Genomic DNA, 64564 nt, shown 5'->3' on the forward strand with positions numbered 1-64564 from the left:
TTTTTCAAGAAATTTTTTTGTTTTTTACATTTTTTTTGTTTCTTTTTTGCATAGACGAACGAGCATCTCGTTTTCGTGCAAAATTTTTATAATTTAAAATATCGGTATGCATTTTTTTTCTGACCGAGAAAAGTTGATTTTTAATATTTTTGAATTTGTAATTTAATTGAATTTGTTTCATGATTAATAAAAATTGTTGATTCAGCTTCAGAAATATTAGACTTTTTAAAGTTTAAATATTTAATGTTTTACTGATCGCGAACTTTAACTAACTCGTTACTTAAACGGTCTTTTTTTTAGCATCAATTGTATCATTAACATATTCTTTTTGAAAGAAGGCATTAATAGTTTCGTCATTTCTTTAATTGATTGAATTTTGATTTAATGAGTCATTAAAACTAATATTGACTAAAATGTTTAACTTACGAATCGATTTTAAATCAGACACGATTGATTTGACATCAAACTTATTAACTTAGACACCAATAATTTCCCTTAATTCTGATAAATCTTCTTTTAAAAATGAATTTTCTTCTTTTAAGATCAAAAGACTATATTCATTACTTGTCAAATTTTTAAATTCGAAGTTCAAAATTTTAAGCTCAGATTCTAATATTTTGATTTTTTTATGGTTGGTAAAACAATGATCAGACGCAGGTTTTTCTACAGGAGTTATAAATGTTTACAAGATTCCTTGCCGTTTTTAATACAGCAACTTAAAATATTTTTAGATACTAGTATATTAAGAAAGTTATGTTGTCGGCTGTCGAAATGTTTCAATACTTCGCTATAAATAGTTTCCGTATCTGGTGTTGTGGTTTATCCTCCTCCGGCTAATTGCCATATAGAGACCACATACCAAGGCCTGCTAAGACGAGTACAGCTTTCTAAAGAGCATCATAATCCGCTTTGTAGACTAAGAGTAAGTGATTTTGAAAGGAACGAATGATTGTAGTGTGAAAGTCAGAAGAAGGCAATTTAGAGAGATAAAAGATAGCACAGCAATAGCCGACAGATATTGCACTAGATGTTAAAATGTGCAATTAATGTTCCTATCAAGTTAACTTGATATGAATACTTAATATGTATGATGTTCTACATAGTTTATGTAACATATCTTCTTTTTTTTTATTTTTTTTTATTTTATTACGAAATAATAAATAATTCCAATTTTTTCAATAACATTAACTAAGGTTCTTAAGTTTTTACAATATATGGTTTTACAAGCTTTCGTAAATATATATATATATATATATATATATATATATATATATATATATATATATATATATATATATATATATATATATATATATATACATATATATATATATATATATATATATATATATATATATATATATATATATATATATATATATAATCTGTTCTGTATATTTTATTATATAATTTTTATATTTTTAATTTTTAATTTTTTTGTGTTTTTTGATTTTATATTTTTTTGTGTTTTTTGATTTTATATTTTTTTGTATTTTTTTGTTTTTTTATTTTTTTGCTGTTGTGCGGAAAGAAATCGAGAGTTTAGATTAAGTTGCAAAAAAGGAGAAATTTTAAAATAGGCTAAGGAAAGGTTCATAAGGTAAAAAGAATGATTTATAGGCAACAAAACATAAAAAAGAATTACAGAACTTTTACATAAACTTTACGTTACGAACACTATAGATAAAAAACTTATGTGTTAAAATAATATTTCATAAAATAAGGGCTGGCAGTGATTTGCTAATCATATATAACAATAATTTTGTTTTATAACATAAAAAATTGCAAGAGGGAAGGAAATCTTTACTAAACATACAACGAGTCGTTGTTTTATTTTAGCTCATATGTTTAGTTTCAGATTTCCATTCTCCACTTGACAGACAACATTTTTAATACATAAATACTCACAGAAAATGTCCGCGGTGTTTCTATGGACATGATAATTATATTTTAAGGTAATAATATTCCTAATGTTCCTGGTTATTAACCTGATCACTGCCATTGGGTCAATTTTTTTGTTACTATACATGTAGTGGCATCAACTGTTCCATATTGCACTCATGATGGTTTGAGTGAGTGTCAACAGCAGCTGCGAAGTGGGGTTTATCTCCGATAAATTCGCTGTTTCAATCGAGAAAATCGAATTTATCGGAGAAAAGTTGTTTCGGGATGTCAAGGAGTTATATACCTGTTTAAAATACTCCCAAATTTCTACAGAAGGAGGACAGTAGGCAAAGATGTGCATGTTGTCCTCGATTTTACCACAAGTTTTGCATTTTAATTATTTTTGACGATCTGCTGCCTTGTGCTTTTGACTAGCAAGGCCGCAGAAGGTAAACTGTTGTGTAAGAAAAGAAAGAGGGTGCTTTGAGTCGGTCTGCATGCGCGGGAGGTGAAATTTTTTTTCCAAATTTGGGTCCACGGCATTGTTGTTTTCGTTGAACCGTTCCAGAAAAGATCTGCTGGGACCACTGTCGTTTTGTTTTTTGCCACTTCTAAGTAAAAGTTTTTGGTTGTTTTTAGGGGTACGTTAAAAAGGGACCCGTTTTTGCCTAATATTTCTATTGTTGTTTTGTAGTACTGAGACGTTTTATTGTCCCAGTGTTTTGGAAAATTGTTCTGCTTTAAAAAGTTCCAGCTTTGGTTTTGGTTCGTAAATTTTATAAGTGAACTCGCCAACCAATACTTTGAAAAGTAGTAATAGTCGTGAGCTTTGTCCTCTTCGCAATCTTTCAGTTGAAAGAGTGTTTTGAGGCGAAGTGCAAGACTTTGCTCTTTTGGTGATAAAATTCCGAGACCCCCGCTTTTGACGGGTAAAAAAAGTGTCTCTCTTTTGACCGGATTGAAATTGGTCTTTTGCCACAGATTTGATTTTAAATGGCTTTATGCAGACGTTCTATTGCCCATTCGGGAACGGGCAGCACGTTTGCCAGATGCCACACTTTTGACATTGCTAACGTATTTATCAACATAGTCTTTCCCCTAAGTGACAAAGTACGTAGTCCCAGAAACTTGAGATTTTTCTCTATTTTTTTTAGAGTTACTAACCAGTTGAAATTGGTAGTATCGCTCAGTCTGGTGTAAAAAGTAACACCTAATATTTTGAAACCGGTGTTGTTGTTCCACTCTATGTTGTCCGATTCCGGGTACATTTTAGGATCAAAACCCCCAAGAGCGAGACCCTTGATTTTGAGGCGTTGATCACTGAACCACTTGCTTTTTTAAACAGTTTTTTTTTTTCGAAAAAAAAGCGGACTGATTTTACGTCCCTGGCAAAAAAGTTCGAATCGTCTGCGTACTGCTGTATTTTGAGGGGTTTAGGTGTACCTGGTAACGGGAAACCATCTATTCTGCTGTCCGCTCTGATCACCAAAGCGAAAGCTTCAGCAACAAAAACGTACAGCAAGAGAGAGAGGGGGTCCCCCTGTCTAACTCCTCTTTCCGTAGGAAAGGAGGCTGACAGGAAACCACAATTCAGAACAGATGCCGAAACTTCTTAATATGTGGTGTTGACAAAAGATACAAAATTTTCTCCGAGATTGAATTTTCGGAGAATCTGAAGCAGAAACGCACGATCAACTTTATCAAACGCCTTTTCTTGATCTATTGACAAAATGAAACTAGGTAGATTTTTAAATTCCGCGTAATCGATAAGATGACGGAGTAAATGTAAATTTGAGAATATTGTTCTACCTGGGATTCCGCAAGTTTGATTTGGTTCTATAATTTTCCCCATTACTTTTGCAAGTCGTCGGGCCAGCGCTTTTGTGATTATTTTGTAATCAGCGCCAATTAAGGATATAGGCCTCCAGTTTTTGCATTCTGTGAGATCTCCTTGTTTAGGAACCTTGTTTAGGAATCAGTGAAATAATTGATTTTTTCATAGAGTGGCTAGTGTTTTTTTCTGCGAAAAGTATTTCGTAAGCAAGTTCTTCAAAATCTTTTTCTAAAGTGTGCCAAAAGGTTTTATAAAATTCAGCTGGAAGTCCGTCATAGCCCGGAGATTTTCCGTTTTCAAATTTAAAAAGGGCTTCTTTTAGTTCCGCGACGGTTAGGTGGGTGTTTAAAAATTGATTTTCATCATCACTTAAACGTTTAGTGATGTGTGACAAGACATATTTTTGGCTGTCTTTGCATAAACTAGTTTTGGTGTAAATGTTTTTATAATATGAAACAAAGGAGTTTAGTATTTCACCAGGTTCACTCGTCAATGTGCCGTCATTCTTGCGAATTTCGGTAATTGACTTGTTCCTCTGTTGAGTTTTTTCCAAATTATACAAAAATTTTGAAGGTTTTTCTCCTTCTTCAATTAGTTTTTGTTTTGTGCAAACAAACGCTCCGGGAAACTGGAGCAAGAAAAGAGCATCGCGTTTTTCTGTGATGCTATCTAAATTCGGGTTAGCGTTTTGTCGCTCCCGTTGGATTTCGTTTTCAATCCTTTTGATGTTTTTTTTTGTTTTTCGCCCTATCCTGTATCGATATGTGTTGTAATTCAGACCTAACAAAAAGTTTGCAGTCGTCCCACCATTTTAAAATTGACGTGGACCGTTTTTTAGGTTGCCAATCTTGAATTAAGAGTTCAATTTTCTGCCTATGCACTTCTATTTCCAAAAGGGAGCAATTTAATTTCCAGTATCCTGGTCCTTTCCTGGTTTTACTAAAATTGACAGTTGTTAACACGAACTCGTGGTCAGAAAAAGAGTTGGTGAGAATTTTGGAGTATGTTGTTTTTTTTGGGACTTTTTCTACATTTGACCGTCTGATTGCGCCATGTGAATTCTCTTTTGTTGGGAAACTTGTAACGGAAAACATCAACTAGGTTATTAACACAAATACTGTAAAAAGGTTACAACTAGGTTATTAACGCAACTAGGTTATTAGCACAACTAGGTTATTAACACAACTACTGTTATTAACTGTTATTAACTACTATTAACAACTATTAACAACTATTAACTACTACTGTTATTAACTACTATTATTATTTAGGTTATTAACACAACTACACAACTATTAAAACAACTAGGTTATTAACATAAATACTGTAAAAAGTTTAGATGTGTTTTTTTCCGTAACATATCTGCTTCTGTATCTGCTTTTTTTTTCTTTTAATGAATAAAACTTCTGGCATTTATAAAAATTGTTGTATGTGTCATTGTCAAGATTACTTGTGGTTCTGAGAAATCTTGTAAAAAACTTTCAAAATCGCTAAGGAACTTAAAAGACTCTCATTTATTATCTATATCATTAGATACTTGTTTATTTTCTTTAAATAATTTTTTCTCCATAAATTTGACTGCCATCTTTAGTTTGTTATAGAATGTTAGTTGGGTAGGAGTGTATTTTAAAGTGAGTAACTTAATTTGTTTATTTTCACTTTGTTTTAGCTATTAGTTTTGTAGTTTTTAAAGTCAAACCAAGTTCAAACTAAACTCAAATATAATGAACCTCTAACTGCACCTAAAATGTATTGAACATATATAGCTGTATCTTAAATATATTGAAATTATAACTATTTTAAAAATTCAAATTTGAAAGCAATTAAGAAAGAGGGCTTTTTATAACGCTTCTTTAACCTGAAGCACCAGATCAAAATGATGTCAAGTCAAGTTAGAATGTTAAGTGTTAAAAACGAAGTGGCGTGTGAAACACTGATAATGACAATGACCCACAGCAATAGCTTTACAATAACAAAACTTGTTTTATTCGAAAGCAACCTGTATATTTTAAATATTCTAAGAGATTATTTGTTATTTTATTTAAATTTGGTTTTGCGACGCATGATGTTGACGTTTCTTATAATGCCGGTTCGTCGACGAAGGACCGCTATAAAACCAATGAATAAAGTGCAGTAGTACCAGCACGACACGCAAGCGTCGTGTAAGCATTTTTTTCCGACGGTGGTAACGCAATGGTCCAAAAACGGTATGTTTTACTGAGATTTTTCCAGTCTGATGATGGCTCATCAGTAGCTTGTGGATGAAGAAACTTGCCTCAGAAACTCAGAAATCCCATCTCTGGGCAAGTTTTTCTTTGGGACAAAAAGTTTTGATTTTTCACATGAATGGAATTATCTTTCATTTAAGAAAAAACTAAAAGAAAATTATTTTATCTTTTAGTTTTTATCTTTAAAAATAGACAGATATGTCTTCAAAAGATAAAATTTTTTTATCTTTTGAAGACATATCTTTCTATTTTTAAATTCTTCTGAAAATGAATACGAAGCTTATTACATAAGGTAATATATTATCTATATCTGATCCACGTCTTATGTGTTTATATATAAAAGTATCATGAATTTCTTTATACCAATTTTATTTATATATTACGAAATTTATGTTCTCGCTAATTATTACTATTGTTTTGTTTTTTTAATTTTATATTTCATGTTAATTTAATGTACTTAATATTCACGAGAGGTTCTCGATGATAAGACCTGAGTGTCACTTCTACAAATTTCCGCGTTCTTATTTTTATAACTGTATATTTTGTTATATTTTTTTATTGTATAACGATTTTTATCTTAACTATCTTATTGTATAAATTTATAATGTCATACAACATCGGTTGGGAAGGAGACGTGAACTTCCAATTAAATGCTCTTCGGCGGTGCTCTATGATAAGACCATAAGGGCTTCTTGGGGTACCTAAATAAAAATATTAAAAATAAAACAGAACCACTCTAAAACCGATAAGCAAAACGCATGGGTACAAACAAGACAGGTCAGCGTCGTGCCAATATTAACAATAACCGACAACCAGAAAAAAAATTTTCACTTTTGTACCATGTAAAACAATGCAAAAAATAGTTAAAGACAAGGTTACATATCACTTCTTATCTAACAATTTTTTTCCAGGTGTCAAGACGGACTTATCAGCAAAAAATTCTGCTTTATAAACTTACTTAAAAGTATGAATTTTTTGACCTGTATTTTATCACGTAAGCTTCCTGTTAATAATATTTTTTCTTACTTTTCCAAAGCATTAGGAAACACTTAAAAGCATTTGGAAAGAGATCTTACAAAGGGTATTAAAATAAGCTTGAATTAAATGAAGTTAAAATCAATTTTTTAAATTAGATTAATTTTTATTCATCTTTTGGGTAACTTGATACCAATTTTACATAAAAACAAAAGTGCCATCATGGTGTCCTAATCTCATTAAACAAACAGTTTTTAAAAAAAATATTTAAAAAACTTTTTAACTATAATGGGTTAAAACCAGAATGGTGTCGGTTTTCAGTGAGAGTAGGTAAGGTAAAGAAAAAACAATTTTATTTTATTGGTTTTTTTGTTGTTTATGTAATCACAGTAAGAACGATTGAAATAAAAATTGTTTTATGCAGTGGCGTAAGTAAGTTTGGCGTAAGTGGCGTACTAACTTTTAAATAAAAAGAATATTTCAAATTTTTCAAACTTATATGTAAGACGAAAAGATTCTTCAAAAATAAAATTACTGCGATAGGAGAATGGGAACAAGAAACCCTAAAATCTTAAACCGCTTTCCCTCATCCCCCTCCTTCACCCTTAACGTGAGGGCAATGAGTTGAATTGTTTCTTTTTTCATATATATAAACTAGTTATATATTCATCGACAGATTTCAAATTTTATGTTTAAATTATTCAGTGTTCAGTTTTTATGACCATGTAAAGAATAACCCCTTCCCTCATAAAACTTGAAATCTTCCTATGAATACATAACTAGTTTATATTTATGAAAAAAGAAATAATTCAACTCATTGTCCTCACGTTTAGGATAAGAGGGGGAGGGGGATGAGAATTCAGAATCTTTTCGTCATAGGAATACATATGAATAAATATGAAAGTAAAAAATTTTGGAATATTCTTTTTGTTTAAAAGTTGGTTATTTCAAACATTTAAAAACCTTCTACGCCACTAGTTTTAAACATTATAAAACGCAAAATAAAAAAAATAATGAGAATTTATCTTACTCCACTAATAGAAATATTTATTATAGAAACTTATAACAGATTTTACTTGCCAGTAAAAAAAAATATATATTTAATAAAAAAAAAAAATTGAAGGTTTTACTACTTTCGTGAATAAAATGTCATTCAAAATTTAGTATTTTCATTGCTAATATTTATTGAAGTGTTTACCTGGCAAACCGAGTTTGGCTTTTTACCAACATTTATTTTCCATATTTTTATTGCAATTATGTAAACAGTTAAAAACGACGTCCACCCTAGTGCAAAAAAACAAGAATATAAAAATGTTATTCGCGCACCATACCCAAAGTACAATTGACCTCCAACAAAACTTCCGACAATCATTGATACACCACTATACAAACTTTGAACAATTCCAAACATTGTATTATGGATACTAATTGGAGCTTTTTTTTTTAAATGAATTGATTTTACACTTAAAAATAGCGACAGATTTAATCCATGGAGAGTAAGTTGCAACGGTATGATTAACCAAGGATTTTTTAAGAAGTAAAATATGAAATAACGAACTGACCATAGAAACGTGCACATAATCATGGTGTTAAATGTTCCTCTAAATAATTTTATAATTACTTCATTAAAAAAGTTTATAATCATACCAGAGGTTGATCCAAACGCTACTGTCAAACCAACCAAAAGGTCTGTAGATTTAATTTCTTTCATAAACAAAAAAAAATAACTTAAGTATATGGAGTATAATAAACCGTTTACAAACGTCGTTAATAAAAAAAGATCAACTTCAAAGTTTGACAATGTTTTAAAAAGATCTTTTTGAAACGAATTGGATCTAATTTCTTTTTGCGAAGATATGTTTGTGTTTTTGTACAAATATTGAGAACAGATGCACGATGCTATAATAAACACAATATTAACGCAAAACACGGCAAAATAACATGAAAGATCTACTTTTGGGAATATATTCATCACTTGTCCTGAAATTAAAGCTCCAAATGAAAAACCAATATTTAAAAACATATACTGTCTACCATAATCTCTTTTTTTTGTTGACATTTTTATTTTCCAAATAACTCCTGCATCATTATAGCTGTAAATACTTCCACCAAATGAAAAAACCAAAAATCCCAAGGTTGCCATAACAATGGTCATAGTTGATGAAGATACTGAAACATTATCCTTGGATGTCTTACTTGTAGAAAAGTTCATAGTGCTGTTAAAACAACATTTGCTTAATAATAAAGGACATTGGTTTTTTTCTTTTTCTCCAATTTTTGCACTTACCAACGGAATTGATAATGTAATTAAAACAAAAAAAAAGTATAAAATTGATAAAAGAACTCGATAAGCACGTGTTTTGTCGGCTATTACTCCCCAAAAAACGCTCCCTAACATTAAACCAGCATAGGAAAAAGAAAACACGTACCCAACTTGTTTTAAATTTAAGCCAATACTTACTAAGAACATGGCAAGATATGGTGCAATTGATGATCTTTCTAATCCTGTGAAAAAGTAAGTAAGTTTTGCTGGAATCATACCTTTATCTATATAATACCACATACTAGGATCATTAAAATTTTTCTCACTTTTTCGATTAACTGAGTTTAAAGGTAAGTCTGAGTCTTTAGAAGTTTCGAAAGTTGTATTAGAAATCATTATTTTTCCTCTTTGATTGAACAAACTCTTTCTAATCTAAATCTCTGTTGTATTTTTGTAAACTGTTAAACATTTAAAATACAACCAACATTGAGCTTTCAGCAAACAATATGACTTTACATAATTTTTTATGATTTTATAATTCAGAAAGAACGATGCTATTTACATTACAACGCGCCAAAAAACAGCAGGCTTTTATTCAAATTTGAAATAATCTTAAAAACAGCGTGAAAAAACATTAGTAAATCGGTTGATAAAAAACAATTTCATAGTATATTTGCTTTAGCAAAAAAATTGTGTATAGTTTATTCGTGTTCGCGCACACACAAGGTGCGTGTGCTGATCGGAACACTCTGAATCAGAATAGCCCAAAAGAAGAGAGGAAGCATTATTTTATTTATTCAGCTTAAGTGTTAGTATGAGGTTATTAAAGATTCAGTGACAATCCCGAGAATTTCTTTGGGCAGGAGGAGATTTATTTGTTGATATGAAAGCTAAAAAATTGTTGATATGATATAATATGATACGAAAAAATTGTTGATACAAAAGCTTAAAAAAAAAAAGCTCCCTAAATTGATAAAAGGGTCTCTAAACCAAAATCTTTTTTTAACTTTTTTTAACTGGTGTGGAGGAGGGATCCATACCCCCATCGCCCTGGATCCGTCACTGCAAAGGTTGGTACTGTGAAATAAAAAAGGGGTTTGTATTTGATGTTTATAAAATTGGGATGACAAAAAGTAATTTACGAATTTTTTTGTATTTCCTACGATATTTGTACTTTAATACGAATCTTTTAAAAGATTTCAGTTTTTGGGGAAAGGCTTGGTAACTTGGTACTCATTGACTTTTTAAATTTCATTCTATGTGAACTTTTAAGCTTTGAGAAAAAAAATTAATTTTTTAATTATTTTAAAGTTTTTTTTTTAATATTTCGTTTGAAGTTGCTTCTATCAAGATGGTTCGAAAAAAACGGCCCATTTGGAAGTACTTCAACCAGGATACAAATGATGTTGATGGAAAAAGGTTTTTTTATACAAAGTGTAAACGTTGTACTGTTAAAATCTAGACCAAACAGGCAATACATCTGGAATGCGGCAGCACATGTGTAGACATTATTCAGTCCTATTTCGTGTGCTTGAAAAAACCAAGTTTCAGAACAAAGTAACCAGTGATGCGGCCTATGACGAACTGGGGCAAGTCTGCAGTCAAGATGTCCAGTATGAAGCTCAAAGAGAGTCCTCAGGTGCTAGAGATCCGGAAGTCTTGAACAGAAGTGTAAGAAAAAGAAAGCTCACATCTCCCTGCAAGGCAGAGCAAGAGATACCCATGGACAAGTACAAGAAGTGGAAGCCACAGGATCCAGAGCAGTTGAGACAAGACCTGGAAAGTACCAAAATGATTGCCAGGACCAATCTTCCTTTTTCTTTTGTGGAAACAAATGGCTTTAGGGAATACGCTGCTTTTACCACTCCAAAGTACACCATCAAATCAGCCACAACTTATTCACGATCTAAGTAAGTTATAAAGTAAAATTGTGATATTTGAAGTAAAAAATATATTGTTTTTTAGTAGTTTTTACTTGGATTAAGCAAATATTGCAAATAATTTTTTTATATTATCTCCTTACTCGATTAAATCGATATTTTTTGATGTATAAAGAGAAATTTCAAAACTTACTACTTTATTATTCCTTTAAAATATAGTTTTCATCACCTACCCGCTCAAATTTTTTTTGGTAATTGGTTTTTACTTGAATCAAGAAAATACCTCAGACATTTTCTTTTATATTTTCTTCTTAACTTATTAAATCAAGATTTTGCATTATATAATGAGAAATTTCAATACTTACTACTTTATTATTTCTTATTAATATCATTTTCTACCACCTACCCGCTCAAATTTTTTTTGGTTATGTTTTCTTGTTTATTTAAAAATGCTTTTAATTTTTTAGATTGCCTCTGCTGTACAAAAATGTGAAAAGAGAGGTTAACCTGGTTTTCGGTGATGAACTGGTTCATGCACCACAGTTTGGATTGTCTACTAATCTCTGGCAAAGTAGAAACAATGATCCTTATATGGCTTTGAATGTTCACTACATCAACTTGGAGTTTCAGCTAAAGATGTTTGTCATTGGAGCATTTTCATTTTCAGAGCGCCATACTGGAGAAACCATTGCCAACAAGCTTAACTCGTAAGTTAACAATATAAAAAAGATTTTTTTTAATTGGTACAGTAAAGTATACAAACTTTTTAAATATTTTGAGATTTTTTTAGATTTTTAGATAAAAGACTAAACTTTTAGATGAGTGAAAAAGTACAGAGACAGCTTGATAGATCTCATCCCAACTGAAGACGAGTTTGACTTGTTTGACGAAATTTTGTCTATGCTTGAGAGAATCAATGATGTTTCTGAAAGCCTTTCAGCTGAAAAAAGTGTGACCATTCACAAAGTGATTGCTCACATTTATAGTCTCAAACACAGAGCTCAGCAAGCATTACAGTCAGGAACTTTGTCATCAGTAGCTGAATACTTCTTCAGAAAGTTCATCAAAAACTTGATGATCCGATTTCCGGACAGTGGCGCCAAAAACATTTTTTATGCTGTTAGCTGCATGTTAAACCCTCTTTATCAAGGCAACCCATTGAAAAAAATTGGTAGCTATGAAACAGCCTATGATGCTTTAATTACCAAAAATTTCAGTCATAGAGAATGGTTGGCTTCTTTGGAATCGTCACGTAATAATCCACCTGGTGGCAATCCAGAATTGCAAGACATGGATGATCCTTTTTTTGAAATTATAGAAAAACCAGAATCAGAAGTAGAAGTACTTTCTACTGTTTCAGCTAAGTCCAAGATTCAAACTGAGTGGGAGATGTTTTCAGCAATGCCAGCTAACAAACAGCCAGTACTGGAATTTTGGCGGGACAATAAAGACAAATTTCCTCTGCTGTCTGAAGCAGCACGCAAATGGCTGTGTTCCCGCTTCATCTGCTCCATGTGAGCGAATTTTTAGTGCAGGTGGTAATATAGTCAGCGCAAAAAGAACAAAGCTCCAGCCAGAGAATGTGGAAAAATTGATTTACATTCAGCAAAACATTGACAGGATCACTTTTTATTCCTACTATTTGACAACCAAAGCAGAACTTACTGCTATGGCTGAAGATGCTGCAAAAAGGTTGCCATCTCGGGCCATTTTTGAGCCAGAAACTAGCAGTCAAATATCTCGATCTGCATTGGACCGACTGTCTTCTCAAGAAGTCATCAACATTGGTGATGATGATGATGATGATGATGATGATGATGATGATAATGATGATGATGATGATGATGATGATGATGATGATGATGATGATGATGATCATGATCATGATGATGATGATGATGATCATGATGATGATGATGATGATGATGATGATGATGATGATGATGATGATGATGATGATGATGATGATGATGATGATGATGATGATGATGATGATGATGATGATGGTGGTGATGTTCCACTAGACAGCTCACACTCTACTCAGTCTACTGCCACAACATTTGCTGGTCCTTCTCATCCACCAACTCCAGGACGTTCATCATCTGACATTTAAATTTTTTGTTGACAATTTTGACAAGTTTTCTTAATTAATAAAATATCATTATGAATTTGATAACAGAAATTAATAAAATAACTTTTGTTTAAAGCACACAATTAGTTTTCTTTTTGGTTTCTTTTATTTCAAAGGTTTTAAGTAAAATTATCAGAACTACTGGGCATTTCTAGATATGTATTGAAATGTATCAAAATAATATAAATTTCTTTCTTTGCATAGTATGATTGGTTGACAACGCTCTAACTCTAATATGTTATAACTTTGTATTAAAAATTTTGAAATCCAGAAATATGTAATTATTTCTCGGAACATTTTGACTTCTTAAGTTAACCAACAGATGGCGTTACTGTCTTTAGAAATAAAAACTAAAAACCAATGGCGTTTTATAATAACTTCAAGTAAAAGTGTAAAATTTATTCTCATTTTTGGTTTTGGAAGTTTTGTACATCAAGACTACTTATTATATAATTTTGTTTAATAAATTTCTATTTTTAAATTTATAATACTCAATGGTGTTGTAAAGCTAATAAAAGTAAGGGAATAAAATAATTTTTAGCACTCTGAGTTTTCATTGTCTACAAAATTTAATAAAGTTTTTCTACTAAAATTAAACAAAGTAATTGTTTTTAGTTCTTTTTTGCAACATTTAAGTCATTGCTCCCAAGAAGTCTGATAAAGCGGCACTTATTCCGATCGAAACATTCATCTGCATGAGATGCTCAAGCAGATCATAAACTGGCTTTATTTCGTGTGGATAAGTTAAGTTAAATACATAAAAACACTTCAACAAAAACTCCATCGCATCACAAAAACTGGCGGCATCAAGAAGTTTGATGACCCGATTATCCAACTTGATATAATAAATCTTATTAAGACGAAAAAGTAAGAGTGGGAGGTTGTCTATACCTGCCCATACGTCTTTTTGTAGAGAAGCAACTGCTTCAGTAACACTCATCTGTTTTTGTATGAATAAAAATAAATATAGATTTATAATTTATAAGACAATTAGAAAATAATTGCGTGAATTTTGAATGATTGAACTGTTTTTAGAAATGATTTAAACTTACCTCGTTCATATCCACAAACATCAGATGAGACACTACATCCCTCCCGAATCTAGGAGCTTTTAAGCCTCGTTGCGGTGGACGAATTAATATGTGAGGCAACAGCAATAATGATAACTCAATCTTTTTATCAAGAAAAGATAATTAAGTAGTTTTTCATTTATGCAGTAATTAGGAATAGTTTAAAAAATCCTGAAAGTTAGTACGCTCTGAACATTTGTTGCATAGCAGAGTTATCTTTAAGCTTTTCAGAGTATGCAAGTATCTTTTGACGAAAAGATAACATAGCAACTCGCAAAGTAAGAAATTCGTCTGCAATCGCTGCAAGCTCCGGGCTTTTCTAAAAATAACAGAATGATTAACCACTTGATTTTATCCAAGACATCAAAATCTTTCGCTCATCAATCTTTAAACCCAGCTCTCTAGGATCTTCTTCATTAGGCAAAACAAAGGAATCAAAAGTCAATCCTCTTCTATAAGCCAAGGTTCATAAAAAAAGTTACAAAGTTCTGTCAATTACGGTTATCATTAATGTGATGTTAACAAATAGTAATGAAATAGATAGTTTAAAATATTTTAAAAATAGTAAAATAAATATTCATTTGAATAATTAGAAATAGTTAGTTAGTTAGTCCAATTAAACTATAATTATGATTAATATAAAATAAGTTAGGAATATTCAAACTAATATAAAAGAAAAAACTATATTAAAAAAATACACCATGAATTCTACACATTCAACTTCATCTGATAGATCCCCTTTCACGATACCAGACAAATGCTTAAAAAAAACATCCATTTTTTTTGAAAAAGAAACTCAACTAAAAACAACAAAATTATTTATAAAAACATTTCAATTTACAAAACATTTCGTTTTTTTTAATATTGAACAAAAACAATCAAAAAGTAATCAGAGAAGACTAATATCACATAATTAATAACAAAAAAAAAACTTTAAAAAGACTGTTATATTTATTTCAAAATCAAATAATAAAATTAACAGCCTTTAACACACAATATGGTAAGGAAGTCGAATAAGATTTATGTTATCTTTACCAGGTTGCAAATAATTAAAATGGGGGTTATGTTCACACAAGCTGTCAATGGATATACACATAAATTCTGCAGGCAAACTCTTAGATATGACATAAGCAAGAAAATGGCTACAAAAATACTCTGTAATGCATAAATGCAGCACAATGACCCAATTATCAGTGTAAGGTACACTAAAAAATGCTACCACCTTTTCAAATACTGGATCACCATTTATTCTGCGACCAATCACAAAGCAATTGTCTTTGCGATATAAAATAGAATCAACATTCAATTTCAAAACTAAACAAATAACTTCTGTCTTTTCTATTTCAAGCTCGATGCAAATACATTAATGATAAGTACCAGAAAGACTTGCAACCATAAATTCAGATTTGTTACCTACAGAGATAATAGTTCTCAAATATTGCTTTGAAAAGCGAGAGTAAAATGAGTTATACTGATGGCGATAAGCCAGAGTCTTGCAAATATTAACAAAGTTGCAAACTACATATGCAGATCTTTTAAAAACTGAATTTTTATCTCATATCGAGGACAACTCATTTCAACAAGAGTTCTATTTTTTATAATAATTGTAGGAAAGTGAACCGGAAAGTGATGTTTGGGACGTAACTTTGCTACTTGTCCAAACAGATTCTTAAAACCCGATAGGTGATCAGATATAAAGACTCTTAAATATGCTATCAATCCTTTGGTAAACTTAAGAGCAAATATTAAATCTACAAGTTCACATAAATTTAACAAACAAAATTTAGCAGTCATCATCTTCAGGTACAAATCGACCAACAATCATAGGCAAATACTTAAGCAAAGACCACATTTGAACCGCTTTCATTGAAGGTGAAAGATCTCTTCCTGGTTTTTCAACTTGGCAAATTGTGGGTGGTCGTTTAGATTTTTCAACTGAATTACAATCAAAAAATTGATGTATGCAAGTATTTAAGTTTGATGACGAGAAATAATATTTGATTTTGATTAAATAGTAAAGAATGCAAACAAGTTTAAAAGGTTTAAACCATATGAAAAGTTTAAACCACATGAAAACCAGAAATTTTATTTAGGGAGCAAGTTGCTTTGACACCATGGCTTTGAGTCCTAAAGCAAGGGTTTCTAATGCTTTCAGATCATTATTATAAGAAGCAATTGTTCTCATTTCAAAATCTTACTCATTTGTTTTAGTTTGAATTGTTTCTTTGGTTGCCAAACATTGAGGGCAAAAGAAATCTGCAGAAAAGCATTCAATGAAGCCAAACAATCTATTGAGAGCAAGATTGTTGCAAGACACCTGACAAAGACCAACATAAATCTGTTTAGAACTGATTTTTGGAAAGTCCCCACAAAAGCCAATGGATTGTACTTTTTGTATTTTACTTACATAGCGTTCTAAAATGTTATTGTAGCTATAAACTTTCAAATCTTGAGTATAACAAAGCGCCAATAGATGTATATTAGCATAACATGAGTTATGACTTGGAGGCAAATTTTGGATTGTATAATAAAAAAATCCAACATTACTGGTTGATGTATTTCCACGAAATGAATTTGTTGGACCCATACCATCGTAGAATAACTAAATCATGATAAAAAATTTATTATAGTTACTAAATAAATAATACCTTTTACAGCATTCTCTATCTTGAAAACAGTCAATTAAATCGTCATCTTTAATTTGATTACCAAACATCAGTTCTACAAATTCTTCACTACTAAATAAGCTACGAAAATTGTTTTCAATTGACACATATTCATAGGTGTCATAGATTAATTTATTGAGTCCATTTTTAACCTAAAACCAATTGGAAGTGTTTCAGAATTAACAAAAAGAGGATGTTCAGCAATATATTTACCTTGCTAATATTTTGTAGAAAGAAAATCCAGTTAGTAAAAGTATTGGAAAAAAAGGATACAATGCCGCATTATATAAACAAAATCTTCATAACCGGGGCTAAAAGAAGACAATATTTGCCTTAACACTACGCCCCGAGGTGCCCTCGTCAGCAAGCGTGTACAACCATTAAAAGGTAAACATACAACTACTTTGCACCATTTAATAATTATATAAAAATATTTACAAGTATGTTAAGATCAGTTACTAATCTATAATCAATAGAAAATTGTAAAAATAAAATAAAAAATAGTCAATAAAAATCAGATTGATGCACTAATAATGTTAGAAGGTGTTATATAACCAGTCGCATACAAAACTGAATTAGAGGTTATTATATTGTCTTTATTCATAAGGAAAACGTTCTCTGGATATAACTTGTTCAATTAAAAATGCTTGCGCATAAATGAAATTCACTAAAGTCAAAAACAAATTTATAAAATTTGTATATTATCTTACCTAAAATGTATACCAACAGTTTCTCTTTTTAATACTAGGACCATTTTTATTACTAGGACCATGCATTGCTTTGTCTTGACTAGCGTTATTATCTTTGTCACTGGTTACGCTGTATATATAAATTTTTTTAAAAATTCTTTTATTCAATGATAAAACTAATATGTAAAACTTTTGCTCTTTTTAATATATTTTTTTCTTTTGAATGTCAAGCAACTGATCATCTTTGCCATTTATGAGAACCTCGACAAGCTGGTTAAGAATACTAGCTCCAAGATGATATATCTTCTTAGCATTTTTTCCGTCATCTTTATCGTCACTGTCTTTGTGAGTGTGAGTTTTATCGACAGATAAAATCATAGCAGCCATAATAATATCTTAATATTTGCCAAATCCTGGTTCTCTAACAAGGCAGCTCTCTCATTTAGAGTTAGGTTAATTTGTCTAGAAAAAAAAAATTCTCAAGAAAAATTATTTCTCTATTCTCTTCATCAGAAAAAGTATTTAGTAAAGATATAGTTAATTATTAAAAACATAAATTCGAATCATTCAATTATTATAATGTGTTCCTAATAATGCCGACACGTTTTAAACGTATGTGTAATGCTTTTTCAGATATATTTAGTAAAAAAGACCAGCGGCTTGTTGCAACTGAGACAAGTTGCAACAATGCTTCTTAAAGAATAGAAATTATACATTATTTCAAAACTGCAACTTTATACAATTATATAACAACATTTTACAACTATAATTATATATCATATATTTATACTCCAGTAACACAACGACGATGATTGAAAAAGAGATCAGTTCTAGAAAGCAAAAATATGCTATTACTTCTACATCAACAAAAAAAAAACGTTGAGGAAATCTAATTGTTAAATTAAACGTTGCACGACGTTAATTCTTGTTCAAAAATCTCCCAATTGCTAGTTTACGCGTGTTTTCACACTTATAGTCATAGTAAGTAAAAACCACGTGAAAATAACAATAAAATTTTAATAGGCCAATCAACATCGAAAGTTTTAATAGACTAATCAATATCGAAAGTTTTTGCGAATGGTTTCTATTGATACAGACATTTTGCAATAAACTTGAATTTGATTTAAAAGAAAACAAAGCGTATTTATTTTTTTAATTATATCTTGAGATTATACTCTAACATTGATAACATAATATTAAATTGATATTTGCAAAAAAAATATTACAAAAATTGGGTACTCCAATTATAATTATACTCCTGAATAAAAATTAGTTGTTAAAAAACTTAAATCAATATGTAAAATAATTTTGAAACTTAAAATTTATATGTAAAATAATTTTTGAAACTTTAAATCTCCAAAAATAATTTAAAGAAATAATGAAATAAAAGTAATCTAATTAGTAAATAAAATAAGGGGAAAATTCATACCGGAAAATGCTGCTATGAAAATTTTATTTTAAATTGGCTTGTAATTGAAGGTTCTTTTAATTTCTTACATGAAAGTAAGTCGTCAAGTGCAGCCTGCCAATACCTAAAAAACAAAAATAAAAAATTACTATTGTCCTATCAATTTATCATACATGTTCTATTTTCATTCAATTTGTAAACTCTATTTCATTGATCTAAACACAATAAAATTTGCATAGCTTGAGATATGTTGTGAATTATATAGCTAACATTAACTTAAATTTAAACCAATAGAATAATTTAATTATAAACCAATATAATAACTTAACTTTAAACCAATAAAACTACTATATACATCTACACCTTAAATAATTCAAAAAAAAAAAAAATTAAAAACATTAACATTGAGTAAGGTGTATTTTGTTGATATTTTTATAACAGGTAATATAAATACTATAAAAACTAATAAAAATAAATTATTCTATTAGTTTTTAAATTATTCTTTTAATAAATTATTTTTTTTTATGAAGGTTGTATGAAAATATCTTGAAATAATGTAAATAAAATGCAAGTATGAAAAAATGTATTAATTAATTTGAACAAATATAACTTATGAAATTGAGATATAATCAAAATGCAAAAGGATATTCAGAAATAAAACCAAAAAAAGTGTTGCTTGTTCATTCTCTTTGATATTTGTCAAATATTTTAATAAAAAGCCATAAAACTGACCAGTTTTGCAAGTCTTACATCTGTGATACCTATTTTGAAATTCACAATACTTTATTCTTCATAAAAATATTTAATGAAGTTTCGATACAAGTATACAAAAAAAAAACCCGAATAAAATCTTGACAATTTTAAAATTTAATTAACATAACTTTGATATTCATGAATACGAAATAAAACATAGAAAAAAAAAAACAAAACAATAATCTAAAAGTAAAAATAATAGTTAATATAAGCAATAATGAAGATCTAACAATAAAAAGATAAAACTTCGAACTTCAAACACTTTCAAGCATTTTTTTTTTCACAAAGCCTGGTTACCTCAGCCAAATAAAATAAAAAATATTTAGTGTGTTTAAATATCCTAATAACACAGTAATGTAGAATAAACATAAACTTCATAAAATGATTGCATTTCTCGGTTAAACATGGAAACACTGAAGTGTAGCCAATTAGACGTTGCAAGTTAAGATATTTGTAAACATTTTTTCATACTGTTTTATATATATTATATATATAAATAGTATAATTAAACCTACTAATAAATATTATTTTTACGAAATATATTTTATAAACTATAAATTTACAACAAAAATTTTTTAAATGTCAAGTGACAAGTAAATCAAAAATTTTATAACGTGTACATTTTAATATACAAGATAAAGTCTTGAAAAATAGTTTGTCTTTTTTTAATCAAATAATAAACAAATATTTTTTTTAAATGGCTGTCAATTTTCTGAAAAGTAATCAAAAAATTATATAGAAACATCAGAGATAAACTCATAATTTTCTTTAACTTCATTTTTATAAAAAAATTTCACAAATGGTCCTTAGTGTGTTAGGTCCATATTTAGTTAGAGATTTTAAATTTAATTCATTATTTTAGGTTGAAAATCATAAATGTAAATAAATTTACAAGAAAAAATAAGATATCTCTAGATATATTTATTAACTTTTAAAATCCCTAGCTAAAAACAAAGATATTAATGCAAGTTTCAATTTCAAATGTAAAACTGTGTGTATAGAAAAGATAACATAGTGGTTTATAGAGCATCTTTTTGTTGACTTATTTATTACGATTTAAATAGTGCGAAGAATGTGTAAAAATACAAAAGAATATCTTCCATGAACAAAAAATATAACTTATATTTCAACATATTAACACATTAAAACATTCAACTTTTGACCAATTAAGCCATGAACCTTGGTTAACCGCATATTTTAGTGTAGACTGAACAAAAACGTAAAAATATTCCAGTCTACACAACATTTAGTTTTAATAGTCGCGCGAACAATTCGCGCTGAAAGATTTTTGGCCAAAAATTAATGCCGTGTTTGTGGCTTGCGCAAAGGTACCGTTGCTTTAATTTTTTTATCTTCAAATTACGGTAGTAAAGTTTGATTGGTTTATTTTAAGTCATGGCTCCGAATATTATTGGTTGACTTTGAAAGTTTTGTTCGTACAAATTTAAAAAGAATTATAACTCAACATTGCACTATGTGTTTTGGATGGCCAAAATACACAAAAAAGTTGTCTCAGATTTTTGAAAACTAAATTCCTACTGTTTTTAAAATGCTCAGATTAAGGAAAATACAGAATAGTTTTACTCTTCACGCTTAAAAATAGCGTTGAGCCGTAGGCTACATTATGTCGCGTAGAATACAACATTGAGTGTCGACGCCGGCTACACCAACACTATGTGGCTCTAAAAGCCACACTCAGTGTTGCATTTGTGAGGCCACATAAAATGTAGACTTGAAAGCCACACTTTGTGGCCTTTAATGCGACACTTTAGTAGAAATTTTTGCGACGTAATTGTTGCATTTAATCAATGGCTATATAATTACGCTCTTTTTGCGCGACAAAACTGATATAAAAAACCTCAACATTAGTGTTGCGCTAAATGCAACACTATAGATTATACACTAATCTGTGTTTTTCTAGGCGTTATAAATAATTTGATTTTTTTAAAAGTATATTTATGCGTGACTTATTCCGTCCATTCAAGTCTTCACGTAGTATGAATATAACCGGGCGCAATTAAATAATTCAAATAAATTAAGTTACTTATATTGAACAATAAGTCATATACTAAATTACAAGTGTACATCAATTTGGCTTAAAAGAAAAACGGAATAATATCACAATAAAATAATAAAAACTAAAATATAAATTTTATTTTAATTCCGAGATATGATAGTATTTCTTTTAAAAAAAACTCAGTTCAAACTCAAACTCAGTACAGTGAATATTAATGTAAGAAGAAGTTATAAAACCTTTATATGCAAAAGCGAAGTTTAAACTTTGAAAAATAGATATCGCCGTCAGAGAAGAACCAAAGAAATTTTAGGAAATATTTAAATAATTAGTCTAACTTTCTGGCAGAAAGTCTTTGCGAATTAAAATTTAAAAGTTTATTTTCTTGGAAATACAAAAATTGGACATACGGCCCCTTGGTTCTCGGCTGACAATATAACAAAAATAAACGAGAAAGTGTTAAAAATACTTTAAAAAAACATTGTTTAATTTAATGTTAAACTTTTGGTAATACTTTCTTTAAAAAAGAATTGACAATAATTCCGAGCAAGCTTCCCAGAAATCCATATACACAAATAAGTTCATGAGGAAAATTGACATTAAATACATAATAAGAGGCTAGCAGCAACCCAAAAGCAAAACTTATACTCGGTATGGCTTCCAACTGTATAGCTGTGTTATCGACTTTAATAAATAGACTGCCGCAACACTTTAGTAAAATTGGTTGAAAAACTTTTTCTTTTTTCAATAACTCAATGGAGCTTTCAAGACTGAGGTGCACCTAAATGTATAAGTAAAATTTTAAAAATGCAGAAAATACAAAGCTCAAAAAATTAATACTTTTTGATTATAAACCAAATTTAATTAAAAAAAATAATGTATAGAAAAAACCTACATCCATTTCTCTATAAAATAAAGCCAGAATTGCATCAGGATTCATTCTCGAATGCTTCTTGCCCTTTTGTGGAGGTGCTTTCAGAAGAAAAGAAAGCGCCTTAAAGGCAAGCAAAGTTGTATTTTCTAAATAAAAATATAAATAATTCAGGGAACAACTCGTATATACTTATAAATTTTTATAGGTAGACAGATTTTAAAAAAAGCTTCTTTTGGATTAGATGCAGATTGAAAATTATGCTGTGAAAATTCGCATTTAAACTATGAAGTTCTTATTGATTCATTCTCCCCACTTAGAGTAGTAGACATATATATATACCTTCATTATATTCGTCTTCTGATAAAGTATTTTTGAACATATTTGTAATTGACAAATTTCTTGCTAGTAACAAAATGTTTTGTTTGCACGTGTTAAAGCTATCATGCAATGTAATATTACTTGATGCCTCTTCAATGGAATGAAACTCTTGTATAATCTATGAAATGCAAAAAAAATAAAAATTATTCTTATTAACTAATCTAGCTTAATTTATAAAGTAAACAAGATTTACAAATGAACTGCAAAAAGTTAAAAATAACACTCACAGCATCATTCATATCAATGAATCTTGGAAACTGTCTTATAATTGAGGTTATTGATAAGTTGCTTGTTTCCTGAATCCATGCTCTTCTTACCACTCTTGTATCAGCCATCATTTTTAGTAAACTCTCTTTGTTTGAAGTTGTTGGTTGAAGTTCTCGCAACGCTTGTTCAACTTTCTCTGACGAATTTAATAGAACATCATCTCTGGCAGAAAGTACATTGATTATATAAAAAAAAAAACTTTTGCTTTATGCATAAATAGAATAATTTAACTAATAAAAGTTATTTGGTAAATAATAACAATATTAAAAAATTTTAACAAATGAAGTATATATAATTAATAAACATTTTTTATTATTTATAATATACAAAAATGATGTAAGTAAACTATTTCATGGGTGACAGGAACAATGATGCAAAATTTTGATTGTCGCAAAGTTTTTCTGTCGTAAATTTGTTTGTCGAAAATATAAAAAAGGAATAGTGTCGCAAATTGTTGCATTATTGATTGTCGAATAACAGAATAAGGAATAATCTCGCAAATAAATTTAATGAATAGTTTTGAAAATAAAAAAAGGAATAATGTTGCCAAGGAGTTTAATGAATAGTGTCGAAAACAAAAAAAGGTATAGTGTTGCAAATGAGTTTAATGAATAGTATTTTGAAAACAAAAAAAGGAATAGTGTCGCAAACAAATTTAATGAATTGTGTTAAACAATTCATTAAATATGTTTGCGACACTAAAACAAAAGTAAAAAAATTGTGTTCAGATAACATGTTTGATGTCATACTGAAATAGCCTGCTGCCGGGGACTTCAGTACATACACCAACTATCTTATAGCCTGCTGCCGCGATGTAGTGCCGCTACAAGACTGAGGGTTTGTAGTTTGGTAGCAATCTTTTCTTTAAATATTCTTTGTGTTTTCTTTTTTTCCTGTAAAAGCCGTATGCTATAACCATAAGCAAAACTAGTAAGCACTTGCTGAAATTAACTATTTGCAACACTATTGCCACACTATTCCCTTTTGTTTTGTTTTTGACACTATTCATTAAATTCATTTGCGACACTATTCCTTTTTTTTTTGCAACATTAGGCTTTTTTAATATATTGGACACTATTCTGAAGTTCATTTTTCGACACTATTCCTGTCACCCTATTTTATTATTAATGAATTAATTTATTTTGTAACACTATTATATTCACTAACTCACTGAAATAAGTCAATACTTTTAGAATTGCAATATTGATTTTAATTTTATAAAAACTTTAATCAATTCAACATTTTTATCAACTGACAAAATAAAAAAAATGTATAGGCGTACAAGTAGTAATTGAAATATATAAAAATTGCTTTTTCTTATATATAAAAAAATACTTTTTCTTTGAATTACTCCACAATGTTTCTATATTGTCGCAACGGGATCTTCTTTGTATAATGAACATTTCCAAAAAACCTGTATGTGCTTTAGCATCATAAAAATGTTCCTATGGAATCAAATAAAAACATATTATTCTAATATGTTTGTTGATTTTGCAAAACATTTGGTTGAGTAAGTGATGATATAAAATAATATTTATTTAAAAATGACAAAAATATTTCAACTTACAAAACCAGATGATGTTGCATTGTCACGAAGTATAGGGAAAGCAGTGATAAGTGCTTGACACAGTTGCAGTTTTTCTTCTTTAGATGGTCTGTCAGTCCTAAAGTATATAGTATACAGTAATACTATAAAAAAATTCAGATCATAGTTTTTTAAAAATAGTCTTTGGAAATGCTTTTATTTTTTGTTTGGGTGATGTAATATATAACAAGAATATATACTTAAATTTGTATGTAAGGAATATTTTAGATATCCTAAAAAACACAGTTCAAAAAAGTATTTGGAATTCTAAAATTATCCAGAAAAAAAAACAACAAAACAAACAAACTGAAACTTACACTTTGCAATTGCTTATAAGATATCTGCCGAGAATCTTAACTAAAAAAATTCTTTCTTTATTGTTTATTTCCTCCATTCTTTTTAGCTTATCAACTAATTCTGCTCCTTTTATCTTTGTCATGGTCATTTTATTAAGTATTGCTTCAATAGGCCAGCCCTACATTATTTGATATAAACATATAATTTGTTTTTATATAATATATATATATATATATATATATATATATATATATATATATATATATATATATATATATATATATATATATATATATATATATATATATATATATATATATTATATAAAAACAAATTTCCAGCAATAATTTAACATTATCTACATAAATTTTTTAACAAAGTAAAATAGAGTTACGGAAATTAAAGTAGTAGTTGTGGTTGCTCTGCTATGATCTTCGTTGTAGCATTTATTGGTATTTCAATATCTTTGTTTGTTAACATTACATTAGGTGTTACAATGTTTTCATAATTAGTAGATGTTGATGATTGAGCACGGATCCATTGAATTAGTAATCTTCTTGAAGCCATATTGAAACCAATTTCTTTTAAATCATTATCATCAAGAAAATTTAATATTTCTAGTGTTATACCTTCATCTATATATGCATTAACAAAAAACATATATATATATATATATACATATATATATATATATATATATATATATATATATATATATATATATATATATATATATATATATATATATATATAATAGGTAAAATTTTAAAAGTGTGCAAAGCTTACCATGAAGCTTTTGACGAACTTCAGATGTTATACTTATTTTGGTAACGCATGAAATAACTTTGCACAACTCTTCCATACTTGAATTACTGTAGAATAAACAAATGAATAAACTGATATAGATAAATTTTTTAATGCTGCTAAGTTATGGAACTATTCTAAGGATTGGTTAGATAACAAAGATAAAAAACAATTGCAAAAAAAAAATAGAGCCTAATAATGAAAGGATGAAAAATTTTAACTTAACAAAAAAATTCAATAACTATAGTGGCTAAAAACAAAAAAATAACTGTGACAATAATCAACAACAAAATCAACTTGACATTGCAATAATTATTATTCAAATAATCAAATATGGATCAAAACAATCAACATGACAATGCAATAATTTTTTCATTAATGCTAATTATGGTATTATTAAAAATGTATACAAAAGTTTAAACACTTCTTTAAATTATTCCTTAAACACATGATATCGTTGCCATATATATTATATGCACTTCCTTTTTGATATGATAAAACAGGGTGATCATCAACAAGTTCGTCCAACTTTATAATAAGATATGTATCTGGTTTGACATTTTGAACCAAAAGGCAGTGGCAATGCTCCATAAATTTAAGTGTGATAACTTTTCCAAAAACTGGATAATCTTCATCTTCACTAATAGTAAGATGGTGGTTTGTTTTGTATTGAAGAGATCCCCTTATAATTTTGAATGTAATGAAAATATCATCAGTAGGTTTACAATGAAGATTGTCCAAAAGTACTAGTGAATAATGAAGACTGTGAATTGGTACCACATCATGGCTTTCAGAAATTAATAAATTACGCATATAAGCACTTGATAGTCTATAATGTAAGGCATTGTGTTGATATCTTTTGGCAAGAGTGAGGCATATATTTTCAAAATTGCTTACAATATGGGCAGATCTTTTGAAAAATGAATTTTTTAGTTCATATTTTAGACAGTTCATTCCAATAAGAGGTCCAGAATTTATAATAATTGTTGGTAAATGAACCAAAAAATGATGTTTAGGATGAAGACGAGTGTGGTTCCCAAAAAGAAATTTAAAATTTTCCAAATGGCTGGCTATGATAGATTTAAGGCATGTTACCATTCCTATTGTATATTTTGGAGCAAAAATAAAATCAACTAAAGTAGACAATTCTAGTAAAAACTTCCAATGTTCATCCTCCTCTGGAACCACGTCACATATAATAAGCGGCAAATACAAAAGTAAGGACCAGATCTGCATGGCTTTCATACTTGGTGATAGCCCATGTCCTGGAACTTCCAATTTGTTGAGTTCTGGCGATTTATTTTTTTTGTCAACAATAACCATTGACCAAAAGTGAGATAGACGATTGTTCAACTCACCAAGGGTAAAAAAACATTTTTCGACAGACAAACAATACAGGACAGCACCTAACTCTAAAACAACAACGCCTTCAAGTACAGTGTGCATGATATCTAAGCTAAAGTTTGTTGTGACATGAAACCCTTTTATTGAATTTAAAACAAAAGCTTTCTTAACTCCTTTGCAGTGATTTTTATTCCCTACATTGCCACTTTAAACATTTCCAACATCTATTTCATATTTTAGAATTGTTCTCATTTCAAATTTATCTTCAGTAAAGTAGATTTGAATGTCATTACTAGTTGCATAGCATAAGGTACAAAAGTGGCTGCCAGAAAACGATTCAATAAAACCAAATATAGAGTTTAAAGCCAAATTGTCACAGGCAACCTGAGCAAGACTGGCGTAAACTACATTCTTACCAATTATTGGAAATTCACCTGAAATGCCAATTTCACTTAACTTGTTTATTTCAAATGAATATTTTTCAAGAATAGCATCAAATCCATATACTTTAATATCATGAGAATAGCACAAAGCCACCAAATGAACATTTGTAAAACAAGAGTTATACTTTAAAGGTAAATTTAAAACAGAAAAGTAAAAGACTCCAATACTACATAGTGAAGGCTGTCCACGAAGTGGGTTAGATGTCCCCATTCCATCATAAAACAACTATAATTTTAAAGAAATCTTGCTGTAATCACTAAAAAGCTCATGGTTTTTACATGCTTGGCCATCAGAAAAGTTTTTTATAACTCCTTTTTTTTGTTTATTAAAATTTAAAGCATCCATATATTGGGCGTTAAGAAGAAGTGATTTTAGCGTTTGTTCTACTGATATATATTGAAAAGTGTCATAAACAATTTTTGAAATTCCTTCAATAGTATCATATCTAGGAGGGCCTATGTTGCATGTTTCAGGAGTTACAAAAAGAGAATTTTTTTCAAAATGTTTATCTTGTTTATATAATATGTCAAGAAACTTGAGTGGCTCATTGCAATGTATAACACTACTTTCTAACTTACTCTTAAACAATGTTAAAGTGAAATCATCTGCTCCAATGTCATTTAAAACTGATAAAGCAGCATTACCTATATAGGAAACTAATGATTGTGAAATATTGTTAACAGAAGCAATTACTTCAGGTATAATATAATACGGAACACTGCTGTTTGCTCGCAATGAAGAAACTAACGAAGAACCAATACATTCTAATGTTTTTTCATGATAAGTGTCAACTTGATAGGTAGAATTCTCTGGGAAACTAGGCAATCAATATTCTGCAAAACTAGGCAATAAATTGTTATGATTATCATTTAATGGATTACATAAGGTAGATTTTAACTCGGGATTTACATCAATAAAATCATTATCAATATTATAGTAACATTTTATGTCTAACTAGCGACATGAAAGCTGTAAAGGTACATTTACAGCCATTTTGTAAACATTTAATTGGATAAACAATTTCACCAATACTATTATGACGTTGTAGATGATTTTGAAAAAAACTCAACAGCTTCAAAGAAGCACCCCATATATAGCAAATAAACATTTTTATAAGTTTTTTCAGAAAGAAAAAACTATATATATATATATATACAGTTGCGGACAAAACTACGTGAACGATTGCAGATAGTTTTTTGAAACAAAAGTTTCAACACCTTAAAAAAAGTTTTTTCTCTAATACTATATATGATTGGATAGAGCGTTTTTTGCTCTATAAGATTGTGTAAAGTGTATTCTTTAATAATACGAATAAAATCGTACATGTTTAAACGTTAAAATAATTTCGAAAATTTTGAGCGACAAAACCACGTGAACGATTTATAAAAGCGTCATTTTTGATGCAAATTATATTATATTCACATCAAAATCAGTGCTTTTAAAAATCGTTCATGTGGTTTTGGTATTCTAAGAACCTACAATCATTTAAATTTCTCAAGATTATTCTGTTTAACATCAAAAAATTAAAAAAATTAAACTATAATGGTTCGTCAAACTGATTCAAAAATTGAAAGCTTGGTTTTGCGTTTGCGCAAAGAAGAAAAATGGTCCATTGGGCAAATTGCAGCTCATGTGAAGATGTCAAAAGGTGGAATACATAAAATTATACACCGAGAAAAGAGCAAAAAGATCGTTAAGAAAGGTGGTCGTCCACGTATTACGGATAAGCGGTAATATTCCTTTAATTTTATTTTTTTTAATATTTAATCTTTCATTTTTTAGCACTGATCGAAAAATTGTGCGAAAATCTCTTGAGAATCCACATTTGACAGCCCCTGAAATTTGTCTGCAAACAGGCATGGAAAACGTAAGCACACGAACGATTCAAAGGCGTTTAAACGAAGGAGGTCTTTATGGGCGCAGACCTGCAAAGAAACCATTCCTTAAGCCCAGGCACGTCAAAGATCGCCTACAGTTCGCTAAAGATCATTTAAACTGGACGGTTGAAAATTGGAAAACAGTTTTGTGGTCGGATGAAAGTAAATTTAACATGGTTTGCAGCGACGGTCGAGGTTATGTTAGGCGTCCAGTAGGTAAAAGATTTGCAAAAGAGTATACAATAGGAACTGTAAAATTTGGGGGTGGCAATATAATGGTTTGGGGGTGTTTCTCCTGGGCTGGAATTGGTCCGTTGTACCGTGTAAACGGTATAATGGACCAACTACAGTATAGGGAAATATTATCTAATCAAATGTTGCCACACGCTTTACAAAAAATGTCTCACAATTGGGTTTATCAACATGATAATGACCCTAAACATACAGCTTTGACTGTAAAAAATTGGCTCATAAATAATAGCATAACGGTTTTGAAATGGCCTGCCCAATCTCCCGACTTAAATCCAATCGAAAATTTATGGATTGAAGTTGAGCGACGCTTGGGAGGTCGCAAATTTCAAAAACCGGATGAACTTTTTCGAGCCGTACAGTATGAATGGGAGGCATTACCAAAACAGTTACTAGAAACTCTTGTAGAATCTATGCCAAGACGGTGCAAGGCCGTTATCGATTCTAAAGGCTATGTAACTAAATATTAATGTTTTTTTTTTTAGAATCTATTATTTGTTGATGTTAGTAAAATTATTCTTTTACGTTTGTATAATCGTTCACGTGGTTTTGTCGCGCAAAATATTTGATGCTTTTTGAACATTTAGATATGTTTAATTTTAAACAAATTATTAGAGAATACACTTTACACAGTCTTATAGAGCAAAAAACGCTTTATCCAACCATATATAGTATTAAACTATAAACTTATTTTAAGACATTGAAAATTTCATTAAAAAAAACTATTTGCAATCGTTCACGTAGTATATATATATATATATATATATATATATATATATATATATATATATATATATATATATATATATATATATATACATATATATATATATATATATATATAGATATATATATATATATATATATATATATATATATATATATCTATATATATATATATATATATATATGTGTGTGTGTGTGTGTGTGTGTGTGTGTGTGTGTGTGCAATATATACATATGATAGCACTATAATTTATAGATTTATAGTATAAATCATAGTTGCCATTGTGCATTTTTTACATATATTAATATAACTTTATTAGAGTGCTTTCATAGGTATGATGAAACTATTTAATACATTATTACAACATGCAACATGACTAAAAATCATTATTGAATGATATATCATGCAATAATGATTTTTATTAATTATTTCAGCAACAAAAAAGATAAGTACATCATGTAAAATATACCTTTATGTTGTACATATATTTTTAGTTGTTAACATACCATAACTAAAACAGTTGTTGTTAATATAACTAAAATGCTGCTATTGTAACTAAAATGACACCAGTATCATGTTTATTTAATAATATTTATGTAATATTTTCTGTTATGTTATAACATGACAAAATTAAGTTTAACATTAATTATACTAGCAGAAAGCAACCCCGTAATACGGGTTACGGTCGGTCTGTTACTTAATTTATAGTGACTGTTTTCCACAATTTAAAGTTGCAAAACCTAACTAATACCCTGTAAGAAAAGCGCCTTCAAATTAAAAAATTAAACCATCTGTAAAATTAAAATGAATTAATTTACCAATTATTTAACGTTATTTGAGTAATTTACAACCGACATAGGTCATATCAGTGTATGGCAGAACCATTTTCCTAGACATTACTAAGTTCAACACAATACGTTTTTAGTTACTGACACAAAATAATAACACTTCATCATGCCTTAAATTGACGAAAGATTAAAGCTAAATTCTTGTTATATTTTTTATAACATGAACTTTAATTAATAAGATTAATATGAAGTGAACGTAAATTATTTATGAGTTATTAATTTTTTGGTATCCCCTTGATACATGTTTCTTTAAAAAAGGAAACTGTCTTTAAAACGATAAATGCACACAACTAAATAAATTTATTATAAATAACTAAGCAATTGAGTACAAATACGTTTCAAACAAAAAAAAGTTGATTTACAATCAAACATGTGTATAACAAATTGTAAAAAATATGTAAACTTTGATCTTTTATATTGCATTAATGCGTCGTATGACAAACCTAAAATAAAAATTGTAACAGATAAGTAGACATAAAAGAAAAACAAAACAAAACAAAAAAAACAACTGGAATACAATTTACCTGCTTTTTGGTAGCCTGTTGTCATACTTAAACTGCTGTCATGATGCAACTTGTCGGTGTTGTTTTACGACGTTATTTCACGTTGACTTTTAGTAAAATTTAGTTAAATCTAAAAGACATAACAATAGATTTAAAATATTTTAATTAAAAAGCAAACAAACAAATGCTTCAAAGAGCCAAACTAAAAACATTAAAGATAAAAAATCAAATAGATATAAATAAATTGCATTTATATTGCTAAATAGTCTTGGCTTATAGTAAATTTTAAAAGCAGTGTTTTCAATAAATTAAACTACCAATTAATTATTTTTAACAAATAGAATGTAGCATCATATTATGATGATTGGGTAGTGAATCAATTTAACTATATTTAAGTTTAATTGGTGAAAAACAAATAAAATTTCAGTTAAAAAAGACAAAAACAAACCAAATATACAACAATATGTTATAAAAAGAAATTACAAATTAAAAAAAAAATTACAAAATTAAAAAAAATAAAAAAAAGTCACCGAAGAAAAAACGGCAAAAAAAAAGTTATAAACATCTTAACTGATAGAAGACATTTACAACCTTTTGGTAGCTGTTTTTTCTTCGGTGTCTCCCAACACCCCGGTATGGATGAGCCCTCCATTTGAAGGATGGCTCATCCATACCGCCATTACTTTGCCACTTATTGAAGGACCTCTCCGAGAGAGGCCCTGGGTGTTGAGAGCGATATCTTTGGTATTCCTCAAATGTTAATGAGTCTAAAATTACAAATAGAAGGATGTAATAAAATTTAAAAATATTTCAAATTTTTTTTAATCAAAATATAAAGCATAACCTCACCATTTTCACAGGATGAAGAGGATGCTAAAAATAAATTAAAAAAAAAAAGTAAATTAAAAAGAGTTAAACTTGTGAGAAATTTAATTTTAATAAAAATATGAGTAAAATGCAAACAGTTTAAAAATGTCATATTTATATTAAATAATTCTTTCACCTATTGAACATATTTCTCCGTAAAAAATATATAAAGTTTAAAACACAGCCCTACCAGTTATGCTTCTACAAGACACTAAAGACAAAATATACCTCAGAATAATTGATAGAATTCTATTTACATATAAATAAATATATAACTATAATTTTTTTTACCTATTCCCCTCATTTCTTCCTAAAGTAAGAAAAAAGATAACTGAAGCTAAAACTAATAAAAACTAAACTAAAATTAACTATAAACTCAACCAAAAAACTAAAATAAACTTTAAATTTTAATATCTGTACCTCAGAAGACTAAGGTCGGTTATCCAGTTTTTTGTGAAAATGAGTTATGTATGAGACTTTTTTAGTTTTTCAGTATCTACATAGGTATAAAGACTGTTTTCCTGAAACAATGTGGAACAAAGTTTGGTCAATATAAAGGGTCTGGTGTCCCCACAATTTTCAAAGGAAAAACGTCTGTAGTTCAGAAATGACTTTTCACTTTCTTTATTTAACTTTTTATTTTTGTCAAAATTATATTTCATGTGCCTCAAGACAAATTAAATAAAACATAGATTTAACCATCAAGAATAAAGACAATTAATAATTAATTATTATTTTACTATTTCCTCTCTCCTGGACAATTTCTAAAATGTGACAACTGACTTGGAATACTGAGTGTACAGATATAAATGCTTTATTTAACTATACTAATCACATAATTTATACTAAGTTTTTTTTCCAACTCTTCTAAAAGAAAAAAGAAAATAAAGCTTAAGTACTTGAAGTTTTATTCAATTCCAGTTACAGTACAAATAAACAAATTCCTATTAACAATTATCTAATAGCAAAAACACCGACTTATTTCAGTCTTCAATTCCGTGTCTAAACAATAAAACTACTTAAATGTATAGACGTTAAAATATCTACTTATTTAGAAACTACTTAAAAACTAAGAAATGGTGTATTTTACAGAATACAGAACCGTCATTAACAACACGAACATTAGGCGTAACTATGCGCACTATTCATCACCGTATTAATATATAGATTTAAAAGAAGTGAAAACAAGGAAGATATTAAAAATTAAAAATAGAAGAAAAACATAAAAAAAAAAAAAACAACTAAAAGTTAAAAAAAAACAACGTTCATGAGAAATTTGAGGAGTGAAAAATTTAAAAAAGTTATTGAAAGAAAATCAAAAAAAAACAATTTTTAATTTTTATTAATTTTATGTTGTTTATTTTTATGTATTTCATTTATATATTTCTCATAATTTTTATATATATACTTTACTTTTCTCTTTTTATTTTATATCATCTTTTTGTTCGTTAAATGCTGTGTAATCTCATTCATTTATTATCTCATCAGTTCATTATCTCTTATGTCACTTCATTCACACTTTCCTTTTTTGTGTGTTATTTGACTTTTTTTTTAAAGTTCAACGTTAACAACATTATTTAACAATGTTATTTACATTCATGTTAACGACATTATTTAAATTATGTTAACTTAACAGATTACCAGTTATGTTAACACAATTATTTTAGTTAACAACATTATTATGAAGTTATAAAAATTATAACATATAATAACATTAATTGTATAAAGTAATAATATTAGTCTAGTTAAATAAAGTCACATAAGTTAAACTAACTCATATGGTACATTACCGAAGGTCTTACCTAACTTTTGACAACTGAAAAGCGATCTTTTCCTCGCTTAATATATTTAATACGATATTGCTAAAGTATTACAAATTAAATATTTCTTTATGAAAAAGTTAACTATGTATGTGTTTAAAATTAACATGCAACAATAAAAGTTACACATAAATTTTCAGTAAAATTCTAAAAGGCTCATGAAAAAAAACATGTCGCTAAAAACATGATTCTAACCTCTTTTCCGAATAGTTCAATATGAGAATCCAAGAAAGTGCAACATAATGTGTGTCTTTTTTTACGCCTGCAATCAAGTTTTATTTCATAATTACAAGTGTGTCTTTAAAGCGCACAAGTGTAGCCTTGAAGTCCACAATTTGTGTAGCCAAGAAGACGCTACACTAAGTGTCGTGTTTTTTGTCCACACTATTTTTAAGCGTGTAGTGAAAGTAATCCCTGAGATAGTGACCATCAAAGTCAAAAAAGGTTGCCAAATTTAAGTTTAAAAAAAAATTATGTTTTTGTTTTTCTTGCAGTGTTTCGTGAATAATTTTTATTTCTGCTAATTTGTTTATTTATTAAAGAGTATCAAATTGTATACGTGTTAAGATGCTCAAAAAAAATTTTTTTTTTTTTTAATTTTCATGATGTTTTAAGCCGAAAAAAAAGTTTAAATCATAACTTCCAACTTCCGTGAACTCGCAGAAAATAAAGCATCAAAAGGTATCGACCAAATTATTATTAAATAACGTGGAATTGAGTCTATTTTTAAGAAATTAAAAAATTAGCCTCGACTTTTTGCGACTATGCGAGAAATTTTTTTATGAAGTTTGCGCTACCTGGATTATACCCAATTTTCAATTTTTTGTTTTCCCAAGTGTTAATTGATCAAAAGTCTACATAAGACTTTGTATTCAATAATCAATTGAAAATGTTAGTTTGTTATTGATACTTGATATTTAATTAGGTAATTATTTGCATATGTGTTATGATCCTATCCTTAAAATTAACATTCCATGCTTGGAATTAACATAATTAAAAAAAGAAATTATAAAGAACAAAACGTTATATATTCAACTAAAATTAAAAGCAATGGATTTTACAACTAAAGATATTATAAGCTGTTTCAAATATTCAACAAAAAAAGAAAATATAAACAATGCTTTACTTTTCATAACCTCTAGAGTTTGGATGAGTGGTGGTAAAAAAGAAAACTTGGTACAAAAGTTAAATGGAGTTGAATCGAATTACCAAAGATTTTGGAGAGATTCATCAAGAAACACAGTTTTTTTTAAAAGAAACACAAAAAATGGTTAAATCAAAAGTTTGAAATAGACTTTTCGTCATTCGAATAGGCACAAAATATAAAAGGCCGACCAAAAAAAGATTTTGATGATATGAGTAAGAGAAGTAAACGTCGGATAATCGCAGGAGAGCATACAAATTCAAATTTGATTAAAACAGTATACCGTCGATATTTAGATCTGTATGATTGGTATAAAATGCCGTCAATAGTTCACAAAGTTCTTGCACATGGAGCAGAAATAATGATAATCTCGCCAGTTCCCTTAGGAGTTTTAGCCGAGGCAGCATCTGAATGTCAAAACAAATATTACAGACGACATCGTGAACTACATGCTCGTTAATGTTCAAGACAAGCAAATTTTAAAGACGTCTTCAACTGTGCAATGAGATCATTCGATCCTCTTATTAGTTCTATCTACTTGGAATCTAGACGGACGAAGAAAGTTGTGCTCAAACTTCCAAAAAAAGTAAAGAGTTTTTTAATTTTTGAAGTGGACAATAAGGAATTAATAAAACTGACAGAATTAGAATCCTCAGACTTAGAATTATCGGAACCAACAGAAATTATTAACTTAGAAGATTAAATAATAAAAACAATTTAGAAGCTATTAATGAAGATTATTTGGAAGATAAAAACATTGACGTGTGAAATAGATATAGCAATATTAAAAGTAAAAATTATCAAAAATTTCCACATTGAAGAAAGTTTTTTAAATATTCTCTTTTTAAAAATTAAAACAAGTTTGTACCCTTTTGTAGAAGTACTAGTGTTCTCTTTGGTATTTATGGCCTACACAGTTTACTAATTAGTGTGAGTGTAATGTTTACAAGTTACCTGCCCCAACAAAACAATATAATTAATAATAAATAATATAATTTGTGGTGCGGCTAGTTGTTCGGAGTTGTCACTAAAAAATAGCCATTAGGGCCCAACAAGTCTTAAAAATTTTTCCTTCATTAAATTTAACTAAAAAAAAAAAAAAAATTTGAAATTTGTACTTTTACAAAAAACTCTTATAATTGGGTCAAAACTCAGCGTCGTTCAGGCGTTTGAACTAAATAAGTTAATAAATTAGTTTAAATGACATAAAGATAAAATTAATTAAATAAAAGTTATTACTTTCTTCAGAACTATTTTTTTGGCCACCCATTTGTATAAAATTACGACATAGTGCATTGTACATCTAGCACTGTGGTATCTCATTGGTTCCTCTTACACTGTAATCTGGGATCGAGTCCGTCAGTAAGACAAATGTTTTTAAATGTTATCTTAACTATTTTAATCGAAAGTTGTTATTATTGCTGTGTATTGAAATTTAAGTTAATTTTTATTATTTACATACGTCGACTGCTATAGGGATAGGCCCAGTGGAGCGCACAAACATTGATTAAGGGTTTTGGTTTGGGCATGCATTCTTTAAATAAAAGGAAAAAAAAATCAATCAATCAGAAATCACTACCATGAATTTAAGAAAAAAAATTAAAGCGACGCACAGTGAATAGTTTCATACAATCTAGCTGGAAAAAAATACTTTGTTCACGAGTTCCATTGTTCTAGTCATGAAAGGTTGGAATAAGTAATATTTTGCTGTTTTATTGAATAATTGGTTTTAATAACTTAAAAGTTTTTATTTGCGGAGGATAGGGGAAAACCCCTCGCCTACAACCCTCCCCCCCCCATTCCCCTCATTGCAACAACCACTGTTATAATTAAAAAACGAAGTAAAAAAGAAAAAATATATTTATGAAACAAGGATACATAATACTATACAATAAATTTTATATTTAATTATCAAAATATTTAGTTATCAAAAAACTCATCGTTTATATCCACCAAACACTCATCACTTGAATCTTCAGATTACTCATCATTTGATTCATCTGACAAATTACAGTTTCCTATTCTTGGAGCCGGAACAATAAAATTCAAAACTTCTACTGACAATTTTTTGCTTCTTTTTGCAGGAAGTTCTCTAAGTGAATTGAAAATAGAGTCAGATGTTATTAAGAGCATATTCAGCAAATCCACATTTGTAGAAATACGTGACTTTTTCCTAGTATGATGTTCTCGAAATTTCCTACAATCTTCATTTCGTGCTTCTTGAGATTCTTCTGAAAGCTGGTTAATCGGAAGAATACACGACCTCATAACTTCCGTGCTATGCATTAAAATTTTATGCACTGTAACAGGCATGCAATACCACGAATGTATATGTAAATATAAAGTCCTTGTTTCAGAACAAAGTTTTTCAAATTTGATACAATCAAACTCATGGCCAGAAGATAGCGTTCTTAATAAAATACTAAATTTTTTAATTAATTCGACGTCTCATCCTGTTTACTCTCCGTTCTTTTCTGAGTTTAAAAAAAACCTGCGAGCTGTGTTGCCATCATTGTATTGTATTATATTAATGAGGTTTCGGTCTATCCACAATAAGTCCTATTTGTTTTCTAAACTTTTGCCTAATCTCTTCCGAACGTTCTCTAATACGACATTTATCCTCATTGCCTCTAACTTGCCACTTTTTAATGTCTAAACGGTAGCTAATGTGAAGCAAGCACACAAAAGTACGTTTCCAAGCATGCAAGGTAGGCAGACCAAAATTATAGTTTTCATTTTTATCAACCATACCTTTTAATTCACCATTCATCATTTTTGGATTAGCACCACAAGTATAACATTTTTGTGTAGAGCGCGTATTGTTAAAAGCATTAGATACTTCGTCTGTCATTGTAAGTAACAGATTGTGTTTCACAATAAATTTAAATTGCCAACAGTACACTGTGTTGGAAGAAGTTCAGATATTTCTTTTAAAACTTTGTCAGTTTCTATTCCAGTAAATTCCAGTGTCTCTTTTGAAAATATGAATTTAATTGGTTGGCAATAAAGTGTTGACGATGGCCTAGGATTTTGCCTAATAATAGTATTAGAGTCATTACTCAATTTCAAGGGGCCAAACGCACACACAAACAGAAACTTATCATTAGCATCGGAGTTCTCAAATCTTTGTTTATAGGTACTGTGGCCAGAACTTCCGTTACACCACCATTTGCTTATTAATGTGAGCGACAAGAGGATTAGACGATTAGAGGATGCATTTTTGGGAAATTGACTTAGTGTTTCAATTAAACGTTTAGTTATTTTATTCAATATGGCTTGAAGTTTAATTTCAGCTCGTGTTTCTGAGATAGAAATAAATTCTTCTGGAGGGTAACACAACCTTTTGGATTTACATAAATTATAGTAAGACGGAAACACTTCATGCCCTGCTTTCATTGACCACTTTCTTGTTTGTTTATAAAAGTGACTAGTACACTTGGAATCTAAATAATAAGCTAGTGCCTCATCGTTACTTAACTGCCTGCTACCACAAATAACATCAGTAGATTTTCTTTGCTCTAAGGTTTCTTTACTTTTTGTAATAGAAGTAGCTACGTTTCTTTGACCCGACAAACGATGTGCTATTTTAGCAGCTGTTGTTAATTCATTGGCACTCCGCGATTACAATAAGACTTCAACTCTACGTCTTTTTGATTTTTAAAGATGAGCCTTCAAAGTTTTTCTTTGGCCGACCTTGAGGCCGACTTCCTTAAGATGTTGGGGAAGCACAGGTCCGATGAAAATTGATTTTAAATTCTAAATTATTGCTCTCTAATCAATTTTTACTTTTATTTAAAAAATGATCCATATTTCTATTGGCTGCATTCCACTTTTGCGCAAATTTAGCAGATATGTTTGCCATTTTTAACTGTATTTTTTTTTCGAATCACGAATAACATCTTCTGTAGTAATATATTTATTTTTTTAGTATAGCCTGAAAAAAATTAAATAAAAATAAAACGGGCAGACGCAGGCAGACAAACTTTTATATTTAGACGACTTATTGTTGTAGTTATAATATATAAAAAAATCAGCCTGAATATATTTAGATAAAATTAGTTAGACGCTTTGCAATTTTAACATATCGTTTATGATATGTTAAAATTGCAAAGCGTGTACATATCGAATATCGTTTATGCCAATTATTTTAAATACGTTTTTGATAAAATACAAAGTACATACCATCTAATGTAAAATTCATCACAGCAGAGTTAATTATTATTCATACACAGAAAAATTGTATCTATTTTTTGTTACAAAAGTATGTTTATCTTTATGTGACACACTTAAAAACGAGTGCACTAATTAATATTTTAAATTTTTCTCTGAGGAGTATTCAGTAATATCATGGGAATATCTACTAATTGATTCCTTGAATTGACTTTTGTCCAGCTAGATTGTATGAGTCGATTCACTGTACGACGGTACCGTTGCGCGAGCAACAGCGTAAATTAAAATGTGGTTAATTCTTTAGTTTCTTTAATATTTTTTTTTAATAAAGGTTTATTATTAGGAAGTTCTTTTTTTTGTTTGTGTTTATAAGATTTTGTAAAACATTTATTTTAATTTTTTACATTTTAATTTTTTTTTTTTAAGTAAAATGTTATTGTGTTTTTAAGTCCTAAAATCAGAACTTAAATATCCTAAAAACTTCTCTTACATTTTTCTAAACAAATTAGTTGTTTGTTGACTCAGAATATATATATACTATTATAAAACTCTTTAAATTAAAGAGTTTTAAAATAGTATTAAAATAATAAGTTATTTTAAATAATAATCCTAATCATTTAATTTTTTCAGGCTTTGATTGTAATTATCAGTTTACTAAAAAATACGCAAAGCCTCCCATAATAAAGGTATTGCAGCTCAATGAAAATACTGCTTTCCTTTATTGTAATTATAAAATTTATGCGTAAATTCCTACTTTTCAGTCAATGCATGCAATTTTAATTGCGCTAACCCCTATTTGTTAGTCGATGTATGTACATCTAGAAAGCAATATTTTATTAAAAAAAATATTCTCACAAAAACATACATTAAAAAACATTTAATAAAATGAAAGTTGGTTATGACAACAATAAAAACCGAGTTGCATAAATTTAATAAATTAATTTCTGATTGAAAACATTGGAATAATACGTCTTTAAAAATAGATGAATATTAGCGTTTTTTTGTGTAGCTTTTTAAACTTTAACATCGAATCAAAGCAATTTTTGTTTATTTTCAGTTTCTAGGTTTTTATACTATTCTTAATCAGCATAAAATACTTTATTACAATCAATTATTAAAAAACGAAGGAAGAGGGGGAAGACACTGAGATGCCTCCCAAATTTAAACGTATATCTAATATATATATCAAGATATTATTTTCTAATGTAGTTTAAGCTTTCATTTTTATAAATGAGTAGTAAAAATGATTATAAGTTTCCTTTGAGAGTGGGTTAATGAAATTCTTGCCACTCCTTATCTTTTTTTAGTTGACAGACGATCCCATAGTTAAGAAAAGGTCGAGTTATTAGTTTGCAATAATTTGTATATCAACGCAAAATTTAATGCAATTTAATAAAAATCGCCGTTTATGCTTATTATTCTTGCAATAACAAAAGTTGTAAACAAAAACAAGTTAAACAAAAAAAAAAATTATTTATTTACATTATTAAATTTTACAATTACAAATAACAATTATATAGATTTTGAATACATATATTGATAAATATTTTTTATTTTTGATAGTTAACAAAGTGTCTTATTTTGGATAAATCACAAATTGTCATTTTAGGATAGCATTCCGCAAGTTTTTTTCCTCTACTTTTGAAATACTATTTTTGAAACAGTATTTTTTGACAATCAAAAAATACCCCATATTATGTGTATTATTTGTTTTATTATATTTATTAGTAAAAAGGAGAAAAAAGGTTATTTCAAAGAAAAAAGTGGTTTAATAAAGACAGTTATCCTAAGTTTGATTCTTGGCTAATAAACGGAGAAATTACCCAGAAACACCCAGGCTATATGCAAGCCATTCTACAAAGTAATTGAACTTTTAAAAATGGGTATCCAAGCACTAAAAAGTCATGAGAAAAAATAGAAGATGTTTCAGTTGCAAGCACTATAGCAAAATTACAATTCACCTATTTCAGTGAAAGAATGTAAATTGAAGATAACTGGTAGTTCCTCACATTACGATGCAACAATCGTTGGAACTCATTGTGTCAAGTTCAAAGAAAATCTGTGCAGAAATTATATGTACATTCCATTATTCAAACATCACGTATTTAAACCTCTTCATTTTGAGTAGTTAAGGTTTCTAATTAAAAGAGCTAGATTATGAGCAATTTAATAGATGGCAATTGATGCTTAATATTACTGCATAAGGTTTTGAAAGATATTTTATACAACTCTGTAATTACATTTTAAATTGCAATAGATAATTACATTACATAGACAATTACCTTAGAGTAATATATTTTGTTTATTCGTTAATAAAAGAAAAAAGATTAATAAAATATTTCATAAGTTGTTTATGTTTTAGTTTTTCTTGAAGTTGAGCCATCTCAAACCTAATTTTTTCTTAAAGTTAATTCATAGTCATCCCTTATAATAAAATTTATATACTATGCCAGGGGCTGATATTAGGGACGACCCCCGACCATATTTGGTACCTCTGCACAGTGGGCCAAAATTTGCTTAGACTGGCCAAAAATAATAACTCATTATATAAAAAAGATTTGAAAACCATTTTTGCATTGTTTACTAATTTGAGGATTGCAGTTTCAATGGTGACAATTTTTTAAATTTGGGTTGCTATGAACATATAATAGATAGCTCAACCACCACATATGTTATTAACCATAATAAATATAAAATGGAAAAAAGTGATAACTTTATTGGATTACTTACTAGGTTAAGTATTTATTTTACAATACAAATGTGGATTTTTTTATTTGGTTAACAGTTACACCTAAAAAGCCTGGCAACGTTTCATATTGCATAGTTACTAGTTTAAGTGATTTTCTTAAAACATCAAAGTTATAAACTAGATTAACATTAATGTGGCAGCCTAGTAGTAGTTTCTTGACCATTAGACAATTTTACAAATTGAGGGTTTGCTTTAATGAGTTGGACCTCTTTACGGAGTCATTATCATTACTTTATAGCACATTTTTTTTATAAATACAAGTCCTGAAAATACAGGTCCTGGGGTAATTAGCCAGAAAGGAATAGAAAAACCTAATGACAATCTTTAAAAATTTTTTATTTTGATTGATCTCTTAAAAGTTGAGAAGACTTTCGTGTGAATTTACAACTAGTTGAGGTATATAATAAAGATTTTGTAGCAAGAAGTGCATAGGCTAAAACACTTTTCCAGGGTGATATTGATATACTTCGAGTTTAAAGACTTGGTAATATTGACTTCCAAATAATGCCATTGTGTCTTTCAACTTGCCCATTTTCAAATGGGTTATAACAGCTTGTCCTGCTAGTCGCTATTCCTTTTGAAAAAAATTATTGTTTTAACTCAGAAGAAGCTGACGAGGATCGACAATCTGAATGAACATAGCAAGGCATACTGAACACAGAAAAAAGGTAAGCTAAACAGTTAATCACGGTCTGAGTGGTCATAACTTTTATCTGATAGACAAAAAGAAAGCACGAGTGCTCTCATCTACAACAGTTAACATCTATTGTTCAGGAGTTAAAGAAGGTAATGGTTCTTTAAAATTTAAAGCTATAAATTCAAAGATATTCTCGAAGTAAATATTCAAAGATACACTTATTTCTTTTCAAAAATGTAACTTTATAATAATTTACCTTGTATTATATATAGTGAGTGATTAATAAATATAAATATAATAAAATGCAGAGTTGCTTTAATCAGGTGCACAACATTTGAACAATGTTAAACAAATATACAGAGAATGTATATTTGTATGTTAAACAAATATACATTCTCTGTATATTTGTTTAACATTTCAGAGCCAACGACACGAGGGAGGAGGAGGGTGGTAAGGCCAGGGGGCATTCGTCCCCCAATTTATATTCTAACGGCTCTTTTTTTTAAAGAAATTTCTAGATATAAAAAAACTTCGTTAGAAATTGATGATTGTGCCCACTTCGAAATCCGTGTCGTCAGCCCTGCATTTTTTTCTGAATAAGGTAGGTTTCTTGACCAAATGAAGCGATGGAGCCAAGTAACACCATGATTGCAAATTGAGTTTAAACTTATTGCTGCACATTGAACACGAGTAAACGAACACTTCTTTCTATGGGAGTTGAGTAGCAGAACACAAAGCTTAGAATTTTTCATGAATCCATTTTTATTCCTTTTTTTTTTGCGTTAGAAATAAATTTAGCTTTTGATTGTAAAGAATAAGTACATTGTTAGCATGTTCGTTATAGTAGATGGTAATGTTAAACTTTTTATAAAAACCATGTGTACACTGATTTTTCGGAAAGCCTAATTGGATGCTATATAAATTGATTTAAAAAGCTTTATTGTTTTTATTTTACAAATATTTATTTAAAATTGCATTGCATAGCCAAATGAATTTTACAATTTTTTCTTCACGTTGTGTCTAGAGTATATGCCTTTTAAGTAAAAAGTGGGAGATGTACCAGCAATATTACTTACAAAAATATGGAGCTTTGATGCCTTCACGAAATGTACGTCAATATTTCTGAACAAATGATTTTTGATAAACTCTAGTATTAACGGTTTCAAATAAAAATCTGTCAGCGTTTTTACTTGGAGTTTGAGTTTTGAGGTTATTGCGTGTGTTGGGTTAGATGTGTTCTTTTTAAGTAAATTTAAATTTGTTTTATCAATTAAATCTTCGATATTTACTAAATTTCGACATATATTAAATTAGTGCAAATTTATTGCATCAATTTTAATAATTTTAAGTGATTGTTTATGGAACAGTTAGGGCTTTTTTTTTTCCTGAAATACTGTAAAATAAGAGTATAGGGGCACGGTACAGGTTGAGACAAGACGTAAGATTTATAAAATTAAAGCAAGTTTGATTGAGTGTGACCAATCTGTTTAAAGCAATTTAGTAAGTAGGGTTCTACCTTAATAAAGTATTTATTTAATGATCATCTCAGTTAAGATTTTTGTTTAATAGGACTCCTAAATATTTTTAACAATCAACTGAATTCGAGTTTAGAGTTGAAAAGAATTGGAGAAGAACTTGCAACTTGATTAGGCAGAATACTCTATTAATAATGCTTTGCACTTTGAATGGTTGAGTTTTATGCCATTTACAGTAGCCCAGTTCGCTATCCATATTAAATTGAATTAAATGAAATCATTTTTTTTTCTATGCTTGTTTGTTAAAATAAAAAAAAATCAATGTCAATGTAATCTACCGGCAAAAAATAAATATCAGGGGCATTTGAATTGTCTTCAACAATTTCTAAAATAATATAATAATCTTTAGAATAAAAAATTCAAAAGGAATGTAAAATAAAATTTATTTAAATTCTTTTATAGGTTAAAATCTTTATTTCATTTATTTATTAACTTTGATACCACATGTTATAATCTACAAATTGAGGTATTATGATTGCATGTATTATGATTATGATTGCATGTATTATGATTATGATTGCATGTATTATGATTATGATTGCATGTATTATGATTATGATTGCATGTATTATGATTATGATTGCATGTATTATGATTATGATTGCATGTATTATGATTATGATTGCATGTATTATGATTATAATTGCATCTATTATGATTGCATGTATTATGATTATGATTGCATGTATTATGATTATAATCGCAAACTATAATTTTAATCTTTAATTAACTAATACGTCATCAGAATAAATCATCTCTTTGAGTTTCACTTTCCTCAGAGCTTTTTCTCAGAACTGCTTAAATTTAAGTTATCATCAAAATTCTCTAAAAATATGTTCATGCTAACATTTACTTTAATCTACCTTGTGTCTAGTTTTATTTATTTACTTTTTTTCCGTTAAGTTTGACGGCAAACGAAAAACTCAACCTAGTTCTCAGCCATGGGATTGCCTGCCAAGCGTTTTATTTTTTTGTTAACTTTGAGCTATTGCCTCTAATAAACGAGTTAGTCGGTTGTCGTTAACCGACAAGCAAGAGGTATGTGTCTACGACTATTTCTCAAAGTTATGTACTTATTCTTTTAAAAACTTACAAAATAAACTAGTTTAATAAGGGTCTAGTTTAACGCCTTTTTAAGCACTTATATTTTAATTTTTAACCTAATAGTACACATTTAAAGTTTCTAGAGCATTTGTCGTTTTTTAAATAAAGACTTAAAAATTTTGTATTCTGATATAAGAGTATCAGTTTTAGTTTAGTAGTAATTCTTGAGAAGTTGTCATTTTTAGTTCATAACTCAATTTAATGTCTAACCTCAAGGTATCCTTGCCAGTTAGAAGTTGTCATTTTAGATCATAATTCAATTTGATGTCTAACCTCAAGGTATCCTTGCCAGTGAGAAGTTGTCATTTTTAGTTCATAACTCAATTTAATGTCTAACCTCAAGGTATCCTATTGAAAATTTCTAGCCAGTAAGAGTTTTTTGTTTTTAATAAGGGTTTTGTAATTACGTAATCTATCCTGAGAGCATCTTTCTTTAATTGAATTTGTGATTCTAGCTAGTGAGGATTTTTCATTTTTGAATTAGGATTTATAGTTCTGTTCTATCGCTTTTTATTCTGGTTTATTATTTTCTATTCTCGTCTATCGTTTTTTAATTTCTAATTCAATTTGATGTTTAACCTGAGAATACGCTTTTAAATTTTTTAGGAAATTTATTGTTTTAAATTTAATTTCTGATTTAATTCATCAGGTTAGAACCTGAGAAAATAATTTCAAATTTCCAGAGGTTTTGACGTTTTTTAAATAAAGGCGAAATAATTTTCTAATCTTACTTAAGAGTATCTTTGTTTAACTGAAATAATAACTCAATCCAGTGAGAATTTAATGCTTTTTAATTTCTTACTTAATTTAATGTCTAACCTGAGAGTATCTTTTTGAAAATTTCAAGCCAGTAAAATAGTGAATTATTGTAATTACCAAAATTACATATTCTAACCTAAGAGTATTCATTTTTGATTGAGTTTATGATTCTAGCTTGTGAGAATTTGTTATTTATTTAATTAGAAGTTGGATCTGGTGTTATATTCTAACCTTAGAGAGAGTATCCTTTTTAATTACGTAACTATTCTAGCCAGTGAAAACTTGTTGTTTTTAATTTCTAATTTAATTAAATTTTTAAACTAAAGACGCTTTGAAACTATTTAATCTAAAGACGCTTGAAACTTTAAAAGTATCTTTTTGAAGTTTCTAGCCGCTTAGAGTTGTTGTTTTTAAATTAGCAATCGATAACTATATTCTATTCTGAAAGTATCCTTTTTAATTGAGTTAAAGTTTCTAACCAATGAAAATTTGTTGTTTTTTAATAGGATTCGGAACTAAAATTGCATTGTAAATCTTTTAGAGTACTCCCTGTTTGGCCAAGTTGCATGTGTGTTTTGTGAAAGAATCATTGAGTTATGTCTGACCTGAAAATATCTCTTTAGAGGATATGGTTAAAAGTAATTTGTCGTGTTTTTTGCTGAAATTTGAATCTGTTATCACATGGTAATTTTTTAAATTACCCCGGTTTGTGCTTGTTGCGTGTGTATTTTTTACAAGTGTCATTGAGTTATGTCTTAACTGTGAGTATACTTTTACAGTTTTTAACCAGTGTAAATTTTTCGATTTTATTAAGGACTTGACAACTATATATTCTAACTTTGAAAGTATTTTTTTAAATTAGTAAAAGCTTGTCATTTTTTTTAGTTAAAATTTGGATCTGTTATCACATTGCAGTTCTTCAAAGTACCCCAGGTTTCACCTAGTTGCGTGTGTGTTTCGTGCAAAAATCTTTGAGTTGTGTCTTGCCTGAGAATACGCATATAAGATTTCTAGCCAGTGAAATGAGTTACTAATTCTAGCCAGTGAGAATTTGTCGTTTTTTAATTAAGTTCGAACCATTATATCTTCTGACAGTCGGGAAAACCTTTTAATCAAATTACTTACTCTAGTTAACTCTTAATTTTTAGTTTGATTTAATCCCAAACCTCTGTATAATATGTTTTATCATATGACTAATAAATCTAGCAAGTATGAAATTGTCATTTTTCTTAAGAAAGATTTTGATCTGTTCTGTATTCTAAACTGAGAGTATTATTTTAAATTGTAATTAAAAATAGTACTCTCTATTACGGTCAGTGAAAGTTTATCATATATTATTGGGTTTGATCTATTCTAATCATAAAAGTGTTCTTCTTGATTTCGTTTATATTCTTTAGAAGAATCTAATGTTTTTTATGTAGAACTTTAATCTGTTATTAACATATCGAGTGTGGGTTGCTCTTGTCCAGTTTGATTTTGTGTTTGTGCTTTGTGCAAGGTCCGTTGTGTTCAGTTTTTCGTCTATAAAATGTTTTATTTACGGATATTTTTTTCGGAGGCTTATCAATTTAGCTAGCCACAAAGTGTTAAACCCACAGATTAGGACTTAGATTTCAGTAGTTTGTTTCAAGAACTGAATATGTTTTAAGGGTAAACAAAAGAATTGGTGTATCTTAGTATGGTTGATCCATATATTATTGCTTAATTGTATTACATATATTGTATTACAAAATAAATTACAAATAAACAATTTCATTACAAATATTCCAAAAGATTGTCGTTGGGTATTACATTTTCATTATCCCGTTGTGTGTATGGCATAAGGTTTAGGCATTTGTTAGTATTGTACAGTAAACAGCAATGTTCCTTTCTAACTTAATTATTGTAATCTCTTGTTGTAATTTAGTGATCTTTTCTAAAGCCGAAAGTTAAAAACTTAAAAAATAAGTATGGACTCTATAAAAAACAGTAGAGTTTTAAACTCTTACTGTTTTTCTTAGAACAAAAGTCTAAGGGATGTTTGCGCGTCCTTCAGTCTTTTATTCCAGAATACTATCTGTATTTTCAGTGGCCAGTTTTACATCACGTGGAAGCATATGCTATTCATTTGGGTGTAGTTTGTATGGTGTCATATTCCCGAGTATAACGCAGCTAGAGCATCTGTTGTTGCTTGGTTTAGACGGTGATCTATTAAGTTTGGTTACTAGACAAAGACAATGTGGTGCATTTGTAGTTTAATTGTTATTGAGGTCGTTACATAGATTATAATATTATCGTCTCTAGGGTGAGGAAATGGCTTTTAGGATGCGGGGAATGATTGTGAAAAAGTATTCTGTGTATTTTACTATTATCTTTATGGGATAGCCGGACATAAAAAACAATTACCAGTAAAAGGTAATTCACAAATGACAAATGACGTTTTTGGGAGAGGAAAATCGTCTTTAACGCCCCTTGTCAGGTTCACATTCTTACTTCAAGTTTCCGCGCCAGAACCTACGTATCTTTAGTCAATATTGAAATATTATGGACTACACTACTGAAAGTCAAATATCCTAACCTCACATCAAGTTTTAGGGAATCAGCAACATTTTTAGCAGGGTGAGCAGGATGTGTTGAACGTTAGATATTACCATTTACGCACTAGATATTAAGTAAATGAGAACACACACTTACCATTCCTAGCAGAGTAACAAGTATATCCTCTTAATCGGATTTCTATGTAGTATTGATTTGGATAGTTTAAAGCTCCAACTTGTATAGTTTAATGTCTATAAATTTTACACTTCGCTTGCAAACGTCAAGCATGATTTTTATGGAGTTGTTTAGGGTATTCATGTAGTCTCATAATGTGTTTAGTTTTTCAATGGTGCCATTGAATTGTAAAAATATATTGTTGATATATTTTTTATTTGCAGTCGCGGCGCAGTAATTAGAATGCTCACTTTAAAAGCAAGAGATCCGGGTTTTGAAGAGAGATCTGAGCATATTTTGCGCCAACGGAGGGAAAGGAGGCTTGAAAGATATAGTTAAATGCTCTTCCAATTATAGTTAAATGCTCTACAACAAGACCTATAGATCTTTTTAGGGTACCCAAACAAAAATAAATAAAGAAAAAGGACCTCTTAGTTTATTTATAACTATCTCATTGATATCTCTCACGAATATGTTGACATAAGAACATTCCCATATTGATGCCATATTTTTGTTTGTAAAATTTAAATCCGAATTGAAATACATCCTCTTGAACGCAAAACAAACAAAAAAAATTACTTGTAATAAACATTAATTTATTTATACGTACATAAACGACTATTGAAAATCATGTATTATTATATTTATGTGTATTCAATTACAATGTTGATTTAACATTTGCTTTTCAGAATTCTTCTATTTTTATGTTACCTTAACAGACTGTGGACAGGACGTGGCTTAAAAATAAATGAAGTTATTGTAAAGAAATTATACAAACAATACTCTATGTTACAAAATAGCGTATTTCTTGATGATAAGATTTGCAGATTACCTTTGGTAATCTGCAAGTTTCTCGCGTTTTTTAAAAATGCCGATATTAATAGTAATACTTTTGTATATTCCAAAATCCGTAGCTTTTAATATGTTGTCTGCCCTTTAAATGAATAATATATATATATATATATATATATATATATATATATATATATATATATATATATATATATATATATATATATATATATATATATATATATATATGTATATATATATATATATATATATACACACATATATATATATATAATATATATATAAATATATATATATAAATATATATATATATATATATTTATTTATAGAATTAAATATTATAAAAGTAATATTTATATTTATATATTTATAATATATATTTATATATTTATAGAATTGAATATTTATAGAATAAAAATTATAAAAGTAGTCTATTATATTGAATATTATGCTATTCTATATTTTGTTCACGATATATTATGTATCACGAATTTTTTATTATTTTTAATTATAATACGATTAAATATATGTACACAATTTTAATTACTATATATGTAGTCTATTATAATACATATGACATGGATTATAGAATATTTTGTTTACGAGTTACTATATAACACGAATTTGTAATTACTTAAGATTATAACAAATTAGTAAGTAAATTTAGATTTTTATTTGTCCCCACATAAAAATAGATTCAACAGCTATTTATTTCTTATGTGCACAAGGCTAAAAAGAGTAGGTTTTTTGTTCTCTTAGTAGTGATTTTTTAAATTTCCCCGTTTTGTAATGTTTGTGAACGCAATAAAAACGCGCAAATTAGCAAGTTTTCATTGCATTCACTTAAGCTGAATCTGCTGTTTCTCTTCAAGCTTAAACACCCTTTCGTTAAAATTTAGTTTATACTTAGCCTAGATTTTATTTACAAAAACAAGCGACAGTTGGAGGGCGCTAAGTTCGGGGAATATGGTGGATTCAACATAATTTGCCAGCTTAGCTCTGCAATTTTTTAACGAGCCCCCAAAGCAGCATGCGGTCTAGCATTATCATGATGCGGTATGATGTCCTTCCTATTGAAAAATGTCGACCTTGTTTTTTTGGTTTTTATCTTTAAATTATCCAATTGCAGACAAATCTCTCCAAATTAAACTTTTCGTTTGGTTTTAAAAGCTCATAATGTATTGGTCCTTGAATGCCTCACGATGTACACAACATTCTTTTATTCAGTTCAAATGTGGAAGAGCTAGGTTTTCCAGGTTCAAAATATGCCCTTTTTTTACGATGTTTTCTTAAGTAATCCACTTCTCATCCCCAGTTATCATTGTGTTCAGAAATGGCTTGGTTCTGTTCCGAGCAAGAAGATATATGCATATGACGACTCGATCATCCAAATTCTTCTGACTAAATTATTGTACTACCAATCTTAAATATTTCGATACTAAATCTATATTCGAATATGGATCGCAACAGTTTGCTGAGTTGATTTAAGTGTTTCTGCAATCTCGGATATTGTCAGAAAAGGATCTTGTTCCAAAATGTTTTTGAAAATATCGTTGTCAATCAAAGATGGACGCCCAGAGTGTGACTGATCAGAAAGGTTGAAATTACCAGTTTGATATATTTGGAACCATCTCCTACATGTGTTATCAAAAACCGTACATTCATCAAAGACTTTCAATAAACTTCTAGATGTTTCTGTAGCATTTCTTCCTTGTTGAAATTCGTATAAGTGGCGTAGATGAACTTTATCAGTAGCCATGTTTACACAATCATTTAAAAAAAAAGAAAAACGTAAAATAACCTTGTTTGAGTTAATTTGCAACGTCTGTACGAATACTTTAAACTACAAAAATAATGAGCCTAACATGCGTTAAACAAACATCTGTTAATGCATCGAAAATTGTTTTTATAAAAACGGACAGAACTTTCCGGTAGATCTAATACATTTACTTATTTATTAAATTATTTACAACGTATATATAAAACGTATATGTAATTTATAGAGTAATATAAATGGTAAAGTTATATAAGATTCCTTTATAAAATTAAGTACTCAATTATTTTAATACAGTGTAAAGATAACAAACAATAAATTGTTTCCGGATTATTTTAAATTTCGATAAAAGCCTGCTGATTTTTGGAGAGTTGTCATGTAAATACAATCGCGCTTAAATTATAAAATAATAAAAAGTTCTGTAAAATCATATTGTTTGCTGGAAGCTCAATGTTGATTGTATTTTTAATGTTTAACATTATACAAAGAGATTACAGCAAAAAGTTAGAATTAAATAGAGGTTAATAAAGTAAAGATGAAAAAAAAATGAATTCAACTACGGAACTAACTCAGGACTTTCATTTAAACACCAATAATAAAAAATGTGAAGAAAATTTTAATGATCTGAGTAGATGGTATTATATAGATAAAGGAATGATTCCAGCAAAACTCACTTGCTTTTTTTCAGGATTAGAGAGATCATCAATTTCACCTTATCTTACCATGTTCTTTATAAGTATTGGTTTAAATCTAAAACAAGCTGGTTACGTGTTTTCTTTTTCTTACGCTGGTTTAATGTTAGGGAGCGTTTTTTGGGGAGTAATAGCCGACAAAACACGTGCTTATCGAGTTCTTTTATCAATTTTATACATTTAATTTGCATTAATTACATTATCAATTCCGTTGATAAGTGCACAAATTGGAGAAAAAGAAAAAAACCAATGCCCTTTATTATTACGCAATTGTTGTTTTAACAGCACTATGAACTTTTCTACAAGTAAGACATCCAAGGATAATGTTTCAGTATCTTCATCAACTATGACCATTGTTATGGCAACCTTGGGATTTTTGGTTTTTTCATTTGGTGGAAGTATTTACAGCTATAATGATGCAGGAGTTATTTGGAAAATAAAAATGTCAACAAAAAAAAGAGATTATGGTAGACAGTATATGTTTTTAAATATTGGTTTTGCATTTGGAGCTTTAATTTCAGGACAAGTGATGAATATATTCCCAAAAGTAGATCTTTCATGTTATTTTGCCGTGTTTTGCGTTAATATTGTGTTTATTATAGCATCGTGCATCTGTTCTCAATATTTGTACAAAAACACAAACATATCTTCGCAAAAAGAAATTAGATCCGATTCATTTCAAAAAGATCTTCTCAAAACATTGTCAAACTTTGAAGTTGATGTTTTTTTAATAACAACATTCGTAAACGGTTTATTATATTCCATATACTTAAACTATTTTTTTTTGTTTATGAAAGAAATTAAATCTACGAACCTTTTGGTTGGTTTAACAGTGGCGTTTGGATCAGTCTCTGGTATGATTGTAAATTTTTTCATTGCAATTATTATAAAATTATTTAGAGGAACATTTAACACCATGATTATATGCACATTTCTTTGGTCGGTTCGTTATTTCATATTTTACTTCTTAAAAAATCCTTGCTTAATCATACCGTTGCAACTTACTCTCCATGGATTAAGTCTGTCGCTATTTTTAAGTGTAAAATCAATTCATTTAAAAAAAAGAAGCTCCAAACAGTGTCCGAAATACAATGTTTGGTATCGTTCAATGTTTACATGGTGGTGTATCAATGATTGTCGGAAGTTTTAGTGGAGGTCAATTGTATTTTGCGTATGGTGCTCGTCTAACATTTTTATATTCTTGCTTTTTTGCACTAGGGTGGACATCGTTTTTATGTGTTTACAGAGTTGCAATAAAAATATGGAAAATAAAAGTTGGTAAAAGGCCAACCACGACTTGTCAGGTAAACACTTCAATAAATATTAGCAATGAAAATACTTAATTTTGAATAACATTTTAGTAATAGAAATAGTAAAATCTCCAACTTTTTAAAAAAATAATTTCATTTACTCAATTTGATCAATATAAATTTACTCTATTTTACTCTATATAATTAATTTTTACTCTATTTTTTCTTTATTTTACTCTATACTTTACTCTGTCTTACTCTATAAAATCAATTATATAAATTTTTATAAATATATTTCAATTGGTGAAGTAAGAAAAATTGTTATCAGTTTTTTATTTTGCGTTTTATAATGTTTAAGACCATAGATATATAAATTACTTTATTACGGAAAAATTTAAAACCATACATATATAAATTATGTAATTTATATTTATGTTTTAAAAAAAACACTATTATTTTAATAATTATTTCAATAATTTTTAAAATAATAGTGCTTTGTTTTAAGCAACAAAAAAACGAATAAAAGGAATTTATTGTTATTTTGTACCTCTGTTACTGAAAACTGACACCACCCACCAATATTATCCCGTTGTTTCACAGCCCAGCAAACACTGCAGGTACAAAAAACGTACGTTCAGTTTACGTTCTGAACGTCTTAGACCTTTTTGGAACCAAAATTTTTTTTTTGATCAGCGTGGAACGTTCAAAAGACGTCTGAATTACATTTAGAAGTGTACCTTTTCATAATAAACACAGATCAAATGAACATGTAAACTAACATTTAAAATTAAAATCTAGTTTTATTAGTAATGGTCAAATATTTAGTTTTATGGCTAACTTTTTGTAGATATTTTTTTTGTAGTTGTTAAATGCGTGCGCCATTTTGTATTTTATCTCAAAAATAACATTGAAATCTAAAATAATAAAAACTCACGGTTTCATAAAGAGTTGTTAGATGTAAGTTATTAATTTAATTATTATTTCTTTAATAGATTATTTCTTATATATTTTTAACGATTTGATTTATATTTTGTTTTAGTATATATGAAATAATAAATTAAAAAAAAACTTAGACTATTTTAAATGGTCTAAGTTTTTTTTTAATTTATTATTTCATATATATATAATAAATAGTATTTGATAGTTATATATAATATATAATATAATTATATATAATATATAATAATAATAATAATAGTAAGTAATAAATAATATATATATAATAAATAGTATTTATTTTTTTATATAAATAATTATATCAAAAGCTGCATTTATAGTTTTTGATAAAGCTATAAATATAGTTTAAATGAACTACAAATTTCTGCCCAAAATTTGTAAAAAGCTTAAATAATTGATATTAAAAAGTAATAATTATTTTTAATCAACAATATTGTTGAATAAAAATACTTTAAGTAATCAATACTTTTTACAAATTTTATTGTTATCGCCACAGTTATTACGAAAATTAAATTTTTTTTACATTTCATTTCTTTCAAAAGCATTGTAGGATATACAAAGCTTTTGAAAGAAATAAAAAAAAAAAAAACTTTAAGTAATCAATACTTTTTACAAATTTTATTGTTATTGCCATAGCTATTACGAAAATTAAATTTTTTTTACATTTCATTTCTTTCAAAAGCATAATAAAATATACATTATGTATACAATCTATGTTGTCATTGTATATATAATGACAATATACATTGTATACACGTAAAGTTAGCAAAGATTTAAGATTTGCTAGATTTAAAGACTGCCCTGTAACCTGCTTTCCTAAAGATTTTTCGAAGTTTTGGTAATAATATTGGGATCCATGGTAGTGATATAGTTGGCATGGTTCCTTCGTTGTTAGATAAAACTAATAAAATCTCATAGAAAAACTAGTTTAAATTTAAAGTTAATCTAATTAATTGAATTTGAAATTAGTGCTTCATTTATATTTTTACTCAAATTTTTTTGAGCCAATTCTTAGTGATTGAATAAAAGTTTGCTAAATTTCTTTTTTGAACTTTTTTCTAATAACTTTATGAAAACTTTTTTTTTTAATTTTTTAAACAATTAAAAAAGCAAAAATAACAAGTTTTGTAATTTATTTTCAGCAACAACGGTCCATTGTCCAACAAATGTCCATTCTTATGTATAGTCAAAAAAATATCCAATAAATGTCTATTCCAAGACCAGTCCAACAAACGTCCATTGCCATTTAACTTTGGCAACAGACTTTATTTTAAAAAAATAATACTAATGATGTTTTACAGTTTTTGGTCTTTAAATAAAAACTATAATATTTTATTAAAAAATTGCTTCATATCTTTTTTACTGGCACCATTTTACCACCCTCATTTTAATTCTATTTTAGATATTTTCGGAAATTCCTAGCGGTCCTTGATAGCTATGAGGCGAACTTTATCAAATAGGTACATTTTCTTCTATTTTTACTAAAAATATATAAAAATTAAAAAAATAATTTTTATAAGGCGATTCTAATAGAAATAAAAGAAAACAAAAAATTTCAAAAAATTGAATCACATTTTTTTGTTTTATTATTAATTCAATTTACAGGTTTTTGGTCATTAAATAAGAAATAAAAATGTTATGTGAAAAACCGCTTTATAACTTTTTTGCTAAGTACCATTGAAGTCATTTTAAACTTATTTTGGAATTTTTCATAAATATCTAGTGGTCCCTAATAAACACGAGGTGAGCCACTACCCCAAAATTACTTTTCTTTATAATTATCTCAAAAAGTGCATAATTTTTTTCTGGAAAAAAGATTTTTTATGGGTTTCCTTTTTGAGCTCTTTATAAATCGAACCACGCCTCAGAACTTATTACCTACAGATTCTGAACGGCAACATTTTAACTAATTAGAAAAACAAAAAATAATCAATTTTGCTCAATATGTGAATTTATGATACTGTGCACTCTACAAATTCAAAGTTAGGGCCGACGCCGATGCATCGGTATTGGCCTGTACCTATCAGCATTATATATATATTGTGGCTAGGCTCCCCTACGAAAGGTTTTGGGGTGGGAGTCTCTGACCCAATAGCTACTGTGCAGCATATATACTGTCAGCAGCCTATAATAAATATTTAGAATAGAAAAGACTCGTCCGCAGTGTGCCTAGAATGTGGTTTTTGAGAAAAAAATTCATAACTCCGTTAACTATTTATGAAATCTTGTGAAAATTTTTGTAAATTACATTTTTAGGTCCAAAAATCTGATTCTGAGGTTAAAATTTATGTGTGTACACTCTGACCTAGGGAATGGGGTTACGGTGGGGGAGGAGGTTCTCACTTTATTTTTCAAATAAACTATAATTTATAAATTAAATATATACATTTTTTAAAAGTTTGTCTGTGGCTGCTCCCCTCCCCATATAAAAAATAGCGCCGTGATCCCTGTGACCAACAAGCTACTAGCTGGCTAAGTTGCTTTAGGGTCACTTTATATCGTCCTGGTATGTGTATGACTAATTTATGGGTAATTGCAGATTAATATAGGTCATTGGCATATTTTCTGGAACAATTGTAGTTGTAACAAAAACCTCTAAAATCACCTATCATTAAATCTTACCATCAACCATACTTATCTCTGTTTTTACAAATATTTTTCAACCACTGAAAGAAAAGACTGAGTTTCATTTTTAGACAGTTGACCCAGAGATGGTTTAAAATACTCCTTCACAATCTCCATAGTTTTTTTTGCTTTCACTAGAGTATCAGGCCAGCCAAAATTAATGGAGTTAGGGATTGGATTAGTCCAGATAACTTGTTTTTTTTATTTTTATAATTTGTTCCTTTTAAGTCTGCATTTTGAGAGTCAGAAAACTAATGGCGATAGCTGTGATTTCCAAAACCATTAAGTCCAAATTTACCCTCTTCATGAACAGAGTCTACATGTAGAGGGTAAATATAATTTTTCTTTGAAAAACCCGGAATTATCAAGTAGAGACTCTACAGTATCTTTGATAACACTGTTTACAGGGGATGAAGTTTACTTGTCATTACTTCTCAATTCCTCAGGTAGCAAAGTATGTTTAAAGGCATTAACATGATTTCTTGTTGGCAACTTTAGTTTTGGGAGAAGCCCAAGTGTCCTGGGAAAATATATAAAATTTAAACTTACATTTTAAAAATGCAATTAAATACTTTTAAAAAACTCTATATATATGTATATATATATATATATATATATATATATATATATATATATATATATATATATATATATATATATATATATATATATATACATATATATATATATATATATATATATATATATATATACATATATATATATATATATATATATATATATATATATATATATATATATATATATATATATATATATATATATAAATATATATATATATATATATATATATATATATATATATATATATATATATATATATATATATATATATATATATATATATATATATATATATATATATATATATATATATATATATATATATGAAGACCTCAGTGGAAAAACCGGCGTTGTCATATTTAAAAAGTATTGAGAAAGTATTTGTTGATTATTAATAAATGTCTTTATTTAAAGCAAAGAAAAAAAAATTTTTGTATAAAAAATTACAAAATGTTTTGTTTTGAATAAATTTTAAACAAAATAATTATAATATAAATTTTTTTAAATTGATTAGTTTCATTTGCTTTAAATGAAGACTTTTATTAATGATCAATAAATACTTTCTCAATACTTTTTAAATGTGACAACGCCGGTTTTTCCACTGAGGTCTTCATATATATATATATATATATATATATATATATATATATATATATATATATATATATATATATATATATATATATATATATATATATATATATATATATATATATATATATTATTTTCTTATTATTTTCTTGCATATTTTACCTGATATTTATTTACAGATTGATCCAAGTTATAGAATGAAGCAGCCTTTTTAAGCCTGTGTATTTCTCTCTTCTATATCACCCATGTATGATGATGCTGCTGCAGGTGACCCGTAAAAGTTGGTTTTTATAGTCACGCAACCTCAAATATTAACACATACGAACAATTTAAGTTTGAATTTAAATTACTCAATATCCAGAAATAACCAGACAGTGGAATTTTTACCCATGAAAATAGAAAGTCTATATTGTATGAAGCAATTAAGTTTATTTGCGGCATCCTGCTGCCTTTTTTTTCCGTCATTTTGTTTTTAATAATAGAAATATATTTTCACATAATTTAGAATTTTTTTAGGTCCAAACAAACCTACACAAAATTTATGTTTATACATCAAATTTTCTTTTTCTTTAAATGATTCACAAATTAAACATCATTTCCAGATCAGGATGGAAAATTTTTTTACAATTCATAGAGTAGTTTTTATACTAAATTCTAACTTATTGTTACAAAACAGTTTTAGGATATTTTGCTTCAATTTTTTCTTCAATTTCAAACAGCTATTAAAATAAAATGGTTTAATGAACCTCAAAATTTTTTTTGCACTGACCTACATATGTTCTACACAATATTATTGATAATATACTATTTAAAATTATACTATAATATGCTATTTAAAATTAAAAAATAATTAAGTCAAAAAAATGATTTTTTTCCGGGTACACTATGCCGTCGCAGTCAAAAATAATTTTTATTGTTTGAAGCTGCAATTTTGTTTCTTAATTTAAATAATAATTTAATTATTAACAAATTATTATCGATTTAAAATTTTTTAAATTGTTAAAATGAATTTTATGTTACTGTTAAAATATCAATGTTAAAATGCAGACATTTTTGGCCCATGTTTTTTGGGCCTAGGTTTTTCATAAGATAACGTGATGAAATAAGTTAAAAGATAACTCAGTAAACATGCTTTAGTTGGTCCAACTGGCGGACCAGTATTGGCTATAGTTGGCTAACTATTGGGATTCCGTGCCAACCATTAACCGACTGTACACCGCGTGTTTTTGAATCGTAAAAGTTTCCCGTAAGTTTTATAATTGTAATTGTATTTTATGTAAATAATTAGTAGCGTGGTCTAAGCGAAAAGAGTTCAATTTGAAGCAATTCATCATTTTTTTCTTTCAAACGCTTTTTGTCTTTTAATTAAACTTTTAAACTCAAACTCTCCTTCACCTTTTAATATAACCGTTATGCTGCCATACACATATATATATATATATATATATATATATATATATATATATATATATATATATATATATATATATATATATATATATGCACATATATACATATATATATATATATATATGTATGTATGTATATATATATATATATATATAAATATATATATATATATATATATATATATATATATATATATATATATATATATATATATATATATATATATATGCTATAATATAACAATTTATATGTATACATTTTGTGTTTGAGAGTGACTGAATCTATAAATGTAGGTATAGTTTATATGGTATTAAATTTTACCACTTCCCTAAACGACTACTTCTATGCCCTTATTGTTATTGACAATAATCTATCGTTACATTGATTTTTGATTCATATATGATGTTTTTCTTTGTATTTACTTATTTGTTACAATTTTTCATTTCAGATTTATTATATAATGGATTTATGCGATATAGGAGAACCAAATATTGTAAATTTTTATGAATTTTTTTAAAACATCTACTAGTAATTAGTCCAGTCAACGTCTAAACTTCAATGTTGCATCTGTCATTTTTAAGTAGTTTTTAGGCTTTTCTAAATGTGTTTCTTATTCACATGGTTTTACAAGCAAGGTCTGCAAGCAAATTTGAGCTGAAAATTTTTTTCTGAGCCTCTAAGGAGACTTGATGTTCTTTGTTTAATTTAATTTAATTTAATATAGTAGTTTTAATAAATAAATGTTTGTTTGTTTTTGGTTCTTTACTTATTTGTTTTCAGATTCTTGAGAACTAGGCAACTAAGCTAAGCAAGTTTTGTATTATTTTTTAGTGCAATTGGAAAGAGCTAAAAGCTATTTTTTAGTGAAATTGGAAAGAACAGAAGTGTTTTTTAGTCACTTCACACAGTATAACTGGTACTGATTTGAGTAAATGTACTAATTTTTTTTAATTTTATATTGGATTTATTTATATTAAATATATATTTTATCTATTTAACACCGAAAACTGACTGTAATTTGTTGACATTAAAGTGATCAACAAATTGCAGTCAGTAATTTATTGATCACTTAAATAATTGTAAGAATTGTAATTTAGATTTTTTGTTAAATTGAAAATAATTGATGTAAATAAATATTGTTTAATATTTTTGATAAACAACCTATGCATATAAGCATAAAAAGATATGGATTTCAATAAATCTTAGTTTAAATATAGTCTTTGATTAGAAAAGATCTAAATTTGTAAGATTCTTTTACATTTTTTTATTATTCAGTTGTAACAATAGTAATATTACTGGTAATGTTTAATGATAATAGTGAATTTGAAATGGATAATATTAGGCTCAAAAAAGTTATTAATGTAAATGCTAATAGGCAACTTAAAAATAGTTGTTGTTAAGTGAAAGAGATAGATCTAGGCAAGATAAAATTAATCGTTGTTGAAATATTAAAAATGCTGCTCAGCAAGCAGAAAACTTACTACCCAGAATTTAGTGTCAAGCAGTGTTAATGTCTGTTAATTTGATTTTACTTTAGACAATTTAGAACAAAGCAAAGTATGAATTTTACTATTTATAGTAACAATTAATAACAGTTTTAAATTTAAGTGATTTTAAATTTTTTTATAATTTCAAGTATAATTATGTTCTTTTTTTTTCTTTTAGTTGCCTTAGTCATTTCTTGATTTGTTTGCTTACTGTTGAAATATGGTTTTAATTTTGTAAATTTAACATGGTGTGAAATTTACTCTTTAAATCATTAGTCAACAGTTAGAGAGAAGCTGGAGCTTAATTAAGAAATGCTGGAAATCAAATCAAGGTAAATATAATTTTGTTTACTGGTAACGTAATAAAACCAGTTACTACTATTTATTGCGTGTTTTTTTACCTTTTCTAACAAGCTGCTTTGGAAATATTTTCTTTCTCTCCCACTCTCTCTTAGATCAGAGGGAGAATTATAAAACTTATGTAATTACTGAGCTCTTACGTATTTCTTAACACCTCAATTGATAATGACCATTTATAAGAAATATTTTACGAGTTGCTTGCTATTTTATGGTATAATTGTTTAAATTGTTTAACTATAATTGTTCCTCGATTGTTCAAACATTTTAATAAATAAAATCTTTTTAGTCCAAGTATTTTATTTGATAAAATATCTTAATAAACCGTGGTGTTACATGCCAGTGTTACTACATTGTGTTGCCTAGCCTTTTTATAATCTTTTCTTTTTTAATTACTCTGGAGACACAGTAATGTATGCTTACAAATATTTTATGCTATGCGCTATTGTTACTGTGTTTTTTGTTGATAGACCTAGGCTGTTATAGCTTTTTTTTATTCTTTATATTTTCTGTAATATTATTATCCTAATTCTACTAACAATAAAATGCAAATAACACTTTTTTAATTAAAAATTGTAATTTTTTTTTTCATTTTTTTTTAGGTATTTGCAGGCTTTAGTCGACTTTCTTTTTCTGGTACTTTGTTTTTTGACTTTTGTGTTTTGACAGATTTAAATAAAAACTTAAACTGATGTTCATGCAGTCTTTATGTCGTTAACTATAAACAATGACATTGCTGATAGAGAGTCAAAGTTAAAATATTATTTATAGATAAATTTGTATTTAATTTTTTAGATAATATATCAAGTTATTAATGTGTTTTTGTTATTAATGATTTAATTACTCATAACCCGTATTAGGGGTTGCTTACTGCTAGTTTTTTATTATTGTTACTGTTGTAAATTACTGCTGTTATTATTATAATTGTAGTTGTTATTGTTATTACTACTGTTATTATTACAGTGGTTATTACTGAATTATTACACAGGTCAACAGAAAAAAAAATTTTTTTCTGTTGCCGAGCAAACAATTTTTTTTTGTATAGCATTTCTCTTTTGATTTCAAATATGCAACTCATTTTTCACCATCACGTCAAGTTGTAATGATAGTTGTAAACATTTATAACATTTGCACTTTCAATTAAAGTGCAATAGCTAATTTAAAAAATCGCGAAAAAAATCATATAGTTGGACCGGTAATGGTACCAACTGTTAGCCAACTGTTTTATTACTGTTGGGCCGTTAATGGTACCAACAGTTTATGAAACAGTTGGCTAAGTGTTGGTAAAAGCGCTACGTTTTTTTCACGGTACCAAAGTTGGTTATTAGGATCGGGCCAACTACATACCAACTGTACAATGTTTACTGGGAAATTAATTTAAGTTTATATCTTTTCGCTAAAGTCTTTTTACACTTAACATTTAATAAACGAAAGATGTTATAAGGATTTTCAAAAATTATCAAAACTTTTTTGTTTTTGTTTGTTTTTATATTTTACTGTTGAATATTTTAAACCTCAAAAATAATTTTACTTATGGATTCTTGAATTAATTTGAACTCATGATTATACTTCTTGTATTATTTTCTAATAAACTTGTAAGTAAATAAATTTTTTTTACTCTAATGTAAAATCTATTATAAATTTTTGTAATAAATATTTCAATTAGAGAAGTAGGAAAAAATGTCATTTCAAAAATCATAAATTACTTTATTACCTAAATATTTAAAACCATACATATATAAATTATGTAATTTATGTATCTATGTTTAAAACATAATATTTCTTATTTTAAAAATTATAAATTATTCTTAACAACAACAACAAAAAAGGAAATAAAATGAATTTATAGTTTTTTCTTTACCTCTCCTACTAAAAACTGACACCATCCCTGTATTTATAAGAATAAAAAAGTTTCACAAATATTTTTTAAAAACCTGTTTGGTAAAGGAAATAAGGCCATCATGATGACACTTTTTGCTTTTATTGTTAATGATTAAAAAAGTTAATCTTATTTAAAATATTGACTTTATTCCCATTTAATTCAAGATTTTTTAGTAATCTTTTGAAAGAACTCTTTCCTAATGCTTCGGAAAAAGCAAGAAAAGTATTATTAACAACAAGCTTACGTGATAAAACATTGGTAAAAAAATTCATAGTTTTAAGTAAGTTTGTAAAGCAGGAAGTTTAGCGTACAAGCCAATGTTGACATCTGGAAAGAAAATTGTTAGAAAAAAGTGAGGCATGATCCTGTCTTTAACTATTTTTTTGTATGTTTATGCGACACAATGGTCGCAAAAAGTGACCAACGGAGCCGTCCAGTCACGTAGATCTGGGAGATGTGAAAATAGAAGTAGATTGTAGATGATGTCATTGGGTGAGAATCATAAATGAATGTAAAGACTATTTTGTAGGAGGAAGAAAATTTTAGGACTCAGGGATTAGGTGAACAATAACTCACGCTCTAGTCATACTAAACAAATGATAAAACAATGGTCTATGAGTAAACAAGGCAATATCGATCCGCTGGTTCATTAAAGGCAACCATGGCTAAAATT

At 28.1% G+C, this 64564-nt stretch overlaps 2 protein-coding genes and 1 long non-coding RNA gene across 3 annotated transcripts; all 3 read right to left on the minus strand.

Annotated features, from left to right (window-relative positions):
• Positions 1 to 7947: 7947 nt before the first annotated feature.
• LOC124815012 (major facilitator superfamily domain-containing protein 6) lies at positions 7948 to 9827 on the minus strand. The gene has a single exon (XM_065799263.1). The coding sequence runs from the start codon at positions 9578 to 9580 to the stop codon at positions 8075 to 8077; it is 1506 nt and encodes a 501-aa protein (XP_065655335.1). The 5' UTR covers positions 9581 to 9827; the 3' UTR covers positions 7948 to 8074.
• Positions 9828 to 22263: 12436 nt separating this feature from the next.
• Positions 22264 to 26281, minus strand: LOC136081655 (uncharacterized). Its single transcript, XM_065799264.1, has 9 exons — positions 25983 to 26281; positions 25591 to 25831; positions 25217 to 25374; positions 24882 to 24978; positions 24650 to 24759; positions 23275 to 23476; positions 23009 to 23165; positions 22691 to 22815; positions 22264 to 22576 (listed from the first exon to the last, which is right to left on the minus strand). Exons 3-9 carry the CDS (start codon positions 25342 to 25344, stop codon positions 22292 to 22294), a joined length of 1104 nt encoding a protein of 367 aa, XP_065655336.1. The 5' UTR covers positions 25345 to 25374; positions 25591 to 25831; positions 25983 to 26281; the 3' UTR covers positions 22264 to 22291.
• Positions 26282 to 31770: 5489 nt separating this feature from the next.
• Positions 31771 to 32235, minus strand: LOC136080961 (uncharacterized). The gene is made up of 2 exons (XR_010638764.1): positions 32014 to 32235; positions 31771 to 31932 (listed from the first exon to the last, which is right to left on the minus strand). It is a non-coding gene; the product is annotated as an uncharacterized LOC136080961 (long non-coding RNA).
• Positions 32236 to 64564: the final 32329 nt, after the last annotated feature.

This window comes from Hydra vulgaris, chromosome 06 (assembly GCF_038396675.1).
Source record: "Hydra vulgaris chromosome 06, alternate assembly HydraT2T_AEP".
In the NCBI taxonomy this organism is placed as follows: Eukaryota; Metazoa; Cnidaria; class Hydrozoa; order Anthoathecata; family Hydridae; genus Hydra; species Hydra vulgaris.

Coding starts and splice junctions, on each gene's coding strand:
- LOC124815012 (XM_065799263.1), bottom strand. CDS start 9,580: ATGATTTCTAATACAACTTTCGAAACTTCTAAAGACTCAGACTTACCT.
- LOC136081655 (XM_065799264.1), bottom strand. CDS start 25,344: ATGACCATGACAAAGATAAAAGGAGCAGAATTAGTTGATAAGCTAAAA. Junction 24,979..25,216: donor CTTATAAGCAATTGCAAAGT/GTAAGTTTCAGT, acceptor TATATACTTTAG/GACTGACAGACCATCTAAAG. Junction 22,816..23,008: donor AGAAGACGAATATAATGAAG/GTATATATATAT, acceptor ATTTTTATTTAG/AAAATACAACTTTGCTTGCC.